We start from the raw sequence: 72,089 nt of genomic DNA, 5'->3' as shown, positions 1-72,089 counted from the left end.
CCCTCCTTTTGGTCAAGCTACGCAATGACCAACAATGACTGGGTTCCACATATCAATCGTTCTTTATCTCTTTGTTCATCAGTGATATTTAAAATCATCAAATTAGCACTCTGGTTTGGGGCAGCTATCTGTGTAGTATGCCTGACACAATCATCATTGCTGTGTACAGTATTAAATTGTTTGTTTAAAACTTTCTCCAGGTTCATTTGCCATTATTTCAACTACTGCTTGTAACCTTAGGAGCCTTTTTGCATGATGTATTAGTCCCCCAATGGTATTAAGGAACCGTCAATGGCCTCTTCCCAGGTTAAGGGGCTTATGTTATTTACATACCATTGGGCATCTGTTAAGTCCCTTCTTTTTCGCCTGAAATTGTGGAGGCGTTCTCTATGGAAGTGGCTAAGTAACCTTTTCAATTTCTCTGGCATAGGAAACTGGTTGTTTCAGGGAGCCCTAACTCTCCTGTTTGGAATCCTAATAATTTGTGTATGTTTTCAGTTACTTTCCTGTTGTATCTAAAAACTTCCGGACCTGGCGTGGGGAGCGGGGTCGGGGAAAGCTAAGGATAGCTTGGACGCAGGTGGAAGAAAGTGCACAGGAACCCTGGGAGACGAGAAAGCCAAGGTATGTGACAGAAGCTTGACAGAGTTGTAGTTTAGAGCGAGAAGCTTTGTGACCCTTATTTGCTAGGGCAGTAAGGAGCACTAAAGAGTCAGTTTCAGAGGCAGACAATGAAGGGGAACAGAGGAGTAGATCATCTACATATTGAACTAGTGTGGACCTGGATGGGAAAACAAGGTCAGCAAAGTCTCGGGCTAATGCTTGGGAAAAATATGACGGGCTTTCAGTATACCCCTGGGGCAGTGTGGTCCATGTGTACTGTTGCCCCTTGTAAGAAAAGGCAAACAGGAACTGGGAGTCAGGGTGAACTGGGACAGAAAAGAAAGCAAAGCACAAAACAACAACAGTAAAATGAGTTGCATCTGGTGGGATAGAAGCCAGAATCTTTGAGAGAGGCAAGTTTTGATTCTGTCCACCTATGATTTGCCTCTTCCCACCACTGCATGAAACAATCAACCTCTCCTTTTGCCAATTTAATTTTAGGTTGGCCGAGTTTGTCTTTTAAGATGTCCACTCGGTCTTTGTCCCAAGAGCCTAACAGTGGCCACTGAATTTTGGGATTCTCCTGAGTTAGCCTTTTGCATTCCCATACACATCTTCCCTTCCCCCCTGCCCAAGTCAGCCTTTTGAAGCCACCCCCCACCCATGTCATGAGGTTTTCTGTTGATTAGAACACAACAATGCTAGCAACAAGACAAACACCACAGACAAACAACACAAAACATCGATCCATGGTATTCTGAGTTATTCTTCCACTGGTGCCAGCTTGCTTGTAGAGTCTAAAAACAAAAGAAACAATTTCCACCCCCTAGTGGGGACAGATTATTGCTTAATAATAATACCACTTCCTTTTACAAATTTCCTTGCTAATTGCTGGAAAAACAGAAGAATTACCTCCAGGCTGTACTATTATTTTGTTCTATAGTCAGGCTAGTGAATTACCCCACTCACTGATCATTTATGAAATTCATGAGGTGGTGTACTTCAGTTTCCCCTCTTGTGCAACAGACCATGTTTGCAACAGTTTCTCTGCTGTACCAAGCTATAAGTTTATTCTCAGGTAATAGCTGAGACACAGCTTCAGATTTTAGCACTATACACACACACAAAATTCTCTTTTGCCTAACATCCCTTGCACTGTGATTACTCTTTTACACAACTGTACCCCGATTACACTTCCATCTTGTACAGCTAGACACAACCAGGAGCATCCAAGTTAAGTTCCAATAGAAACCCCTTACCTCCTTTCGTGCTTTTGATTACATTACCCAACAGTCAAACAATTTTGATCAGATTCTCTCTCTGCCTGCAGCAGTCCCTTATAGACCATTTCTGTGGGAAAAGGGCCCATTTTCCCTCAGAATAGCTGTAAAGGCTTCTGGGGACAGAAGCGTAGTGGTGGTAGTAGCCACTCTACCTGACCCCCTTAGCCTAGACCATTTTTCCAGAAATTTACAGGAGTCCGGACTCTTCCTAAAATATATAAACTGAGCCGGCGTTCCTTTAGGGAACTGTCCCGACTTAGACCTCTGGTTACCCATACAGGAGGACTTTACACACCAATCACTCAAGAAGGAAAGTCGGGTTTGACAGAGCGATGCCCAGTGCAACACGCAAAATGAGCCCACAGGCTACTGCCTCAATCGCCCTTGCTTTCACACAAGGGTTTTACCCAAGGCGTGGTGTGGCTGCGATTGTGCAGATTTCACTCACTCAGACCATGGGGACAGGAACCCTTTGGTCAGCCGATCCCCCGGACGGAGATGGCACCCAGACTCAAACACACCACAGGGAGGAAGGATAGACACAGAGACAAGACAGTCCTCAGTCAGGACAAAACACAGAAATAATTACCTGACTAGATTCCTGATGTCAGATCCCGGGATTCCTACCAGAACAAAGTGGGAACTAACAGGTTTGATGGCGTAGACTTCACTGTGGTCATGCACCCTTCCGTTCTGGCGGAGGACCGCTCAGGCCAAATGCCCAGGTGCCGGCTTGCCAAGGCCGTCCTAAGAACAGTCAGGAGTCACACAGCCCCAGAGAAGACGGTTGCCATCCGGTGGAACCTCCAAATTGTCAGAGTCAGATTGAGAACTCACATAATTTGTCAGACCACTCTGTTTATTAGCAAAGCGCTTTGCTAATGCACCCAGATGTGAGCCCCTCTCTGAGGCTCAAGATAACTTATTTATACAGCTAAGCTAAAGCCAATTTAACATAAGGGACAAAAGAAAGCAGAAACTGACAAATATACATACATATCTTATTTGCATACTAACGTTTACCAATCTCCTAGCTCAGTAGGAGCTCTAAGTTAATTAGTTTGAGGACCCATTGTCTCACACTCCTTAATGTTTCTCTTCCTGACAACTATATTTCAACAAACCCTTCAAGTAGCATTTCTTTAATGAATTATAATTTCAATATAATTCATTCTACTTTCACTCTGGTGAAAATTTTTTCCCTGGAACCTAACCCACCCTATTTACATTAATTCTTATGGGGAAATTGGATTCACTTAACATCATTTCGCTTAAAGTCACATTTTTCAGGAACATAACTATAACATTAAGCGAGGAGTTACTGTACTTGGAGAAATAATCTATTAGGTATAGACACTGTTGAACTATTTACCGCCATCCTGTACAGAGCCGTCCCTTGGGTAGGGTGAGTTGGGGCAACTGCCCGGGCTCTGGTGCTTTGATAAAATCGGGACTGTCCTGATATTTAGCCCTTTGTCCTGCGTCCTGACCGATGTATGATAGGGATGCCATTTGTCCCAATATTCAGGTGAGGAGGTGGGCGGGGACGTGAGGTGGGCGAACAGCAAGGAGGACAGCAGCAGTTGGGCGGATGGGGGGGGGAGGAGGGTGCGCCAGAAAGACGGTGAAGAGACTAGCGGGGAGGCAAGCAGTGGGCAGGCAGGGGAGGAGGCGAGCGGCAGGCAGGCAGGCGAGGAGGAGAGTGACGGGTGGCCAGGGGGTGAGGAGGTGAGCGGCAGGCAGGCACGCTGGGTGGACAGCAAGGAGACTAGTGGGGAGGCTAATGTGTCCCAGGCCCCGTCCTAGGGATGGCTCTGATCCTGTGCCAAAATAGCTTAGGTGCCAGTGAGGATCTTTGTTGATATTGTTGTGCAACCTTTGTTCCTGACACATTCTACATCTTTCTATCTATTGTTCTATGTTGAATCAAAAAATGGTATGCAACTCATTCTTTTTGTTCTCTGAATGCCCTAATAATATTTGTCATTTATTTACTGCATTCATCTTCCAAGCAGCACATGACATTTTGTAACTTGCTAACTTTATTGACCTAGCTGCATAATTATCAAAGCAAATCTTGTGTATGTTTTGTAATCAAGCACATATAAAAAGTTAATTAACTATTGTTCCTTGAAATCTGTATGCTGTAGAATTCCTTTGAACCTTCCATCATCATTGAAGTGGTTGAGCAAATGCCGCAGAACTTGTAGTATATTTTATCCAAATTGGATAAAAAGACTCCCCAACTTCTCAGCTTTTCCAAAGTAGGGTAGGACTTACTACTGCTCAGGTTACTGATCAGTTGCTATTCCGATCTACAGAGTAGCTCTCAAACATTGAAATCAACTCATATGTTGTACAATAAAGAGAGAAAATTGCACTAAGTGAAATGAGAGATTGAAAACTAGAAGCAACAGACAGGATATATGACCACCTTCTAATGCTGCTGCAGTCTCTCTTGCTGTTCCTAGAACTATTTTGACTGCATCTCCTATTGCTGCCCAGCATCAGAATTCAAATTCTAGCCCCACTGTTAAAATCTAGCAGAAGGATGCAGAGGGTTTAAAAAAAGAAGAGCAAGAGAGACTGAAATGCTACTGAAGAATGATTGAGACACTGAGATTTTATATAGCAGTAGGCCAACCCCCCTCCCGCCCTCAACCAACAAAACTGGTGGTGTAGCATAAAGTGAATGTGTGACGACACCAAAGGATTTTTAAGGCTAAGTAAATTATGTGACCACGCTTTCTGGAAAGCAATCAAAACAAACAAAACCTCCCCACAGGAAATGGTTTGCAATGAGAGGTAAAAAAGGACTTCCTTCACCCTGGCTGATACATGAATTTAACCAAAAAGGGGTTTGTGCAATAAAAATTGACATTACTGAAGCAAACAGAAATACTTGCCAGCTAGCAATTTTCTACTTCCCCTGAGGAGACCCAAGTTCCTAACTCAGAGGAACCCAAGAACTTGCCAGGACAGCATGTTTATAGTGACAGGTTTCAGAGTAACAGCCGTGTTAGTCTGTATTCGCAAAAAGAAAAGGAGTACTTGTGGCACCTTAGAGACTAACCAATTTATTAGAGCATAAGCTTTCGTGAGCTACAGCTCACTTCATCAGATGCATATCGTGGAAACTGCAGCAGACTTTATATATACAGAGAGAATATGAACCAATACCTCCTCCCACCCCACTGTCCTGCTGGTAATAGCTTATCTAAAGTGATCATCAGGTGGGCCATTTCCAGCACAAATCCAGGTTTTCTCACCCTCCACCCCCCCACACAAATTCACTCTCCTGCTGGTGATAGCCCATCCAAAGTGACAACTCTTTACACAATGTGCATGACAATCAAGTTGGGCTATTTCCTGCACAAATCCAGGTTTTCTCACATCCCCCCCACCCCCATACACACACAAACTCACTCTCCTGCTGGTAATAGCTCATCCAAACTGACCACTCTTCAAGTTTAAATCCAAGTTAAACCAGAACATCGGGGGGGGGGGGGTAGGAAAAAACAAGAGGAAACAGGCTACCCTGCATAATGACTTAGCCACTCCAAGTCTCTATTTAAGCCTAAATTAATAGTATCCAATTTGCAAATGAATTCCAATTCAGCAGTTTCTCGCTGGAGTCTGGATTTGAAGTTTTTTTGTTTTAAGATAGCGACCTTCATGTCTGTGATTGCGTGACCAGAGAGATTGAAGTGTTCTCCGACTGGTTTATGAATGTTATAATTCTTGACATCTGATTTGTGTCCATTTATTCTTTTACGTAGAGACTGTCCAGTTTGACCAATGTACATGGCAGAGGGGCATTGCTGGCACATGATGGCATATATCACATTGGTGGATGTGCAGGTGAACGAGCCTCTGATAGTGTGGCTGATGTTATTAGGCCCTGTGATGGTGTCCCCTGAATAGATATGTGGGCACAATTGGCAACGGGCTTTGTTGCAAGGATAAGTTCCTGGGTTAGTGGTTCTGTTGTGTGGTATACAGAACCACTAACCCAGGAACTTATCCTTGCAACTTGAGGAACTTATCCTCACCCCAGTAAGGAGTCTGTGCATTCCATCACATTAGGGAAAGAGATAGAATCTAGTTACACGCTGTAACCTATCTTTTAAGTGCCCTGAAAATCACAGAAACAACACTGCGATCCACAAAGCCAAGTTAGACTGTACAATGCCCAGGGAGAGACAGGCGCCTAGAAATGCAATCCACAAAAGCCAGCAGGCTAGGTAGGGAGCCATCTTAGCTATGCCAACAACCGGGGAGTGTGCTAAGCCTCACCCTTCTCTCACAGACAGGAACCTGTCTCTGCTTAGGAGTCCAGGAACAGTCAGATGGTTTAGGTTCCCAACCCATTTCTTGCAGGAACAAGTTAAGTGCCTGCCTCACTCCATACAAAACGGGGTGACTGGAGTACCCACCTTATAACTTTTAGCTCAGTGGTTAGAGCACTCACTTGGGATGCGCAACTTCTCCCTCTGCCAGAGGAGGAGAACGTATTTGAACAGGGAGAGTGCTCTAACCACTAAATTGTGGGACATTCTGATGTGGGAGCCTCCTCAGTGTCTCCTGCTGAAGTTGTTCCATTGTGGATAAATAATGAAAGAGTGACTGGCGCAAGAATACTGGACCCAGGTCTTTCACGTGGGTACCCTAACCACTGGACTACAGAGTCATTCTCACTCTCTTTCTCTGGCCCAATGACTGTTTCACTTAATAGTCATTGGGTCACAGAGCGAAAAAGAGACTTTGTAGCGCAGAGCACCCATGTGCTCCCACAAAACATAAATTCCATGATTTGATCAGCTCTAGTATAACATTCCTGATTTTTCTTGTAATGAGGTTTTGCTTATGCCCTATGGACTGTGCTCCCAACATTCTCACTAAAGCTCCACTCAACACACATCTATATCCTTCCTTACTTAAACCGTTCCTTTGACTTAAATGAGAGGAGGGGCAGGCCCAGAGCATGAGGTGCCTTTTGTTGGTAACAAATCTCTGACAGTTCACACTTTTTAGCATATTGCACTCAAGGAGTTCTTAAAGTGTTGCTCTCACCACTCCCACAACTTTGCAAAAATATAAAGCCCTACAGTAAAGAACCCCAGATATCTATTATTATTTTTTTATTTATAAAAAGTCCAACTTGCCACTTGATTTTGAAATCACGTTTCAGACTTTTGATGTTGACCCTGGATTCTTGTTAGAGGGCAGAGTCTCCTTGGGTTCCTAGAAATGACATCTGGGACAAGAAGAAGGATCCAGTGCAGATATCTGTTAACAGAATATAATGCAATAAAATTCCCCTGAGCAATTATCCTTTCTACCTCCACTGGATTTGTGTCTTTCCTTTTCCTTAAGGTTCTATTTCTTGCCTTCTCCATGTCCCACATTGTTTTTCCCATCTCAAGGTGCTTTTCATCTTTCACTCCCTATGAAGTTCTCCCTCACTTTTCTCCCTTCCCATAGACCCTCTCTATATGGTCTAGACTTGACTGCTTTCTTCTTACAGTTCAGGCTGCCTGTTGGCATCACTGTCTCTGGTCCTATATCCTGCACAATGAGGGATTCACACTCATATACAGCATAGGCCAGGGGTGGGCAAACTATGGCCCGCAGGCCACATCCGGCCCGCAAGCTGTTTTAAGACAGCCTGTGAGCCACACCACACGGCTCAGCCCCGCTCCGGCTGGGGTGCTGGGTTGGGCGTCGCACCAGTGGCTCGTCCCCACTCCAGCCGGGGAGCAGGGTTGGGGTCACACCACGCGGCTCCTGGAAGCTGCAGCATGGCCCCACTCCAGCTCCAATGGCCCCTTCTGGCACTCCAATGGGAGCTGCAGGGGCGGTGCCTGCGGATAGGGGCAGCGTGCAGAGCCACCTGGCCACGCCTGCGCATAGGAGCTGGAGAAGGGACAATACCACTTCTTCCGGGAGCTGCTTGAGGTATGCGCCGCTTGGAGCCTGCACCCCTGAGCCTCTCCCCACAACCCAACCCCCTACCCCAGCCCTGATCCCCTTCCCGCTCTCCAAACCCCTCAATCCCAGCCCGGCGCACCCTCCTGCACCCCAAACTTCTCATTTCCAGCCCCACCCCAGAGCCCGCACCCCCCCTCACCTCAATTTTGTGAGCATTCGTGACCTGCCATACAATTTCTATTCCCCGATGTGGTCCTTGGGCCAAAAAGTTTGCTCACCCCTGGCATAGGAACTAAGGAAGTAGCAACCAGTCCATATTAAGGAAGGGAACTACCTTATCAGCTTACCAAGGGTACAAAAATGTCTTCCAGTGCAGGGTATGAATTTGAACAGAGCATAGGTGCTAGTCAGCATATTCAGTGTAAGAATCACAGCCCCGTTAAAACTGGGTGTATTCTACTAAAATTGTCAACTGCTGTCCTACTGGTTATGGCTCATGGCTGCAGGCTGGGGCCCCAAATTTACCTTCTGGGACCTACTAAACAAACCTGATATGAGAAGTACTTTTTATACTGGTTACTGTTCTTGCCTTCTACAAATTGTTTACTAGACGCTTTGCCAACAAACTGTTGTCTCCTTGGCAGTTCTCTCATAACTTGCACTGGAAGCGTCCAAAATATGTTTTAAACTCCAGTTGTCATGCAAAGTATGTAGCCTACCCCATTACTGTGTTCCCACATTAAACGAATATATCTCTTGAAACCTTGCAACTCCTTTTTTTAAATTAAAGCAATTTATTAAGGACCAAAACCAGTGTGTAACCAAGTTAACAAGGTCTATGATTGTCTATCATCTTGTACTTTGTGAATAGTATGTTTGAAAAAACTGAATTCTCTGACACATAATATAAAAACAATGATTTGATCTTTTTCTATCTAGCCATAGATCATTTTTTGTACATTGAAGAAAAAAGGAGGACACACACAACGCTTTTCAGAATTAAAATAGCCACAGGCTTCCTTTCTTATCTGATGGTGTCAGGTCGCCATTGTACATGAGCACACTGGAGAAGTGCCACAGCAGAAGTGGTTTGCTGTGGTTTCCTTTTAGCAATATCTTGTTGGCTGAGTTTTCATGCTGATAAAGCAAAAGCAGGGTTGATACAAATTCAGATACTATTTTATTGGAACCCTTAAATTGATACTGTGGGGTTCCTGGTGGCTTAGAAACATCTTTGTCCCTCTCACCTCCCCCTTGCCTGCACTGTGCCCTGAAGGTATCATAGCTGCCGAGGATCTAGTCCACAGAAGGACGGATTCAAGGGGAGTCCAGAAGTTGGGATCATTTCAACTTTTTCTTTTTAAATAATGAAAAATTCACTTTGTGTGGGTACTTTGGAAAGAAAGGAGTGTTTAAGAGGGGAGAGATTGGTAGTCTGGCAAACTGGGATAGAAGTAGGGTGACCAGACGTTCTGATATTATTGGGACCATCCCAATATTAGGGGTTTTGTCTTATATAGGCAACTATCCTCCCCCCTGCAAGTGTCCTGATTTTTCACACCTATTTGGTCACCCTAGATAGGGCATCAATGATACTGCCAAGAATGACCTTGAGCGGATCACTGCAGACTACGTGGCTCTGGGAAGAAGGATAAAGGAGTTTGAGGTGCAAGTGGTGTTCTCGTTCATCCTCCCCGCGGAAGGAAAAGGCCTGGGTAGAGACTGTCGAATCGTGGAAGTCAACGAATGGCTATGCAGGTGGTATCGGAGAGAAGGCTTTGGATTCTTTCACCATGGGATGGTGTTCCAAGAAGGAGTGCTAGGCAGAGACGGGCTCCACCTAACGAAGAGAGGGAAGAGCATCTTTGCAAGCAGGCTGGCTAACCTAGTGAGGAGGACTTTAAACTAGGTTCACCGGTGGAAGGAGACCAAAGCCCTGAGGTAAGTGAGGAAGTGGGATACTGGGAGGAGGCACGAGCAGGAGCGCGTGAGAGGGGAGGGCTCCTGCCTCATACTGAGAAAGAGGGGTGTTCAGCAGGTTACCTCAAGTGCCTATATACAAATGCACCAAGCCTGGGAAACAAGCAGGGAGAACTGGAAGTCCTGGCACAGTCAAGGAATTATGATGTGATTGGAATAACAGAGACTTGGTGGGATAACTCACATGACTGGAGTACTGTCATGGATGGATATAAGCTGTTCAGGAAGGACAGGAAGGGCAGAAAAGGTGGGGAAGTTGCACTGTATGTAAGAGAGCAGTATGACGGCTCAGAGCTCAAGTATGAAACTGCAGAAAAACCTGAGTGTCTCTGGATTAAGTTTAGAAGTGTGAGCAACAAGGGTGATGTCGTGGTGGGAGTCTACTATATACCACCAGACCAGGGGGATGAGGTGGACAAGGCTTTCTTCTGGCAACTCGCAGAAGTTACTAGATCGCAGGCCCTGGTTCTCATGGGAGACTTCAATCACCCTGATAGCTGCTGGGAGAGCAATACATCGGTCCACAAGCAATCCAGGAAGTTTTTGGAAAATGTAGGGGACAATTTCCCGGTGCAAGTGCTGGAGGAACCAACTAGTGGCAGAGCTCTTCTTGACCTGCTGCTCACAAACCAGGAAGAATTAGTAGGGGAAGCAAAAGTGGATGGGAACCTGGGAGGCAGTGACCATGAAATGGTTGAGTTCAGGATCCTAACACAAGGAAGAAAGGAGAGCAGCAGAATACAGACCCTGGATTTCAGAAAAGCAGACTTTGACTCCCTCAGGGAACTGATGGACAAGATCCCCTGGGAGAATAACTTGAGGGGAAAAGGAGTCCAGGAGAGCTGGCTGTATTTTAAAGAATCCTTATTGAGGTTACAGGGACAAACCATCCCGATGTGTAAGAAAGAATAGTAAATATGGCAGGCAACCAGCTTGGCTTAACAGTGAAATCCTTGCTGCTCTTAAATACAAGCAGCAGGCGGCGGCTTCGCACTCAGGCCCAGGGAGGCGGAGGTGAGCTGGGATGGGGGGGGCGCGAGGAGGGCCACTCGCACCGCAGCAGGTAACCCAGGGTGGGGGGGGCCCGCAGGAGAACCGTCCCTACCCCAGCTCACCTCTGCCACCCTCAACCTGAGTGGGAAGCTGCTGCCTGCTTCTCAGCCCTCCCCGGCTTCCCGCTGAACAGCTGATTCGCAGGAAGCGGGGAGGGGGGCAGAGAAGCAGAGTGGGGCAGTGTGTTCAGGGGAGAAGGCGGAGCGGAGGTGAGGTGCGCTGGGGCCAGGCGCGGAGCTGCTGGTGGGTGCTCTGCACCCACCAAATTTTCCCTGTGAGTGCTCCAGCCCCGGAGCACCCATGGAGTCAGCACCTAAGGCACCACTTTTGATGTGATCAGTGGGGGGAGCGGCCTCCCCTGCTCCCCCCTAGCTATGCTCCCCCACCCCTAGGAGACAGAGGGACCTGCCAGATTCTTCCTGGGAGCTTCCCCAGGTAAGCACTGCCGGGACTCCCCACCTCGCCACCCAGCAGGTCCCTCTGGCTCTTAGGGGCGGGATGGCACCCACTACGGTGGCCCACGAGACCCTCCTGCCTGGTTCTGGGGGCAGTCAGGGGACAGGGGAAGTGGGTGGATCGGGCAGGGGTCCTGGCAGGAGGGCGTCAAGGAACGCGGGGGGTTGGATGGGGCACAAGTTCCAGGGGGCGGGGTGGGCAACGAGGTGAGGAGGGAAGCAGTTGTTAAGATTTTGGCAGCTCATCACTGCATGTAGCCAGTGCAGCTTCCACACGTGTTTTTCGCTGAGCGCTGCTACTACAGTAGCAGCTGTATGTGTGCGTGTTTGGGAATGCGTTTGCAGCCCCAGGGTGGATCACTGCCAGCTCCCACTCCTCCTAATTAGCAAAATATGCTACGCCCAGCCCAGGTGCTCAGCAAGTAAGCAGACTGAGTTCTCTACAGGCCGGAGGAGCTCGGCAACTTGTAGCGTTCAACGCCGACTCGGCAGCAACGGGGAGGAGGAAGGAGCCTTCCAGCGCCGGTAACCACTCCCCAAAGGGAAAGTCATTAGGGGGTGGAGAGACAGCGCCCGGTGCAGGGGGAGCTGCTATTGGTACGCAGGGAATAGACACCAGCTCCTGGGAGCAGGAGGCAGCCAGGCAGAGCGAGCGGCAGCCCCGAGCAGCAGCCCGCCCCCTGCCCGAGCCTCGTCTCTCCTCTCCCCGCGGCAAGTCTGAGCGCCACCGGCCGCCTCCCTCCGGGCACCGCCATGGGCTCCCCCCAGAAGCCGCCCCTCGCTCACCTCTTCAAAGGCACCTTCGTGCACGCCAGCCGCTCCTCGCCCATGACCGTGCTGCACGGCCACCTGCTGGGCGTGGGCGACGACGGGCGAGTGAGTGCGAGGCGCGCGGGGCCGGGGGGGAAGGGCGTGGCGGCGGCGTGCGGGGGCTGTCATCCCGGGGGCACGTGTGGGAAGGGCGGGGGCGGCTCTGCGTTCTGTTGGCGGGCGCGGAGGGGCTCGGTAATCTCGAGGTGTGCAGGGAGGGGTGTACGGTATTGCACTGAGTAGGAGAGGAGGCATGTCATCCTGGGGTGCCTCGGTGGGGGTGTGCATAATAGTGGGAGGATACAGCCTGGGGGGGGAGGGGTTTGCATGTGGTACCATGTGGGGGGCGAGAGGGGTTTTCTGTAGCGTTGCATCTGTGTGTTCTAGGGGGGGTATGTACATGCCTGCCACCTGTCAGGTTAACAGGTGTGTGGTTAACGTGGGCGCATGCATGCTGTGTTTTTGAGTGACTCTCCTTGCGATGTTGCAGTGGGGTTTTTAGCCGAGGAGGGGCATGAAGAGCTGTCAAAAACCAGACATAAATGATGTGGATGAATTTTTAGCGGATCTCTGCCTTTCTTTAAGAAGATTTGAAATGCTGTGGCGTATTCATTTCCAGCTACACAGATGTCGCCCAAAGTATTAATTTGCTCTCACTTGTGGCTTGAAATTGTAATTTGATTTCTTGAGTCAATTCTCTGCAAAGGGTGGGAGGAGGGAGAAAAGATGTTCAGGCTCATTTTTGCTGCAAATCTTTAGGAAGCGGTTGAAAATATTTTAGGAAACAAAGTAAATAGGGGGCAGCAATAGAAGCAAATATTTTATGATCGGTAGGCGTTAGCTAGAGGTAACTGGTAATTCAAAGAGTTAGCTTCACAGACAGGATAAACTACTTGGCATCTTTGGAGGAACCTGCCCATGATGTATAGATTACTTTGTTTTCACTGTTTTCAAAACAGCAGTTAATTTGGACCATAAATGTTTCCTCCAGTTTTTAATTTTGATTTTCCATTCTCAGTAAAAATAAAATTCAGAATATATCTTTTTAAATTATTTCTAGAATAGCACATAACTCTTTGTGTAGTGTTGAATAGTCTCCCTAGACCAGGGGTGGCCAACCTGTGGCTCCGGAGCCACATGCGGCTCTTCAGAAGTTAATATGCGGCTCCTGGTATAGGCACCGACTCCGGGGCTGGAGACATGGGCGCCAACTTTCCAGTGTGCTGAAGGGGTGCTCACTGCTCAACCCCTGGCTCTGTCACAGGCCCTGCCCCCACTCCACCCGTTCCTGCCCCCTCCCCATAACCTACCGTGCCCTCGCTCCTCCCCTTCCCCCCAGAACCTCCTGCACCCCACGAAACAGCTGATTGGGAGGTGTGGGGAGGGAGAGGGAGGTGCTGATCGGCAGGGCTGCCGGTGGGCGGGAGGCACTAGGAGTGGGGGAGCTGATGGGGTGGGGTGGGGTGCTGATGTATTACTGTGGCTCTTTGGCAATGTACATTGGTAAATTCTGGCTCCTTCTCAGGCTCAGGTTGGGCACCCCTGCCCTAGACATTTTCTCGTCAGAAACAAAAATGTATATACAGAGTAATAATTGACTGGTGATTATACAGAACTTTGAAAATAAAAAGTACTCTGTAAAATTAGAATTATTAATATAACTGATAGATTACTGATTCAGTTTTGAGCGCCAATTAAAAAAAAAGAAAATTATTTTTATTAATTGTGCAAGATCAAATATGACGGGGAAGCTAAGTTATTGCCCTAACAATACTAAATGTTGGCCTCAATCCTCCAATGAGCTCTGCACAGGTAGATCCTTGAGCCTTGTGGAAGCCCACTGACTTCAATGTAGCTTCATGTGTAGATAAATTATAGAAAGATCATTTTCATCACCATTTCCCCTTTTTGTTATAAGGAGGAATACAGCAATTTATGTCTGGCTTGCATGAAATTTGACAGGCATGACTCGCAGACTTTGAAGCCCTTAAAAACACACTCCCCCTCCTCCCCCTTCTTACTTTCACTATTACCTGAACTTTGCACTTTGATCTGACTGGGTTTTCATCAAATACAGATTTGATTACAGGATTAGGACCTAACTTCCTCTTTCAGGAGCCATTGTGGGAGCCTTCTTATGGCTCATTAAGGCTTGGTGTAAAACCCACTGAAGTCAATGGAAAGACTCTTCTTAACTTCAAAGGTCTCTGGCTAAAAAGTTAAATTTCTATACATCAGGGTGGCTGCCAACCAAAGACAACATAGTTGAGTGAATGGTTAAAGAGTTTGCTTAATATATTTCAAGGTTAGTGAGTTCAATACTTCAATACTCTACTGTTATATTTTATTATTGCAGTGTCCACTGAATCACTGTATTTTCCCCACACATAGTGCCTGATTCCGTAGTTTTAATTCATGCAGAGCTCCCATTGGAATCAGTGATTGTGTGAAGACTGCAAGATTAGAAACTTGATTAGCCTTATGTTAGCCGACGGCCAAGGATGTTTGGTGAGGTGCCAGCTATGCCCGTTTATACCATCCGTGACTTTAACCGCTAGGACGCACTGTCCCTTCGCGGCGGGCAGCCCGGGCTAGGCTGACGGATGCCCCAAGGTCCTAACCACCTGTGACTTTAACTGCTAGAGCTCAGAGCTCCTTCGCAGCGGGCAGTCAATACTGACTGACAGGTGCCCCAATGGCAGCACTAAGAGCCTCTCCACACCCGTGACTTTAACTGCTAGAGCTCAGAGCTCCTTCGCAGCGGGCAGCCAGGATTGACTGACAGGTGCCCCAAGAGTTTGCCCCGTGGAGGCGGCACAACTCAACGCTAGGCTCTTAGTACTCTCACCTAATGGCCAGGCTTTAGAGCCAAAACGGCTGAGGTTCTTTAATTGTGTTGGCTGCTTTACAGTAAACCAGAGAAAACAAGTCAGGCTTATGCATAAATGGTTACCAAAATTTATTAAGCTAGATTCTAATCATGTGGTTACAAAATTGCTAGTGCCTACTTATTTAAATGTGGAGATGTTACACACACAAACAAGTTACAAAACTGAAGCCACAATCCCAAAGAAAGAAAACAAAGTATAGAGCTCTATTTCAAAATATGTGTACACTAAAGATAGGAGATCAGGTGTGGGTGCGTCTTACCCTCCTTGCATCTCTCGATTTCAGCGGTGCCAAGCCAGGATCGGTCACTCAATTCCGCGGAAAGACGAGTAAGGGACAAGGCGTAGGGACCCTCTTAGCTGCAGAAGCCTTGGGAGGCTGTCACTTATCTGACCAGCAGATAGATAGTGAAAAGCACTCAAAAATCATGGTGCTGTAGGTCCCCTACTTATACCTCTGTACTCCTTTATTCTCTTTCTCCTTTCTTATGCCAAATTGAGGCTGGTCTGTCGGGGTGACGCCAGCTTTTGCAAGAGTAGTTTACACTTGCAAGGAGAGAAACAATAAGTTTCGACTACTGGACATTTCTTTTATCAGGGTAAATATTTTCCCACCTAGGATGTTGGTGTGTGTGCATCACACTATTTAGTTGGGGCTAAGAGCCATGTCTGTCACAGGGCCTCTGCCTGCTGTGAGCTTAATCGTTGTATCTGTTCCCAGAGGCACATTGTAGCAGCACACCTGTGCTTTCACAGCTTCAAAGGCTGTGCTGGAATATATGTTAAGTGCCCTGTTCCTGCTTCCTCCTGTGTTTCCAGCAATGCTGGTCTGAGGGTGGGGGGGCTGGCTGTCTGGCTACACCTTATCATTCAAATATATTCTGTATTTTCGGGAAATATTTCAATATTTTTGTTGAGGAATTAAAATATAAGACTCTCTAAAATGGGACAGTTCAGACTCAGAGAGCACATCAGGGGTCTGTGCAGGAATCTCATAGAGGTCACTGCAGGAAGGAGTGAGTCCTGGGGAGGAATGTGAAAGAGAAGCTGGAAGTCATGTGACCCCTTCTGCATGGGAGTCTCTTCCTCTTCCCATGGAAGGCGTGAAAGGCAGTAGAAAGATGATGGCGAGAAGGTTACAAAGGGGTGGTGAGAGGGAGGGCTTGGGCTGAGCAAAGTGGAAGCAGGAGGGTAGGAGCTGGGTAGGGTCTTAGAGAGGAGGAGAAGTCTGACCCGGATGCAGAAAGCAGGAGGAGGACATTGGAGACTCTGAAGAAGTGAGTGATATGAACAGAACAGCAGAGGAGAAAAATGATTTTAGCAGCAGCACTTTGGCTGAGCCAAGTGGGAACACGTCTCAGCCGGGCCAGAGACAAGGCGGTTGCAGGAGTCAAGGGGAGAGATGACTTAAGAAGGGAGTAGAGTTAGAAGACCAGAGTATTCAATGGCAACTTGGGTGTCAGAGGAACAGCCGTGTTAGTCTGTATTCGCAAAAAGAAAAGGAGTACTTGTGGCACCTTAGAGACTAACCAATTTATTTGAGCATGAGCTTTCGTGAGCTACAGCTCACTTCATCATCATGGAGGTTGCATGCTGGGGAGGTGTAGGACAGAGCGGTAGAGAAGGAGGGGATCAAGGCAGCACGAACTGATGGCAATGAATCTTATTTTTCTTTGCATCCAGTTGGCCTGGGTGGGGTGGGAAGGGGAATTCCCTGAGGCCTGTAAAGCTCTTTGAGATCTTCAGCTGGGTGGTGCTATAGAAGGACGGGGCATTTTGGTTCCAGGATAGAGAGTAAGTTCCTGCCCCTCCCACCCTCTACTGTAACAGACAATTCTGGTGGTTCCTAAGCAATCACAAACTTTAGCCTGGGAAGGGTTGTGGCACTGCACGTGCAATCAATACCAAAATTTCCAGGGATGTTCAAGGCACCAATAGAAGCCTAATGATTTTGGTGAAAACCAGAAAACCGTAGAAGATTGATTTTTTCACTGGTGTGAGAGGAAAATCAGGCCCACAGAGTGCCCCTTTGGTGCTGAGTGAAAGTAATACCTGTGGTGCCCCTGCTGTGGCCTACACATATTGCAGGCAGCTGCTTAAGATGCTGCTCTCCCTCTTTGGGTGTACAACTCCGCCTCCATAAGCAGTGAAGTGTGCAACCCTCGAGAATGACAGTTTGCATGCCCTTTGCATCAATGGGGGACACACCTAGCTTTGCCAGTGACACGGCATACTCAGAGGGGCGATGGCTGGGTGGTTTGGGTCATAGGCAGGGTCCTAATCTTCCTACACACAGCCAATTCCCAGAAGTCAACGTTAGGGGAGGAGATACTACATCTTTTTTTAGCCATGTCATTGCTGAACTCCTCCCTCCTGGGAGGTATTATCCTGTCTGTCTCTGCACTATGCAAGCATAATGCTTTCAGCTACTGCCATGCAGGCCCTATAGCTCACTCCTTCCCTGAATGCTTCTAAGAGTCATAACTAAGCCCCAGAGCTGCGAGATCAGGCACACAAAAAGCACTCATGCTCTAGAAACTCCACTGCTAAGGTTGCTCCAGCAACATTAACTCATTTTTATTACATATTCTGTGTATTTTAAAAGTTAATAGTAAAAGTAATACATTAATGTTTATAGTTAAATAGATAGCTGACTTTAGCATAGCTAGAGCAACCTTAATTTTGTAATTTCTTAACCTTTGAATGTTTACTGACAACCTTCATATTTCAGTAAACATTCTTTTGCATTTAAGTTCCTATGGTTTATTAAAAATAATAAAAAGTGGACCATAATTGGCTTGTGTAATTCACAGACATTTCTGTCTTCACCAGACAATTTTGTGAGGGCCGTTTTCTGCTATTTGTCTTGTGTAGCATATAAGCTCTGCTGGCTTGACCATCTCAGTTTATCACTTCGTTGAGCCAGCAAATGTTTATCTAACCAGGTTTCAAAGTAGCAGCCGTGTTAGTCTGTATCCGCAAAAAGAAAAGGAGGACTTGTGGCACCTTAGAGACTAACACATTTAGTCTGTAGCTCACGAAAGCTTATGCTCAGATAAATTTGTTAGTCTCTAAGGTGCCACAAGTACTCCTTTTCTTTTATCTAACCAGTTGCTATGCAAGATTTATTTAACAAGCTATGCAAGATGTCAGTATGTTGATCTTTAAGTGGGCAGCTAACAATTTAATGGAATGTAATACTGTGCATGCTCAGCTGTGCATTTTCAAATGTGTATTGCAATTAAACATGATAGTGTGGGGTTTTATGATGGTTTTATTAGCATGAATTTAGAATGACTGCTTTGCAGTAGTTATACAAGTCATCCGAAACAAGTACCAAGAAATCCACTTCTTTCTTACCAATCATCCTATATTCTGTTTATTTCATATTTTACAGAGGTTTTAGGGTTGTTTTTTTGATGGTCCTAATTTTTTCATCTCCCTGCACTCAGACACTTTAAGGTCAGAAAGGATCATCATGATCCTCTAGTCTGACCTCCTGCACATTGCAGGCCACAGAACCTCACCCACCCACTCCTGAAATAGACTCCGAACCTCTGGCTGAGTTACTGAAATCCTCAAATCCTGGTTTAAAGACTTCAAGTTACAGAGAATCCGCCATTTACACTGAGGCAAGTGACCTGTGCTACAGACAAAGGCGAAAAACTCCCAGAGTCTCTGCCAATCTGACCCATGGAAAATTCCTTCCTGACCCCAAATATGGTGATCAGTGAGATCTTGAGCATGTGGGCAAAACCCACCAGCCAGACATTTTGTACTAACTCAGAGTCCTACCCATCTAGCATCCCATCACTGGCTATTGGAGATATTTGTTGCTAGCAGTCGCAGATTGTCATTGTAGGCAGTCTCATCATATCATCCCCCCGATAAATGTATCAAGCTCAGTCTTGAAGCTAGTTAGGTTTTTTGCCCCTACTGTTCCCCGTGGAAGGCTATTCCAGAACTTCACTCCTCTGAGGGTTAGAAACCTGTAAAACTACTTTTTCTTACTATCATTCATATAATTGTAAAGACCCATGGAAGGCAAGAAAAATTATCACTTAAAATTTACGATATTAAAAATAGTTTTTATATTTTGCTCTAAAATAATTGTTTCTAATGTTGTAATTTTAAAGTCTGATAATCTCAAAGATAGAAGCATGAGAAAGGATGGAGTCTCAAGACCAAATACTAGCCCTGGTGTTTTGCCAGATAATAGAACTTATGTATGCACTGGACCAGGACTGAATCTTATCCATATTGAGCCTTGGGCCAGTAGAATTTTGTGGAAAAATTCACATTTGGAAGAAAGAAGGAAACAATTTTATGGGCTTTTAACAAAACAAAATATACTTACATTTATAATATATAAAATCCAAGATGGGAAAAGTCTAGCCATATAAAGATGGGTTAATGACATTTGGTGCAAAGTGCATCTGCCAAGATGAAGCTAATTTAGCTTGGTTGAGGTAAAACAGATTCTGTAAGTAACACCATAAATTGATAGTAATTTAATTAAACCATTAGATGTGAACTTGCCTCGGTTGAATAACCATGTGATCTTATTGCTGTTGACCTTTTTCCCATCCCACCTCTTCTGTATGTTATACTGGTTTGTCCCTTTCTGTCTAAAATTAGGCTCCGATCTTGCAAAGACTTACACACATGTTTAACTTTAAGCATATGAATCATCCTAATTGACTTCTATGGGATTCAAATCTTTGCAGGATTAGGATTCTCAGATTTGCAACCTCATCCGTGAAGTGCCAAGCCTGGTTTCGGATGCTGTATAAATTAAACACAGTAAATAAAAATACTAATGACCATACTGAAAATGAGTTGGAACGTGACTGCAAATTTCAGACTAGTTATGATCTGAAATAAATCATGTTTAAGTTCATCTCTCATTGGTGACATAGTTCATTTAGAAAGGTTTATTCACTAAGGAGAAAAAAAAAAGGTACATAAATGACTTATCACCTCTATTCAGCAGTGGAGAGTCAGTTACTACTGTACTTCAATATAATCAAATGAAGTTTGGGCATGTTTCTATTCTGATTTGTATCTACATATGAAGTAGTAGGTAGTGAAAAAGGTAGAAGTGTGTGGGATGTCAACTTACTGCTTCCATGAAATAAGAGCTTCACCTACAAACAAACCTGTAAAGCAGTTTTTCTCTTAGTTTCCCACACTGCAAAAGTTGGGTCACAAGTGCTTTAGGCTACCAGGAATTATGGGTGAGTGATTGATGTGGAGAACTTCAATTCTAATTTGAATTATACAGAATTGTATAAACTCATTCCACGTTTTTAATAAACTTCAGAAAGACAAAAGGTACTCACGAGTACTGGCAATCTCTCTCAGTACTGATCAGAAGTACCATTGGTATCTGGGTTAATCTGAAGATTCCATTTCTTGCTATTACAGTGCACTAGATGGAAACTGGGCACCAGTGCCCGTTTAGTATTCTGTCATTGGTACAACCAATCCACCCTGGTCATATGGGAGAACTAGTGCCAGATCATGTAACTGTACTTGCGTGGGAAAAGGGATTTTATCTGATTCCTCTGAAAATAACATAGTTTGAATTAATTTCTATGGTGCAGTCACCTGTTTGAATGGTTAGGAAGTAATTAAAAACTTTTCTTGCATCATAAAGTCCCTGGTTGTTCTCTAGTTCTTTCTCAGACACAGAGGCCCTGATTTTCCAGTGTAATTGTTTGCACCAGTGCAAGAAGAGTGCAATACATTACCATTTTGATATGGTAGTATTTTGCATCCACTTTCCATTGATGTCAATGAGTAATGAAAAATATGACCCAGCGACCATTATTAATTAGGTGTCAGTTGTTATACACAGGAACATACAACTCAAAAGCAAAGATACTTGAAGGCTGTGTATGTGACGCCTTGTGGGGAACCTACGTTTGTGTGAACAGCATGAGCCCATGTTTATGAATGTTCATTGACCTAGGTTGATTTTCAGGAGAAGTACTAGAACCCACCCTTACTCTGGTTTAATTTCATTCATTGTTCTGGACTAATCTTTCACTCAGCCCTATGTTATTGCTTAATTTTTCTGTCTTTAGGGACTGTATATTTCTGTTAGGATGAATTCTGCATGACTGATTACAGTAAGGTTTTCTGTTGTTCCAGAACTGAATCATTTCAAAAACATCTTCAGTAATGGTTTGCTATGAATAAAATACCCACTCCTGTTCCATGGCAACAAGTCTGTTTCCAGCATTTGCCATCTGGTAGTTCATGTTTGTCTCTCTCTCACTTACTTTGTTCAATAGCTAGCGTTAGTCATTCCCCACCCATTTTTACTTCAGTATCTCTGTGATATTTTCTTTATTGCTCAATCACAAATTCCAGTAGGTCTGGATTATAAAACACCTGAAGGTGTTCAACTGACTGAACACACCAAACACACTTTCAAAAAAGAGAGAGAGATGTTGCCTTGTGTGAAGCGTCAATGGATTATTACACTTCTGTGATTATTGTTAAATATTTATTTTATTGTAGTGTCCTAAGGTTCCAGAGGAACTTAGTGAAAAATCTGCAATCACACACTATTCAAAAATATGCAGCATTATGAAAAAAAAAATCAGCTTTTTCAGTTAGTCTTCATTATTGTTTACAATTTCTTAGATTTTCTTCATGGAGACCCTTGTTTATATCTTTTCATTAAATAAAACTAACTTATAAGCACCATGTATCCAGGTACCTAGCTGGTCCATGTTAAACTATGGGTGGCTTTTTTGCTGTTTTGTTGTCCTTGTCTTCCCTATCCCTGCTCCACCTTATTGTGTGTTACATCAGTTGTTAAATCTTGTCTAAGGACTGATCAATGTACAGTTTTTGTACCACTATAACTATATGTGTTTAGAAATTAGAATAGTTAATATTTACACCTAGTATGGATGCAGTTATGCCAGTATAAAGTTGCTTATAGCATTATAGTTTATTCCCTTATATTTATGCTAGGCAATTCTTTTGACCCTTATGTTGCTGGATACTGTAAAAGTGAGTTCCAGTAAGGCCACCGTAGAGCTGCCTCTTCTTTCGTATGGCATTTGAAAAGCAATGGCCTGGGATTATAATTGAATTTTAAGATTTCAAAGGCATTCTAATGCTTCTGGGGTAGCTAGGTGGATCCCCTTTGTACCACCACTGTAAGTGTGAATGAGGCAGTTGTCTGGGATGTGTTGCATGATTTGTACTTCACCACAGTTACAATTTGGTGGTTTTTGGATTTTGTATTTGTGGAGGAAATATCCACACCTTCCTTGCATAGCCTGAATGCAGTTTAGTGCAGGCCCCTTCCTACAGGGAAGGCAGAATCCTGCGACTTCTTTTGTTGGATCTTCAACCAAGTCTTTGTTTGGGACATCACAAGTGGCCCACAATTCAAGCCAGTGAGTGCTGGCATCCTTTTGGTTGGCCTGTAGTGGTGATGCATGGATCCAGAAAGGCTTCCTGGATTTGGATCGGGAGAGTAGCAGCAAATTGAGATCTTGTTGTATCGGCAGTCCCAAGCGGCCAGGATCCTATTGTGCTCCTGGACCACAGCAGCATCTTGCCTGATGTTGGCAGGCATGATGCCTGCCATAACTGGTAGACATGGTGTTGGCGTTGATTTGAGAGAGCTGCTAACAATCCTGAGCATGGCATTGATTTCAGTGTTAACGAGAATGGTGGGGGAGCTGTTGCACCAAACTGGTGTGCAGTACTCCACCGGTGACAAAACAAGGGCTTGTACTGACATTCAAAGTCTGCATGCTGTTGACAACAGAGGGCGCTACTACCCCTGAAATGGATCTTTATGGGCTGCCGGTGGAGCAGATTACTGTCATACCAGTGAAAAAGGTCCACAGTAATTATCTTCAATACACAGCAGTTCATTGAGAAGGAATTACACAAGCAGTAAAGGGTTATATGAAGCACATAACTCCTATGTTAGACATAAAGAGCTATACATTAAGAGCAATACATTTCTCTTAACAAGTCTCTCTTTCACAAACATACAGAAACAGACCCTGCGCTAGCCTCACGCAGTTCCTGCTTGGCAAACAGAGAAGGTGATTTCCAATTTCATAGATGGCTTCTTCCCTCCTGGTCTGTTCTTCTCAGACCTCTGGTCTGTCTCGGATTCCCTCGAAGCAAGGCCTTGCTTGCCTTGAGACCCCTCTGGTTCACAGTCCTACTTGAGCTCACGGAGCAGAGTTCTGGCTTCTCTGTCTAGCAGCGTTGCTGCTTCAAATGTCAATTAAGGAATACCAACCACAGTAATTTACTTTGCTTCATTCTTACACTCTTTTTCCTCAAAGGAGTTTCATGCCTTAAAAGCATTCTCTGTGGGCGTGTGGTGACTAAGTTTACCTAATTAGTGTTTTAGAAGGGGATGGGGAGGGTGGTACCGAATGAAGATCACCCCACATTTACACACTTATCAATCATTCGCTCTGGCTTTCTGCATGGTGTCCTTGCTGTATGGTCATTATAACGAGGTTGACCTGCGCTCCACGCTGGAACTTTATACATGTGATATTTACTTTTGCATGGGCCCATATTTGCCAACCAATAGGTTCGATATCGATCGTACATGCAGACTTTGCCAGTTCTTTATCAAATTTGCTTCTGCTTAAAGGGAACCTGCTCCCAGGATCCTCTGCAACCATTCACCCATGTTTAAGTCATGCCAAGTTATACTCAAACCATTCATTCAGTATGGCCATACCAATTTGGCACCATCCCAACACAGGCATCACATTCCCAGGATGTTAGCAAGCTTCTGAATGATGTTAACCCTTCTTTTTGGTGGTGTCAAGGTATTGGCAATAGCTTGGCATCCGATCGATGGTAACTCCAAGGTACCATGGATTGTGGTCATGCAATAAAGGCAGACTAGAAAAGTCCACTTTTGACGGCACGTTGGCCTCGTAGTTGTTCAAGTGGAAGGCAGAGATGAGTGTTTTCGAAGGGTTTCAGTTGCCAAGCTTTGAAATACATCTCCAGTGTCTGGAAGTCATTTTTCGTAACCTTCTCTGTGGCCTTCAGAGAGGATGCTTGCGTTGCTAACACAATATAATCTGCCTAGATGAATTTACAGGATGATGTGACTGCAGTGTTGCTGATATAGAGATTGAACAGTGCAGCCGCTAAAACAGATCCATAGAGCTGTACCTGGGAAAGCCAGTACTACTAGCAGAATTGTTGTACACCAGCTGTTATGAAGTGTGAAGGTAGATGCTGGAACTATGCCAATCACATAGTGGTGGACTTGTTATTGAGTGTATATAGTGCCTGGATTCACTTCCCATAGGAAGTTACAGGTACAAGGTGGGTTGGTTTCCTTAGTTTCGTGGGTTGGTTTGCTTAGGACCGTGAATAGGCATTTCAAAGTCAGACCTGGGAAATGAGGTAGAATGTGTTTTAATACAAGTCCATTTGTGCTGTAAAGAAGTATGCACTTAAAATCAGATGATGTGAAATGATTACTATTTTGTCGTCATGTGATGTTAATGTTGTGTATATATTTAAATGCAATATTAAAACATTTAACTATTTTGTTTTTCTCCTTAGATTGTGTTTTTAGAGCAAGCAGATCAGCAAGAGCAACTAGCTAAGAAGTGGGGCTTCAAAGCATCTGATATAAGAGAGCTTAGTAATCAGTAGGTATTGTATTTAAGTTCATTTAGTCATTTTGGTTTCAATTTGTTCCCTGGATGACTGAAGTATTATATATGTATTTGCACTTATGGATCCAGACTCCATTCTGTCCTTTGTGGTTTTGCCTGTGCAAGGAATTGTGGATTGGGCCCTAAATGTGGACCATGAATACGCTTTTTTCATTCCATGAGTTGGGAGTTTAGCAATGAGTGAATTGTGCTACCTGATTCATAACTCTCAGATTGTAAAGCCTTATTTAGGCTTGACAAATAACCTATTCTTTTTGCATCACTGTAAACAATATTCTCTATCTTTTTTAGAGGTGTAAATTTACATTCTGTTGTCCATTTTGTTGGCAGCAGGCGGAAAACTCCATGGCTGAGTTAATAAATTGGGGTAGCACTTCACTTTAAAATTCTGTCTGAGCTGTCAGTTAGCATGATCTCTGTTTGCGTTACCTACCTGTCTGATAAGACTGAGGCATAGATTTCAAAATATGACACATTTGTACATTTCACACTATTGAACAGTTGAGCAAACAACACATACAAACAAAATTCTGCCAATATTAATCCAAATTCAAAAATGAATTTTGATTCAACCATACTTACAATTCTTGTGTTTGTGCTTTGAGAACATTCAAATTGTCAATATTTATTATCAAAATAGTAACAAGAAGCAAATTTGAAACAAAAATGCCTGAATATTTGGCAAATGTGAATTTTGAGTTGTATACTTAATTGTAATATTCAAAATACATGCTGTGTAGGTTAGTTACATAGGTCACCCAATCAGGGGGCAGAAACTGTAGCATGTGACTTATGGAGCAAATTTCAAAAGTTTGAATATAAAATGTTCTTAATTAACAATGCACAAACTTCATACAGGAAAACTCATAAAGAAATTTGTGAATAATTTTGAACAAATACATCTGAGACTTTCATGGTTTGTTTATCATTTCATAAACAGAAAAAAGTAAAATTCAGCAAATACGTTATTATGGACGATTCACTCAGCTCCATTGCCAAATGCATTTTTTTAGACATCTCATCACATTTGGAAGAAATATTTATAGCCATAGAAATTAGTTTCCAAGAAAATAACTTCAGAGTATGAGAATAAGAGTTTTGTGAGACTACAAGAGGGGAAAATTATTATTTTCTATGTTTTTAAAAATATTTGACATCATATTTACTTTTAATTCCTGGCGGAGCCCATGACCCAGGGCTTCTGGTGCTGGAAATCCACTCAGAGGGGTAGTTGTGGTGACTCAAGGCAGCATCCTGGAGTACTTGATGCTGCACACAGTAAAAGGATTTACTTCCTTAGTAGACATTTGTACTTTGTATGCTGAAGATCTGGGGTTCAAACCCTGCAGACCACTCATGCTGGGGGCCATCACACAAGCATGTTGTACAAAACAAAAACATAAAAGTTATTCTTTAAGAGCAATTATTTAAAAACCCAAACTACTATGGTTTTTTTTTTTAAACAGTGAATTCTTCATGCCAGGAATGGTTGATACTCATATCCATGCACCTCAGTATGCATTTGCTGGATCAAGAATAGATCTACCTCTTTTGGAATGGTTAAACGCATATACATTTCCAACAGAAGCCAAATACAAAGATAATGATTTTGCTGAAGAAGTATACACCAGAGTTGTAGTAAGTACAGCAAGTGTCTTCTGCATACTATTATAAGGTAAAGTGCACATTAATGAACTATATCAGCTTTCAGAAGCTGACAGTACAACTAAAAAAAATAATAAGGAAGTATATTAAAATTTATATTATGAAAAATAGGAACTAAATAAATTGGGAATATTGTCATTGTTCAAGATTATCCCTTTCTAATTCTGATGTCTAGGAGTGTGATTAGAGCTGTGTGAATTCAGCAAAGTTCTTAGCTTCTGTTTTTTAGGGTTTTAGTGGCTTGCAAGGTTGGTTCAAGTTTAGCAATCTAGTACAAGTATAACTATGATGTAGTTCCACTAACTTTTTTCATTCATATTACAGTTTAACTTATTGCACAAGTCTGTTACTTGAAAATACCAGCTTTGTGGACTTTGTCAATTTGTGTTTCTCAGTAAAACAGCATTTAATTGACAATGTTGTCTCACCTTTATTAAATGTGTACTTTGCTAAAAAGTAAGATGCTACTGTGATGGGGACCAATATAAGAATCTAGATAGCCCTTTATTATAATGTGCATCACCAAGATAGTTCCTACTTCAACAGTTGTAAAAGTCCATAAAATTAATATGAAATAGTTGTGAACTTCTCAGTTAAGACTAAGTATAAATTCACTCAAATTATCCATAATGTATATATGTCTTTTTGCCTAGTTGCTTACATCAGAACTCATTTTATCACATGATAGGCAGCAATTAACATATATATCACCTATCCTAGGCTCCAGGCACCTTTGCCAAAATTTAAAATGCAATCAACACAAGTAAAGCCAGTGACTGCTGCACAACCCCAAGCCAAAGGAGACTATCAACATCTACTTCAGGGAGACTATACCTGGATATGGTTTCTCTATGATCTGACCCAAAGATGAAAGATTAGGTAGTGTATTGTCAGCATCACACATTGGTTTCTTGAGTAGAGAGTAGAGAGTAGCATCACCTCACTGCAGTTTCCTTAAGAGATACCTACTCCCTGAAGCAGATGTTTATAGTCTTCTTGCAGTTTACCATCGAGGGAAAGGACACATTGTGGGATGAAGGGAACTGTTACGGTTTTGAACTGATAAGTATATCAGCCGTAGTTTTCCCTTTAAATACATTAATAAGAATTGGCTATAAAATTAGTATTTTTTTGCTCCTCACTTCTCTTTCAGTCCAAGTCAGTGCAAAATTCTGTAGAGCCATCTTGCAGATTAAAACCACTGATTGCATGTTCTGTCATTTTGGCAATGTGACACTTTTTTTTCATACAGCTCAAAACTGAATTCTTTTTATAGAGAAGAACGCTAAAGAATGGCACGACTACAGCATGCTACTTTGCAACAATTCACACAGCTGCTTCTTTGCTACTTGCTGAAATTATAGGTAAGAACGTAAGAGTGAGTTTGTTCAAATCAATGCAGCTATGCTGATTTACACCAGTTAAGAATCTGCCCCTCTATTTATTCTCTCCCTGAAATCCAACTATCCTTGCTCAATTGTTCAATCCCTCTCCCACTCATTGACTCCCATTTACCCTCTGCTCCATTAATTACCACCAGTGCCACCCCATGTCCCAGTAAACAATTGTAGCTCCCAAATCAACTAGTACATCACTCATCTCTTTATGTGGCTCTGCTGCTCCTGCTCTGTTGCTGCTTGGGTACTGGAAGATCCTATGCCTAAACGGCAGGAGAAACGGCCAATATCTTTGCTTCCTATCCCACTCAGGCATTGGGGTGGGGGTCAGTGCCAAGATCTTCACTCACGCCTCAAATCTGGAGAGAGGGAGCTGCACCAAGCTCTTCTCTCCAATCCACAGGGAAAGCAATGTTGTCAGCTCCCACTATGTTATTGCATGGCTTGCGATAACTTGGAATCTTTCTTAAATCCTCAGTTTCCAAAATCAAGTGATTTTTGTGAGAATCTCAGCTTTCATTTTTAAAAAGTAAGTTTCTAGCCCTTCTGCTTGTGGAGAAAACTTGACACGAATAAACCCTGAAGGCTAAGAAACCTGAAGACAGGAAAAAAAAGAACCAAATATTTGTTTAAGTCTCATTGGGTTAAAAATATTGACTAGCTTTAAAACAATCTCGTGGGCGGGTTTAGACTGTACTCATGATTTTTGAATAGTTGGAGTCATCAATCCTGAGAAAGGGAGTAAGTGAGAGGTGCACAAGGATTTTTCCCTCCCCTGCAACTAGGCCTGGGGAAGGGGAGCTGAGGCAGGATCTTGATTCTTTCCCTTGGCTTAGCGGGGAGAGGGGCTTTGCTGGGATCTTCACTCCCTCCTCCACCAAGTGAGAATGGTCAGTTATGTCTCTTGGTGTACTGGCCTTGGTGTACTTAGCCTCTTGGCTAAGGAGCTCCCATGCACAGGAGGCACTGGTCAGTGCATATGTCTGCCACCAGGATGCCCAGTGTTGGGGAAACCTCAGCTGGGGCAAAGGAGAACTATTTACCTGACTGCAATTACTGAAATACAAGTTTACAAATTCCAATGGTCTGAATAAATATTTTACTTCCTTGTTTTTGTAATGTTTTCATATTTTTTCCTGTGAGGTGGCTTATTGTGCAGAAGCACATTTTCAGTGTGCCTTCAGGCTGACTTCTGAAGTTACAGCTGTGCTTTTGCACATGCAAACAAAATCTAAACTGGTTTTCATTTGTAAATGTTATGTGAATGTGTAAATCAAACGTAGAACTGATTCTCTGTGCTCTAAAGGCCCATGACTGAAATGTTTTTGGGCAGACACTTTTGTATAACACTTGCCCATATGATGACGTGCAAATCCTGTGGTGGTGTTAGTCTTCTTTTTTCATAAGGACAAAATTCAGCCTCAGTTCCAGTTCAAAACAAATCAGAGTAATGACTTTGTATGAATTGAACACTTTAGACAGCATGATAGATTTGTTCTGATATAGTTTGCATGCAATAAATGTGGAATATACTCTTGGCTCTTTCCTTAACACCTAGGAACATTAAGCATGTGAACTTTTGTGACCATGATGAACATATTCCTAGTGGAATGAGTGAAAGGGGCCATTACCATTAATTTTGCATAAGTAGAGATCCCATGCAAATGGAGCAAAATAATGTGAGCCAACAAAATTTTGGTAACCAAGTGTGAAACTGTATATGTTAAACTTTGGTGAATCAGGCCCTAACTGGCGAGTCATCTGTACAAATGCCCTGTTTATATGTGCATTTATGGTAATTGCACACGCAAATATCAGCACACAATTGTATGCTCATTTTTGCATATCAATGTCCAACATCCCTTTTTCAATATGTGTAGCTATTTGGCCTGGATTAAAGGATTAATATAATTTTCCAGGAGCAATGTCAAAGATAAGACAGTGGAGTAAAACAAGAGACTCATGTGACCCACAGTCTTATCTGATTATTCATTATTTTGTGAAATCTTAAGTTTGAGTGCCCCTCAAAAAAGGGGCATAGACTTCAACCCAGTTATGAACGCTCTTGTTTCATTTTTAATTGAAAATGACTCAAGGTATATAACAAGTCATATGCCCTGTTATGGCTGACCTTTTTAGAGATGTTTAAATACGGTCTTGTTTGAGGATGCAGATGCTACATTTACTTTTACATCACAAACTATATATTAAACGAAATATAGGATTTGTATGGTATTACTCTGTGAAAATGTAAGTGCTCAAAATGACAATGATGTAGAGGGTTTTCTTGATCTCATTATTACTTGATAAGCACCAACACCGTTTTCAGTGCTGTACAAGACACACACAGAGACATGTCTTTTGCTCCTAAGAGTTTACAATCTAAGGCCCTAATTCAGCAGAGATCAGGCCATCCCTATTCAGCACAGCATTTAAGCACATGCTACATTTAGGCACATGATTACCTTCCATTGACTTCAATGGGACTTAAGCAGCTGCCTGAAGTTTAGTCTTTGATTAAGTGCTATGCTGAATAGGGATGGACTTAACCACATGTTTAAATCCTTTCCTGAACTGGGGTCTAAACAGGCAAAGACTGGATGGAAACAGACCAGTGGGAGTCCAAGATGATTTTGCTGACTTAGGTCGGATCTACACTAGACAAGTAAGTTGACATTACTGTGTCAGTCAGGGACTTGAAAAATCCACACCCCTGAGTAGCGTAGGTAAGCTGATCTAACCCCAAGTGTAGATGGCGTGAGGTTGATGGAAGAATTCTGTTAACCTAGCTACTGCCTCTTCGGACGATGGATTACTTACACGGAGGGGAGAACCCCTCCCCTCAGTGTAGGTAGTGTCTACAGTGAGACACTATAGTGGTGCTGCTGTAGCATTTCACGTGTATACAAGCCCTTAGAGTGCCATCTGCCTCATGGAAATCGTGAGTTTTTTAATGGTTAGGAAGGGCCATTTGGGTTGGGATTTGAGCAAGATCTGCTTTAATAGTGATCATGGCTGCAAAAACAAACTGTAAATACAAAAGGACAGAACCAGAACTGTGGCTACCATATTTGGTATTTGCCAAGATAATTTTTTGTCCTCATGTGGTGGGAGTTTGGCCAGTGACTTGTCCTTTTTGGCAGCTACATTGAGGCGCAAGCAATTCAGGTCCCTGTGGAGCTCCTTTTCTTTCTTGCTGTAGTCACCACTACCTACTTCCTCACTACAGAAAGTGCAGCTTGTCCATCACTCTGACCCGATTTGGCAAGATCTCAGAAGCAGTAAGCTCCTTTCATTTTGACATTAAACACAATTCCCTGCCCACCCCCCCAATACCAAATAGGGATGATGGAGAAGTGTACTGCAGGAAGTCTGTTGCAGAAATCAGGAGTGAATGTGTCACAAATTGCATGCACAAGTATGAAGTGATGCTTGTCAATTGTGCTGGTAATGGTGCCTGGATCAATACACATGTTATCTATGTGTTCCATTTTTGGAAAGTAGTGACCTGGAAGCACTAAACCATCTGTGTCAGGTGACCTAATAATCACTATGGTCCCTTTGACACCAAGAGACCCAAAAGCCATATTGGAACATATAGCATGCAGAATCATCCTTGTGTCCACTGCCTGTTGAGTACTGTACAAGTCTTGGGCTTCTTCAGCATCTCTAGTAGTGATGGACTTTGTTACTTTACCATTGGAAAAGCCTCCAACAAAGAGAAGTGTTTGGGTTGGATGTGCTCCTACACTCTCAGGTGCATTTTTGAACTAAATATTCAGAGGAATTTTACAAGTGACTGCTTGTTGGATGCCATGTTTAGAAACTTTTTCCATAGAAGCACAGGGCACCTACCATTCACCTGTTATTTCTTATATCCAAACTTAGATCCTGTCTGGCACTGTCTCCCTCTGCTGTTTTCACGGAGTTACTGTTGTCTGAGGAAAGTAGGGCTTTATATATCTTTGTTGTAGCATAGACAGAAGAACCACCTTATAGTTAGACAATGATCTTATGTACGTCTGTCATTAGCTGATAAATTCAGTGCCATAAGGTGATTATTGTTGCAGTGTAATTAGATGATTTTGCTTTAAGATTCATTTTACTTAAGTAGGAAGAAAACCACTGAGTGATAAACTGCATCCTTAGCAAACAAGTCTTCCATAGATATTCTGCAGAACATATCATCTCCTCTTTGAAGTGCTACCTCCCTCAGATTGCTCTCTCAAGTGTTTCAATTTTATGGCGTTTATGTCTGTTTTTTTCAAGCAAACAATGCAACAGGATCAATTGCTGGAGGATGTGCTTGCTCTGGTGGCCATGAAGCAGATGAACGTGATGCTCTCTGATCAGATTCAGAGTCTGTTTCCTCCCCTCAGTGGTTCAATTCTGACATGTGCCAAATACAAACTACTTGTGTATTTCTGAAAGCAGCCCCTGTGACAAAGTCTTGATGATGCAGCATCTAAACTAGAAAACTCATTCAGTAGCTGCCAATACAATTCATGTCTCCTGGTTTCTCCTGTCAGAATTCTATCCAGCACTGGTGGCTTTTGACAGTTTTTCACTGTTTTGATTTTCTTGAAAAACACATTTTTCCAGAGTTTAAGGGGAATCTTTTCTCTTTGATCTAGGCTTTTAAGGGGCTTGTATCCTGTGTGTCTTCATAGACTGTAATTCCTTGTGGAGGTAGAATTCCCAAAGTATATTGGTAGCATTACCACCACCACCACTATTCTTCTTTTTATACAAGCATAGAGATTTGTGCTAAGTTAGATCTCTATGAATCAAACTATACCATAGAATCTCTATGGTTAGAAATCCCAAGCTTGAATAATAAGAGTATAGTAGTAGGAGTATACTGCAGACCATCTGACCGTGATGGTAAAATGCTCCGGGAGATAAGAGTGGCTATAAAAATAGAAAACTCAATAATAAGGGGGATTTCAATTATCCTTCTATTGACTGCGCACGTCACCTCACATTAGGATGCAGAAACAAAGTTTCCAGACCCCATTATGACTGCTTCTTGGGGGAGCAACAGTCATGGAACATACAAGGGGGGAGAGGCAGTTCTTGATTTAGTCCTATGAGGAGCACAGGATCTGGTTCAGAGGTGAATATAGCTGAACCGCTCAGCAACAGGTGACCATACAATAATTAAATGTAACATCTTTCTTGAGGAGGGGGGAAAACCAAAGAAACCCTACACGATAGCATTTAATTTCAGAAAGGGGAACTACACCAAAATGAGGAAGCTAGTTAAATGGAAATTAAAAGGAACAGTCACAAGAGTGAAATGCCTGCAAGCTGCATGGAAACTTTTTATAAACACCATAATAGAGACTTGAATTAAATTAAAAAAATAGAGAACCAAAACAATGCCACTATGGGTAAACAGAGTAAAAGAGGCAGCTAGAGGCAAAAAGGCATCCTTTAAAAATTGGAAATCAAATCCTACTGAGGAAATAGGAAAAGGAGCATAAACTCTAGCAAGTCAAATGTAAAAGTGGTAAGTACACAGACCAAAAAAGAATTTGAACAGCAACTAGCCAGAGATTAAAAAACAAACAGCAAAAACAATTTTAAGTACAGCAAAAGCAGGAAGCCTGCCAAACAATCACTGGGGCCGTTGGATGATCGAGGTGCTAAAGGAGCACTCAAGGAAGACAAGGCTTTTGAGGAGAAGCTAAATGAATTCTTTGCACCAGTCTTTACTGCAGAGGATGTGAAGGAGATTCCACACCTGAGCCATTCTTTTTAGGTGACAAATCTGAGAAATTGTCCCAGACTGAGGTGTCAATTGAGGATATTTTGGAACAAATTGATTTACAGTAATAAGTCACTATGAACAGATGGTATTTACCCAAGAGTTCTGAAGGAACTTGTAAGCTGGCGTGGCTGTCCCTCCGCTTCTGCCTCTGACAGAGGCTACGCCTCCTCCTTAGTCTGCTAGCGTCTTTTCCAAGCAAAGAAAAAAAGGTGAGAATTACTGATTTTCAAGGGGGCCTGGCCTTCAAGCAGGGCAGGGCTGTAAACAGGCTGGGCTGTGGCCTGCAGTCAGGCAGAGCTGTAGCAGTTTATTCACCCCGCCTTTAAGTGGGGCTCCAGCAGGAGTGAGCACCAAACACAGTCTGTGGGGCTCAAGTACGACGGCAAGCACCGTTGCTGGGGCTCCAGTAGGGACGCTCGAGGAGCACAGGCATCTTGGGCTAAGGAGGGGGATTACTGCCACCCTAGGGGTGGGATAGTAGTGGGGATGCGGGCCCACCTAACTCCACCGTATCCCAGCTCAGGGCCCTAACAGTGGAAGAGTGATCTGCAACTGGGTCAGCCGGGAATCCACCTGAAACACGCGGACCATGTTTCTGGCATCACCATAGCCAGATGGTAGTCTGGCTCCCTTGGGCTGCTTCCTATTCTCCCCCTCAGTCTCCTCAAGATATTCTGTCAAGGGTAGTGGTAGTAGCTCTTCAGTATTGGGAGTGACAGGGCTCTCTGGAAGGTCAGACTGGTCCTCATGGCGGCAGCAGCAGTTCTCCCTGACTTCTGACTCCAGCAGCGGGGAAGATGCATCTGTCTCCTTTGGCAGCTCCCTCCAGACTGAGTGGCTGGGCTGGGCTGGCCTTTTATATTTCCCCTTCCTGTCCTATCCCTCTGCTTCTAGCATGTAGGGCATGGCCCTCCTCGTTCCACGCACCAGGTGGCTTGTGGTGTCCCCTCCACTTCTGCCTGTGAGGGAGGCCACACTTCCTCGCTACAGAACTCAGTAGTCATGCAATTTCATATTTGAGTGTGATATGTAATCTATCATTTAAATCGGCTTCTGTGCCAGATGACTGGAGGATCGCTAATGTGATGCCAGTTTTTGAAAAAGGCTCCAGAGGTGATCCTGGCAATTACAGGCCAGTAAACCTAACTTCAGTACTAGACAAATTAGTTGAAATTATAATAAAGTACAGAATTATCAGACATCAGTAACATGATTTGTTGACAAAGAGTCAACATGGCTTTTGTAAAGGGAAAATCATGCCTCACCAATCTACTAGAATTCTTTGAGAGGGTCAAAAACACATGGGCAAGGGTGATTCAGTGGATACAGTGTACTTGGACTTTCAGAAAGCCTTTGACAAAGTCCCTCACCAAAGGCTCTTAAGCGAACTAAGCTGTCAAGGGATAAGAGGGATGATCTTGTCCTTGATCAGAAACTAGTTAAAAGACAAGAACCAAAAGGATAGGAATAAATGGTCAGTTTTCAGAATGGAGAGAGGTAAATAGTGATGTCCCCCCCGGGTCTGTACTAGGACCAGTGCTGCTCAACATATTCACAAATGATCTGGAAAAAAAAGGTCAACAGTGAGGTGGCAAAATTTGCAGATGATACAAAATTAGTCAAAATAGTTAAATCCAAAGCAGACTACAAAGGGATCTCACTACACTGGGTGACTGGGCAACAAAATGGCAGATGAAATTCAATGTTGATAAATGCAAAGTAATGCACATTGGAAAATATAATCACAACTATACATACATAATTGGGTCAAAATTGGCTGTTACCACTAAAGAAAGATCTTGGAATCATTATGGATAATTCTCTGAAAACATCTGCTCAATGTGCAGCAGCAGACAAAAAAGCTAACAGAATGTTAGGAACCATTAGGAAAGGGATAGATAATAAGACAGAAAATATCATAATGATACTATATAAATTCATGTTATGCCCACACCTTAAATATTGTGTGCAGTTCTGGTCAGCCCATCTCAAAAAAAGATATATTAGAAATCGAAAAGTTGCAAAGAAGGGCAACAAAAATGATTAAGGGTATGGAACAGCTTCTGTATGAGGAGAGATGAAAAAGACTGGGACTGTTCAGCTTGGGAAAGAGTCGACAAAGGGGGGACATGATAGAGGTCTATTAAATCATTAAGGATGTGGAAAAAGTGAATAAGGAAGCGTTATTTACCCCTTCACATAACATAGGAACCAGGGATCACCTATTGAAATTAACAGGTAGCAGGTTTAAAACAAACAAAAGGAAATACTTCTTCACACAATGCACAGTCAATCTGTGGAACTCATTGCTGGATGATGTTGTAAAGTCCAAAACTATAACTGTATTCAAAAAAGATTTAGATAAGTTAATTGAGGATACAGTACATCAGTGGCTATTAGCCATGATGGTCAGAGATGCAACCCCATGCTGTCAGCGTTCCTAAGCCTCTGCCAGCCAGATGCTGGGACTAGATAACAGGGAATGTGGATCATTTGATAATTGCTCTGTTCTATTCATTCCCTCTAAAGTGTCTGATATTTGACACTCTCGGAAGACAGAGTACTGGGTAGATGGACCATTAGTTTGACCCAGTATGGCCATTCTTACATTTTTATGTCAGTATCAAAATGGTCATTTTTGATTAGTGAGCACTTTGACTGAAGCTGTGTATTGTCATCTCTAATACGAATACTGAACTGTGCATAAGTGTCATTGAACTAAAAAGCTAATTTTTTAGAATATTTCAAAGGCTAGTCTTGTATGCCTAGGCAATTAGAGTTTAAAACCTTTTATTAGGCAGACTAGATGCTACATTATATGTACAAAAACTTACAAATGGAAGCATTGCATTAGTAATTCACATACATCTATATCTACCCACTATGCAGTACAAACTGTCGGAGCACAATCTACTGCTATGGGTACACAACCTTCAGTATGAGACTGATCTGGTCAGAAAGTATCAACTGAAAATATAGAAAACTATTATAATCACTGTGAGGTACTTTGACAATTAAGAATATATGATGTGAAAACATTTCATGCTAATACTGTGGTTCTCAACCCGCAGGCTGCATGTGGCCCAATTAGCACACAGCTGTGACCCAGCTCAGCTGTGTGCTACAGGCCAGCCTGCGTGGTGGGGTCTGAGTTCCGGGCCCCCAGTAATAAATAAGTTGAGAACCACTGTATTAGTATATTGCAAAATTGCATATTGCAGATGCCAAACAACTTCATCGTTTCTGGCAAACAACAACAACAACTCTTGCCCATGCAAAAACCCAAAAAGATCTTTTAATCTATTGTCATTTGGTATCTTTGACCTATAATTTTAACACCTTAATCTGGTGTTTAATTTAAACAGAAAAACTGTAGTCATAGTCATGCTGCAGTGTTTCTGGAACTGCAAAAATGTCACGCTCTCATTCTGGGTACCATTGTTTCACTTCACCTACAGGCCTACAGCACAGCTGGACAGTTCCACATTATACCTCTTTTAAATGTACATAAAATAAGCTTTCAAATGATGTGTAATATGGATGGGGGGGTACGTTAACCTCCAATAATATGACCCTCTTTGGAGAATTGCCACATGCCTATGAAGACAGCAACAGCGTATTCACTAATGACTAGATTCTGCCTGGCTCTTTTGGAAGTGTGCAGCAGTGGGGGGGAAGACAAAGACGACTCTTTCAACCACCCTGGTGTGGCCCATGGAAAATCCAGGCAGGATTACAGTCATTCCCCAATTCCTAATGGATGCACAGTGCCCCAAAAGCAATGCTTAATTTTTGCCAGGGCTGAACCCGGTACCTCTAGGCTTGGCAATTCCTAGCCGTGGCACCTCTGGGCTTGCTGCACCAGTTATGAATGTAAAAAAATTGCTTGAGCCCCAGCATCTCTTTCATTACAAATTAAGCACTGCCCAAAAGGGACAGGAAGGTAGGCTGTGACCTCCAACTGACCTGTGCAGGCAGATGACATACAGGAAGGAGCAGGCTGCAAGCCACAAAAGGGTGTGGTGGCATGCATGATCCTTGTGTGGGTTGGGGAATTCTGGGAGGCAGTCTGCCTGCCAGTGCTCTTCCTTCAGCAGTTTTGCACTCTGGACTCTGTGTAACTGGCACAATCTAGCCCTTATTTATAATGTTTTCAGTAGCGAGTACTAAGGTAATGTTCAGAGTTTCCATTTAAATCTCTGTTGCTCATTACTTTATCAAAATATTTTCCTTTTAGGCTAAAAAGTCTCAGTCTAAAGATGAAGAAAAGAACATGGGCACTGTTCACTCTTAAATGAAGTTATCTGGGCCAGAATTTGTTACTCTGGTTTTAAGTGCAGATCTTGCTAGCAGTTTGTTTGGAAAACAACTGATTTTGAGTTTTATTCTGTTATACATTTCACAGATAAATTTGGTCAGCGAGCATTTGTTGGCAAAGTTTGCATGGATCTCAATGAATTTGTTCCAGAATACAAGGAAAGCACTGATGAATCTGTCAAGGAGACAGAAAGGTAAAATGATTATACTGATAGTGTTATCTTTAAAAATTGTATTTTTAATAAAAGTGAGAGAGCACAGGAAGGCTAGTTAAGAATTAAGCCTAAAACTTTAAGGTGTAGGAAGTAACTTTTATTCATCCTTTAAAAAAACAACAAAAACAAACATCCGATTCTCCTCTTATACCAGTTTTCCACTAATGCAACAAATCTGCGTCAGTGGAATTGCTCCTAATTTACAACAGTGTAAATGGGAGAAGAATCTGATCCATACAGTGCACATGTATGAATTCGTGAGTACACATGCTTCTTTTAATGACTGTTCTGAAAAGGCTGAGGTTTAACATGAAGGACCTGATACAATCATAGAATCATAGAATATCAGGGTTGGAAGGGACCTCAGGAGGTCATCTAGTCCAACCCCCTGCTCAAAAGCAGGACCCATCCCCAATTAAGTCATTCCAGCAAGGGTTTTGTCAAGCCTGACCTTAAAAACTTCTAAGGAAGGAGATTCCACCACCTCCCTAGGCAACGCATTCCAGTGTTTCACCACCCTCCTAGTGAAAAAGTTTTTCCTAATATCCAACCTAAACCTCCCCCACTGCAACTTGAGACCATTACTCCTTGTCCTGTACTCTTCCACCACTGAGAATAGTCTAGAACCATCCTCTCTGGAACCACCTCTCAGGTAGTTGAAAGCAGCTATCAAATCCCCCCTCATTCTTCTCTTCCGCAGACTAAACAATCCCAGTTCCCTCAGCCTCTCCTCATAAGTCATGTGTTCCAGACCCCTAATAATTTTTGTTGCCCTTCGCTGGACTCTTTCCAATTTATCCACATCCTTTTTGTAGTGTGGGGCCCAAAACTGGACACAGTACTCCAGATGAGGCCTCACCAATGTCGAATAGAGGGGGACGATCACGTCCCTCGATTTGCTCGCTATGCCCCTACTTATACATCCCAAAATGCCATTGGCCTTCTTGGCAACAAGGGCACACTGCTGACTCATATCCAGCTTCTCGTCCACTGTCACCCCGAGGTCCTTTTCCGCAGAACTGCTGCCTAGCCATTCGGTCCCTAGTCTGTAGCTGTGCATTGGGTTCTTCTGTCCTAAGTGCAGGACTCTGCACTTATCCTTATTGAACCTCATCAGATTTCTTTTGGCCCAATCCTCCAATTTGTCTAGGTCCCTCTGTATCCTATCCCTGCCCTCCAGCGTATCCATCACTCCTCCCAGTTTAGTATCATCCGCAAATTTGCTGAGAGTGCAATCCACACCATCCTCCAGATCATTTATGAAGATATTGAACAAAACCGGCCCCAGGACCGACCCCTGGGGCACTCCACTTGACACCAGCTGCCAACTGGACATGGAGCCATTGATCACTACCCGTTGAGCCCGACAATCTAGCCAACTTTCTACTCACCTTATAGTGCATTCATCCAGCCCATACTTCTTTAACTTGCTGACAAGAATACTGTGGGAGACCGTGTCAAAAGCTTTGCTAAAGTCAAGTTACAATACATCTACTGCTTTCCCTTCATCCACAGAACCAGTAATCTCATCATAGAAGGCGATTAGATTAGTCAGGCATGACCTTCCCTTGGTGAATCCATGCTGACTGTTCCTGATCACTTTCCTCTCATGTAAGTGCTTCAGGACTGATTCCTTGAGGACCTGCTCCATGATTTTTCCGGGGACTGAAGTGAGGCTGACTGGCCTGTAGTTCCCAGGATCCTCCTCCTTCCCTTTTTTAAAGATTAGCACTACATTAGCCTTTTTCCAGTCATCCGGGACTTCCCCCGTTCGCAATGAGTTTTCAAAGATAAAGGCCAATGGCTCTGCAATCACAGCCGCCTGTTCTTTTAGCACTCTCGGATGCAACTCGTCCGGCCCCATGGACTTGTGCACGTCCAGCTTTTCTAAATAGTCCCTAACCACCTCTTTCTCCACAGAGGGCTGGCCATCTATTCCCCATGTTGTGATGCCCAGCGCAGCAGTCTGGGAGCTGACCTTGTTAGTGAAGACAGAGGCAAAAAAAGCATTGAGTACATTAGCTTTTTCCACATCCTCTGTCACTAGGTTGCCTCCCTCATTCATTAAGGGGCCCACACTTTCCTTGGCTTTCTTCTTGTTGCCAACATACCTGAAGAAACCCTTCTTGTTACTCTTAACATCTCTCGCTAGCTGCAGTTCCAGGTGCGATTTGGCCCTCCTAATTTCATTCCTACATGCCCGAGCAATATTTTTATACTCTTCCCTGGTCATATGTCCAACCTTCCACTTCTTGTAAGCTTCTTTTTTATGCTTAAGATCCGCTAGGATTTCACCGTTAAGCCAAGTTGGTCGCCTGCCATATTTACTATTCTTTCGACACATCGGGATGGTTTGTCCCTGTAACCTCAACAGGGATTCCTTGAAATACAGCCAGCTCTCCTGGACTTCTTTCCCCTTCATGTTAGTCCCCCAGGGGATCCTACCCATCTGTTCCCTGAGGGAGTCGAAGTCTGCTTTCCTGAAGTCCAGGGTCCGTATCCTGCTGCTTACCTTTCTTCCCTGTGTCAGGATCCTGAACTCAACCAACTCATGGTCACTGCCTCCCAGATTCCCATCCACTTTTGCTTCCCCTACTAATTCTTCCCGGTTTGTGAGCAGCAGGTCAAGAAAAGCTCCCCCCCCCAGTTGGCTCCTTTAGCACTTGCGCCAGGAAATTGTCCCCTACTCTTTCCAAAATCTTCCTGGATTGTCTATGCACCACTGTATTGCTCTCCCAGCAGATATCAGGAAAATTAAAGTCACCCATGAGAACCAGGGCATGCGATCTAGTAGCTTCCGCGAGCTGCCGGAAGAAAGCCTCATCCACCTCATCCCCCTGGTCCGGTGGTCTATAGCAGACTCCCACCACTACATCACTCCTGTTGCTCACACTTCTAAACTTAATTCAGAGACACTCAGGTTTTTCTGCAGTTTCGTACCGGAGCTCTGAGCAGTCATACTGCTCCCTTACATACAGTGCTACTCCCCCACCTTTTCTGCCCTGCCTGTCCTTCCTGAACAGTTTATAACCATCCATGACAGTACTCCAGTCATGTGAGTTATCCCACCAAGTCTCTGTTATTCCAATCACGTCATAATTCCTTGACATCACCAGGGCCTCCAGTTCTCCCTGCTTGTTTCTAAGGCTTTGTGCATTCGTATATAAGCACTTGAGATAACCTGCTGATCGCCCCTCATTCTCAGTATGAGGCAGGAGCCCTCCCCTCACAGACATTCCTGCCTGTGCTTCCTCCCGGTATCCCGCTTTCCCACTTACCTCAGGGCTTTGGTCTCCTTCCCCCGGAGAATAATGAATTAGATTGGGCACCAGATTGGGAAAATGGATGAATGCTGATCTGGGAGCCATTTTGTGAATATACAGGTCACTACCCTGCAAGTACTTGAGCACATGTGTAATTTTACTCCTATAAGTAGTCACACACATGCTTAAGTGTTTTGCAGGATCAGGACCATATTGGGAATACAGGATAATGTAACATACAGCAATCTAAATACTTTGTGGAGTGAGTCTGGAATTTCCACATTACTTACGTAGGTTATCCCAGGTGAATGCTAGTAAAATCTTTTTACCACTGCAAATTTTCATGGATTTTTTTTAATGGCATATATTTAAAGAAGAGGTATTTTTTAAAAAAAGGTTTAAAAACTGGTGTTAGTATTGTACTAATGTTTTTTCCCCTTGGCTGTTCACCCAGGTTTCCTTAATACCAACTGCAGAAGTATAGGCATATGAGCAGTGGTTCTCAACTTATTTATCATTGTGAGCTGCATATGTGTCCCACACTGTATTACCTGGGCCGCAGGGGCTGAGTGGTAGGTCAGCGGTAGCCCGGATCCCAACCCCCGCTGTGTAGAGCCGGGGGGCTGCCTGCCTCAGATCCCGGACCCCCCACCACGTGGGGCCAGCTGGCCGCTCCAGACCCCCAACCCCACGGCTGCCCCGGACCCCCGACCCCATGGGGCCAGCTGGCAGCCTCAACCCTGGACTCCCGCCATGTGGGGCGGGCTGGCAGCCCCGACCTGACCCTGACCCCGCCATGCTGAGCGGCGGGGCAGCCTGGACCCCACTGTGCTGGGCAGCCAGGAACCCGGACTCTGCCATGCGGGTTTGCCTTGAGCACCCAGCTGAGCTGGGCCACAGCTGTGCGCTAATTGGGCCACAGGTTGAGAACTGCTGCATTAGAGAGAGAGGACCTTTAGTTCCGGTTCTTGTTTAAAACATCAGAATGATCTAAAACGGCTTTTCTGTACATTTCTGTCATGTTTGAGATTCAGTATCTCAAGACTATAATAAGAATGGATACTCTATAATTTTGGAAAAGAGGAATTCCAACTCTCATGGATAAGATAGCTGTGTCCAGCCTGGAAGGTTTGCTTTTGTGTGACCTGGACTTCAGCCATGAACTGTGGGGGAAAAAAAACTCTTCCTTTCTATTAAAAAAGGAAACTTTTTTGGCATGTTCAACTTAATTTTTTTAAAAATATGGTCACGATTTGAGAACTGCTCAGAGTTTTAGAATATTAGCGGTAAATTCCTGAGCATAGTTAGGTTAGGAAGTCAAAAGAATGAAATAAATGTGGTTTACCACATAGTCCCATAATTTATCACATAAATTCCAATAACTTACAGCGAATTGCTTCGATCGCATATATGGAGGTGATATATAAATACCTTGCATTTATCTTGTACCAAAAAGTGTGGAGAGAAAGTGGTAAGTGGGCAGAACTGGGAGGAAAGTAGGTGGGAAAGTCTGAAGTCTTGATAAAAAAAACCGTATTTAAACCTGAAACTACAGTAGATGAAACTGATTCGTTTCAGTTTTCCTTGTAAACCCCTGAACTGTCCAAGATTTGCAAGAACCTCTGTCCCTGGTGAACCTCTAGACACCAAGGACCTTTTCTGCCGCCACCCTGACACCCACTGGGTGGGTCCCCAGGAACATTAAAATCCTGTCTCCCTGCATCACAGGCCCTCAGAATACTCCCACCTTCCAAAATGTGGGGACATGGTATGATCTGGGGGCCAGCTTTTGCTCAACTCTAATGTCCTGACCTGATTTTAAAAATGTATATATATTTGTAGAGACACTTGTGCTTTACTCTATTGTTTTGAATGGAACAAATAAATCCACATTATGTTTTCAAATGTGTAAATATTGCACACTCTAAAATGTACATAAATGCTCCCTGGAAAATAAAAGGATACCCCTCTGGGCATGTTAAGTGAATGAAGGATAGACCGTCTATCAGTTTAAATCTCAATATATGTAACTACTGTAAATGAAGCATAAAATATTGCAATGTTCTAAAAATAGGATTTTAAATAATAGAATAGATTCTATGCTCTGATTTAAATTCATGTGCAGCCAAAATTAAGATGTCTTTTTTTAATAGGGCTGCTATAGCATATAATCATGCTTTCCATTGATTTAGTATAACATGTATTTGGTTTCCAGTGAGAACACAGAGTAATTACCACATGTCTGGGGTTAATTACTACAAGTGATAAAACTTCTGCATATTTAGGGCCGGATTCTCAGCTGGCGAAAATTGGTGTAGTTCTGCTGACTTCAATAGATCTATGCTGATTTACACTTGCTCCGAAAGTGGCCATTACCATTTTCAACTTTCTACGTAAAACTGATTCACATGTGAAGCACTTAATTAAACATTAAAGGTAAATATTTTTCCTAGATTTCTTAATTTATTATACTGGTTTTACTTTTTTCCCCTTCAGGTTTGTTAGAGAACTACTAGAAAAGAAAGTAAGTAGAGTTGCTTTTTTTTTTTATCAGCAGCATAACTTACATACTGTCGTGTACTTTTTTCCCCTATTTGCTCTGTATGAAATGGCAAAAATTCACTTCTTTGTTTATATTCACTTTTGCATTCCGTTTTTTCTATGGCAATAAAATGAAGATTTGGAAGAAAACAATCCAGTTTGAATGAATAAAATTGTTAACGCTAGTGACAAATCAGTAAAGATAGATTCATTGACCAATTATATCCTGAATCTGCACAAACCTGTTTGGAGCTGTGGGTTTGAGTTGGCAAATGTCAGTGTGACACCATACATTCAATATTGTTTGGTCAGAGCACTGCAGAATACTATACTTTGAAAAATAATTTTTATTTTCTTAAAAACTGCTCAGCTTCCTATAAAGAACAATTCTATGGTCATAGGAAGAAATAAGCTAATAAATTATTTCACTGTTTATAAACCATGCTATGAAGAGAAATCTTTGTTTAACTCAGAAAAAAATAGTTGTGTTTTAAGATAATGGCAGTATGGTGCCACAACTTTACACTGAAGTTAATAATCCTTTTCCACATTAGTTTTTTGGATCAGTACATTCGGTCACGTGTGTGAAGAAGATTCTAAAGAAAAACTGCAGATATATTTTATGGCACTGTTACTATAGTCAAGGAATGTTACGGCTTTTCCTTGTTACATTTCTTTTTTCAGTGGTTTCATTTGTATGACACTTGTTGCCAAGATTTCAAGCCTGATGCCTAAAGTTAGGCACCTAAATCCATATTTACTTACCTAAATATAGCTCAGTGGTTTGAGCATTGGCCTGCTAAACCCAGGGTTGTGAGTTCAATCCTTGAGGGGGCCATTTAGGGATCTGGGGCAAAAATTGGGGATTGGTCCTGCTTCTTGCAGAGGGTTGGACTAGATGACCTCCTGAGGTCCCTTCCAACCCTGATATTCTATGATTCTATGAAATCAGTGACCTGATTTTCAAACTGCAGCTGGGAGCTGAGGTGAAGAGACTGCAGGCCAAAACATCGGGCACTTTCTCTAGTGGTGTCACATGCACAGCGACAGGCTGGCATGCTGCACGTGAGGGCCATGTTCTCAGGGAGAACAGTAGTTGCCAGGCACTTGCCCAGCTGCAGTTTGACTGTTATGTGAATGTTATGCTATTTGCTATTCTGTTGGCAATCTTCAACCCAAAATGCCGTGCTTAAATTTAATGGCTAATTCTACTTTGTTGAGTACAGTTATCTTAGAGGCCTAGAGTTTAAGGCCAGAAGGGACCAGTAGATCATATTATAGTCTGACCTCCTGTATATTATAGGTCACAAATGCCTTCCTTGCTTGATATGTCTGGTCATCTCACTAATCTTCCTGTCTATGGAAGCCAGGAGCCAGATTGTAGCCAATACACCTGCATAGAGTGGAGAAACTGGAACAAGAGGAAGGCACAGGAAATCCGGTGCTTCCTGGAACTACCTGCAACCTGCATCAACCCCTACTTCAAGCTGTGTCTTAAGTCATGTCTACACGGTGATAAAAAACCTGTGGCACCAAGTCCAAGAGCCTGAGTCAGCTCGCTTGCACTCACAGGGCTTAAGCTGCCTGACTAGAAATAGCAGTGTAGACATTCAGGCTTGGGCTGGAGCCCGGGCTCTGAGACCCCACGACCTGAGCCCAAATGTCTGCTCTACTATTTTATAGCCCCACAGCCCAAGCTTCACGAGCCTGAGGGGCCATACACCGGGTATTTTATTGTAGTGTAGACACACTTAGTGGCACAATCTGGATCATAGAAATCAGAGATGGGAAAGGCCTATTAAATTACCTAATTCACCCCTTACTGGCCAATGCATAGCTGCCTTTTGACAAGGGACATGAATATATTCTTCCAGTCCAGTTAAAATCTCAGTGATTTCAGGGAAGGTTGCTTATAGAAAAAATCTTTATAGTCCACTAAAATGACTTACGGAAAAAACTTTGATTCTCTATTCCTGTGACAATGGTTGTAATAAAAATCAGAAAATTGCTGTATAGAGATTCATTCATATGAGCAATGGATGCAGTAGGAAAAGAAAACAATACAAAATAAAGTCCACTCCTTTTTCATCATCATATAAGCTAGCGGGTCAGTGCACTCTTGGCCCTGATATACGGATTCTTATTTGCAATCTCAAGTATGCAATTTGAATATTTTCAGTATCAAAAGGTACAACCCATAGTGACGCCTCGTTTTGGACCTTCCTGCACTGAGGAGTTGCTGAGTAGACTTGGTGACTTTGCAAAGGCTCATGATATTCACGTGCAGGTAGGATTTGTGAGCTGTCTAAATAACATTTTTCACTGGGAGAAAACTCACAGGTCAGGAAACATTCATGAGAAATCAGTTTCAAAAGCTTCACTGTTTATCTGATATTGCCTGTTATAGTTCAGGGCAACTACACCTATATTCCTTCTCACGGCCCAGCAAGGGCACCCACACTAGACTCCCAGATCCTCATCTCTCCTGTCTCGGATGGATACATGTGTGTCTGTCTCTCCTGACTGGGGTTTTACCAGGCTGTGCAGTTCCCTGCCTACTCTGTGAATTCCCCAGCAAGTCAGATTGCCTAACGAGGCCTGCTTTGATTTCTCCTCCAAGGCTATATACAGTGTAATTGCCCACAGTTAGAAGTTACCAATCGCCTTTTCTAAGCGAGCACTTTTATTCTTAAGGTAAAAGCATTACAGGGAAAACGTATTAAAACAATAAAGGAACATACACGCAAACTGATAAGCTTACCGAAGATCACCCCCCTTCTCCAACATGGGGTCTGGCCAGTGGTCAGTCCTTCAAACCCCACCAAGGGTTTTCAGCTGTTAGCTCAGAACAAGCACACCTATAAATATGTGAGTCACTCCTTTATACAGTTTGGACCTTTGAGCTTGGGACCCTGTGAACAGGTAATAGGCAGACAGTCTCTCTTTCCTCAGGGCATAGCTTCACAGGGTTGGGATTTTGCATAACCAGAGGCAGGGGTGGGGATTTTCATTAACTTCCCCCTAGATATTTCCCAGGAAATCCACTTCACATGCATCTTCTCGAAAGTTCATTCTTGTCTGCCACATTGTTCAATGTAGTCTGTTGATCACTGAGGCCCTTACATACATAACCTTTGCATTTAACACAATGAATTTCAAAGATGCATAAACTTAATTCAATAAGATCTCCCAAAGATATTGCAGGAAATTGCCATATCTGTCATACTGCCCAGTTGAGCAAAACACTTAACTTTGAGTCTGTCTTTAAATTCCACTGAAGTTGTCAGCCCCCTGCACTCTCCAACACAGGGAGTGGGCGGGGAGGGGGGGTCATAGCTGGACCACTGTGTGCTTCAGCAATGCCAGCAATGCCAGCTGGTGCATGGTCTTTGGGGACCATAACCAATTGTTTGTTTAATGTTGCTGCTATGCCAGCTCTGGCATAGGTGAGATCATCCTGGAGAACTATAACCAATAGCTCCTCATTTCTCCTGCACAAAGCAGATCTCAGCACAGAAAAGAATGAACCTTTGTATTCAAAGCATCTTAATTTAACATTGTTAAAAGAGAAGTGCATCTTACTGTGTCATTAAGTTCCTGCAATTTAGAATTAAAGTGCTTTTTGAAGCTTACAGCTGGCAGACACTTTTTGGTTACACAGTCTTAATTACATACTATACTCAAACTACTTTTGGGTTATTTAACATTCCAAGAAGGGATATTTGTAAATATTGGAAACATATGTTCCAGAGACAGCACAGAATGGATGAGATTCTTAGCCACACCAGAGGAGTACACAGCAGATCAGAGGAAGTGGGGGCAAAGGTCTCCTTTGTGCTGCCCTGAACCTGGATTTAGTCTGTGTTGGTCTGGCACTTCACTCCTTATCCCACTGGTCCAAAGTGCTGCTTTAACATTTGCCAACCACCAGTGACCTTGAGGGGCTATTGTGGCATCTGGGATTGCTGTGCTGGGCAGTGGTGCAAGTAGAAATCATTTCTTGCCGGTACTGCACTCATGGAAGGGATACAGGGAGTGAGGCACATAACCTCCCCACGTGACCCTCCATGTGATTCCTCCCCACCCCCAGCCTGGGGCCCCCACGCTCTTCCTGCCCCCTCTGCCAGCCCCCATACCTGCCTAAAATTTTACAACTGCATCTGTTAAACAGATGCAGTTGTAAAATAATGCTTTGGGCCCCTGGTGCTACCTGTACTTCCAGGTGTCATTGAGGATCCCCAAATTGAAAACTTCTTAAATGAAAGAAGGATAGGAAGGACAATCACCCCACTTTCCCTTAACACACTATCAGTGCCTCCCTTATGTCCAAACTAAGCTTCTGCCATCTTGCCTTTATCTGAGTATTGCTCTCCACCAGACACTAGGAAAGCAAAGCTGCCTAGTGGAAATGCAACTGCTTTACCTTTCCAGAGGGAGGCTGAGAGTTCGAGTCCGGCTGCTGGGATTGTGAATTTAGCCAGCTGAAAGGAGCTGGCTTGGCAACCCTAGGGATGGCTCTGGTTAAAGGAATTAAGCACAAAATGATTGCCAAGTTCTTGGATCAGATTTGTAGCAGTGATGGAATAAACTGCTGGCTTATGTCAAGTCTCTGGTTGCTTCCAAATCATTGGAAGGACCTCAGTCCCTTGGTTAGAATGCTCCCATTAGTATATTTCATAATCCAGAGGCTTGAGCAGGAAAGAGGCAAAATGGAGATGTTTTCAGGACCTTTTAGCTTCTGCCAAGTGAAGGGAAATCTGTTCTCACTGTGAAAGATGGTGTTTGGAGTCACATGGGCAAGTTACATGTCCATCACCCCCACCATATTGTAGTTACAACATTCACAGGAAAAGACCATTAAATGTAGACAGGTGTTTTCCAGGGTCCATTTTGAGCTAAGTGTTCCTTAATGGGCCATTCGACTTGACTTGTCCCTTCATGTGCTGGCTAAATACCTTGTGGGCATTACCACAGGAACAAACATGTAGTAAACATAGCTAATATTCATAACTTCAGATACCAAGATGAATATACATGCATAGAAATAGCACAACCATAAGTACCAGCTGTTTCACGTACATGACTATTCCTAAAAGTGATTCTGAAAAAAATCACACCATGTACCTGAGACCCTATGTGCCAGCACCATGCCCCACTGGAGTTTTGATATTTCTTATGTAACAACAGAGATGGAGCCAATGACATGACTCTGTTTAGCCTAAAAGGGCAAGGTTAATTTTTAGCTGTTCGGGTGTGACTGCACCTTTGAACGTAGTCAGTGAAGGCATACTGGCACTCATTCAGGTTAATGCTTAAACACACTGAGGCCAGCTGTAAAATGCAACTGATTTTCCATCTGTTGGAACTTTGTTCAAATCTCACTCCACTATAAAAGGGGATGCTTCCACATACAAAGAATAAAGCATAAATTTTTTCAACCTCAAATGAGTTTTACTTTTGACAAAGGAAAACAACAAAAATAAAATCTTCACGGGAGAACAAAGTCTTTGTATGTCTCCTGGTTTATGGACACTGAGCACCTTTGGGAACAAAACAGGCAATGAGCTCTGCAGATGTGAAAAATTCCTAGAAATCGAAAGATACAATACACACAAAACATAAAACCGTCACATCTACCGCACACAAGGATACAGATAAGGGAAGGAGCAGAGAGGGAAGGAAGATATGAATGGAGAAAAGGAGAGGAAATGTAAGGAGGAAAGATTTATAGGAGAATCATTCTTGATCTTTGAGTTCTCTCTTTTAGCCAGGTATAGTGCATTGTTTCTAGACAGTGGCTTATAAACAATAATTCCCCCAGTGTTTCAGCCCTATATTTGGTCTAACATAGCTCCAAGTGTTACAAGGGGAAATTTATTTTTTTTCACTACAGGTTAGCTAAATTTTCTTGTTGCATAATTAGATTGAACTCCCTTGTATATTATTCTGGACAGAGACCTACATCTTTCCCCTATTTTATTGTTTGGTATTAGATTCATCTTGTAGTGCCAGCTTCATCATTAGACATTTTTCCAGAACATGAAGGTCACATCTGGAAACAATAGCAGCTGTCACATGCGGAATAGAAAACAAACCCCAAAGGCATGTAGCCAGATATGGAGGGACAGAGGCTGCTCAGCCTGCAAAACCACAAGAGCTGCTGCCCAGAAGTGCATCTTTCATTTATCCAATCAACCAGGCCACTTAAGTCCTTTAGTTCTGTGCCCATACTGATTTCAGTCAGCTTCTTAATAGCACTGTTTGTGGGTGGAGGACACGAATGACCAACTCCTGTGCCTTTGATTTGTTCCTGACCAACGTAAAACAGCAGTACATATGCTAACAAACTTAAACAAAGCCTTGGTTTCAGTTTGTTAGTATATGTATTGTGCTGTTAAGAATGAATGCCATAGCTGCGTTCTGCTCCTTTCCCTGTCTGCGCAGCCCTGCCCACCCCAGACATGACCTCCAGCAGGGCTACACAGGTCTGTGGGGGTGGGGGGAAGGTGTGGAGCTGCCGGCGTGGGGCCATCCGGCAGCCCCACGTCTTTCCGGTACCCCATACTGAATAGAAATCTCTTGTGGTACTGGAGGGTTCCACCGTACTTGCGCTCCTGGTGCTTGGATACCCCAGCCATACCCCCTTTTCCTGGTCCCACGCATGCCAGGTTTAGGAAAAGAGGAGTGTAGGAGCTGCTATACTGATGCTGTGCCATCTGAGGATTTCTCCTGTGGTGGGGAGACCTTCCAGGGACAGAGTCCACAGGTTTAGAATTGCTTTGCACTAGTAGAGCAGGACAAAGTGTCTAGCCATCGTTCTGTGATTGTTGTCATGCTGTCTGGAGTGGCTCATGACCATGAGTGCCAATGTCAGTGCAGACCCTCAAAAAAGGACAGAGGTCCCAAATGGTTGCATGTTCTATACTTAGATTTCATCCACCCAGTAACTAGTGTAAACTCCTCAGGCACTATACAGCCTTAACGTGAGGTCGCAGACAGTACCCTTGGGCATTCTGATCTCTCTTGCCATCCAGGCAAGCTTGTCTGTGTGACAGATAGTCACTTTTTACACCAGAGACAAAAAATATTCAGGTTACTTCTAGTCCCAAAGGGCCAGTCACTTTGCCCAGGTCAATTTTGCACCTTAGATCTCACACCAGTAAGAATGCTTGTAACTCATCCTGTAATGAACTAACTAAAGATTTATTAATTAAGAAAATAAATGATTGTTATTTACAAGGTTAAAATAGGAAACAAATGCACACAAATGAGTACCAGTCTTAGATTTAAAAGGTAATATGATCTTCTATAATAAGCAGCTCTACATGTCCTTTGAGGCTGACCCATGCCAAACAGCATGGGGATCTCTTGCTTATGTTTAGGAATCTTTGCTCCTCAGACTCTAGATAGCATAAAGATCCAGTTTCTCCTTATCAGGGATTTTCATCCCCTTTTCCCCAGAGTCCAAACTGATAGAACAAGTGTTGGCCCCTGATTCCTCTTCATATGAGTGGGGAAGGCAATCAACAAAGTCTTTGGCATTGTGATGTCTTACAATGGCTCCTTTGGTTTCAAAGGCCCTCTTGTCTGCATGACCAGCACTTTACACGAATTAATGCTTCTTTCCTGTTCGGTGAGTTACACAATTACAGACGTTTACAATGCAAAGGATGTACTACAGAGGTTATGAGAGAGATCAATACATGCAGCATCCTGCACTATTCATAAGACCTAATCACCAAACACATTCTTACAACTCTAATATTTATCTTAACAATGCTAACGCACAAGTAAGCCAGCCTGGTTTCCAGCTATCTCTTTGTCAGTGTTCACTGAGGCTTAGGGCTTTGGCATGAGCCGACACCTGATCTGCCAGCATCACAGTTGCAAGTCTAGTTAACTGTTAGGCCACCCAGAGTATTTGTATGGTCAGTTTGTATTGTTTAAATCTAAATAAAAAAGCAAATACTGATTACTGTTTTTTTCCCCCTTACAGAGTCATATAAGCGAGAATGATGGAGAAATCAAACTTGTGGAGCAAATGTTTCCTGCCTATAAAAATTATGCTGATTTATATGATAAAAACAAGCTACTTACAAGCAAGGTAGTGTTATGGAACACTCTATAGTTAGGTTATGAGATTTATCAATATGGACAATATACTGGTGAATTTTATTCACTGCCCTCAGGCTTGACTGAGTTGCATTGCTGTACATCCAAGGAGATGCAATGAAATCTGAGAGAAGATAATGTAACTATGATTTACTATAGGGATACTTACTGATCATAGACAATAAAAGCTTTAAATAGTCAGGTATGCCAGAGCTATGCTCAGCACTCTTTAGGAGAGGACAAAGGTAAAGACAATTTGTGCTCCCAATCTGGTTTGTAATGGCCCCCTAGAGAAGTGGGGTGGAGAAGGAACAGGAGCAGATGGTTTAGAACTGTCTGTGCAGCATTTGGGGATTTCCCCAGAGAAATCTCCAGCTACCCTGCTCTTGTAGTTTTCCTACCCCTTTCTGCTGCCTGAGGGTTTGGCCTATTGACTTGTGTATGACCCACTTCATTTTAAAATTATATGAATTGCACATTTTTAATTTTTATTACTAGCTCCTGTCCTACCTGCGCTTTTTTTCCCACTGAGTAGTAAACATGCAATTTCAAGATATTTCAAATGATGTTTACAAATTCCTAATAAGTTGCATGAAAACTTGTTTGTCTACGTGTGTGTTTGAACTAGTGGCAATATAAATCCCCAGTTTTTCACACACATCTTGAGTGTGTGATGTTTTCCAAACTATATTTTAAGGGTGCAATGTCAACTTCTGCTTTATCAGTGGATACAATTGTGTTTAGTGTTACTATTAGGTTTATATTGACATGTACATTTGGGGCAGAAATACGCATATGTTTCTTAAAATTGTCAAACATTTAAAATCTTAGGGGGAGATTTTCCAAGGCACAAAGGGCAGTTGGAAAGACATTGGGAATGAGGCACTGAACTTTGTGCCTTGGGAAGCCTCCTCCAAGTGTACACATCTACATAGCATTTTTATTAGACAATAAAATATAAAATTACTAGTTTATAATGCAGTATTAACATCCCTTATCATACAATGATAAAGTCTATGCACAATAAGCTGTTATGCACCTGATAATACCACAGATCAAGGCTGACTAATGATAAAACAGGACTTACTAAAGTACATATCCCTGCCCTGTTGTACTGTTATGTAAAGCATTGAACATTCCTATGGAAAATCTAGGAACCAAACAGTGCTTTCTGACACAAGACTCCTTGCTCTATAAATTGTTCCTTTAAAACTAATCATAATTAAAGAGTAAAAATTTCTAAAACAACATGTCATTGTGTTTTACTTTTTAACAAGTAATGCCAACATTTCAAAATACACATTTGCAGGTTTGGAGATGAAGGGTTTTTCTTCTCTAACACCTGATTCAGTGGATAACTTTATGCATGTGCTTAACTTTAAATGTGACCAGTCTCATTGGGCTGGATTTTCGACTGAGTCTGAATTTAGGGAGTCCTGAGCCAGATGGCCCTTGTGCAAGTTAGGGCTTTAAGGGAACAGTTGTAACTTATTTGTCAGCAGAAGATTGGGCCTAGCAGAGTTCCACTCTGCCATAGCCACTCTCACTCCTACACCAGGTATGGAGGGGGCATCTGGCATAATTATGTGGCGCAAGGTAGACTCCGCAGAATAGAGAATCCAGCCCATGACTCCAATGGGACTACCCAGGTGGAACTACTCAAGTGTTTAAAGTTAAGAACATGCTTAAGTTTTCTGCTGAGTTGAAGTCCCTGTAAACGTTGAGTGTTCACTGTGCAAAATATCACTGTCCAAAACTTTTACTATATTTCTAGATGCTGACACCTTCACAGGCTAGGTAGCATGCCTCAGTCATAAAGTAGTGTGTGACAGATAAATACTTCATCAACAAACTTCTACTGTGATCCAAAATGCTGCAAGCCCTTTACCCAAATTACAAAAGCAATTTTAAGCTTTTGGGCACCCTAACATACTGTGTTCTAAAACAGTGAAATGAACAGTATAGCCCTTTGGCTCCTCCAGGAAATCTGATCATTCCAAAGATGATGCCAAATACTTTAAAAAAATAACTGAGATTTATTTGGGGCAAGGGAGAGATACTTGTTATATTTTGAAATGTCAGACTGCTGGTTGGAGAGCACTGGGTTTATGTCCATGTTAAATAACATAAGCATATAGGTATAGGATCTTATATATATATATATATATATATATATATATATATATATATATATATATATATATATATATATATAGTATGTTATAAATTGTGTTTTTTTAAAATCCACATTGTAGGAGCTTACAAAAAGAAAAAAAAACTTAATTGCCACACCAAACTTTAATTTAAAAACGTTCGAGAGCCGATATACTTCTGCAAAACATAAACCGGGATTGCAGGAAACAAACCCAGAATCTCTGTAGTGTTTAGTGCTATCCTCTTGTCCTCAGTGTACCCCAGCATATTCCCTATCTCAGGGCTGTGTGGGGTGCAGCATAAATCAGACGTACACTGCTCATGCACCTGGGGAATTCTTGCTCAGTCCCTTGTGGCTTCTGTGTGACCAGCTATAGAGCCAGGGCAAGAATCAGCTCCATTATTTTTCATCTAAAGCAAGGAGAGAAAGCCAAGGGAAGTGATTAGTCATTTAAGGCCTGATTCAAAGCTCACTCATGTTAATGGGAGGTTTCTACTGACTTCAATAGGTCTTGGATGAAGTCCTTAATACACGCTTTGCCTCTGACAATGGGAAATGGCATTGTGGATAATAAAAACAAAATAATAATAAATTCACAGGCAAAAAAAAAAAAAAAGTAATTTCTGTGTTATGTTTCTCTCCAGACTGTGATGGCCCATGGCTGTCATCTCTCTGACGAAGAGCTGAAACTTTTTAGTCTTCGAGGAGCTGCAATTGCCCATTGCCCCAATTCAAACTTTATGTAAGTAAAGAAATAGCTAATGAGATACAATAGGCAGGGCTCTGGTTCAGTGGCATCACTTCTACCTGTAGTGACTAGATGTCAGGATTTATAGGACCATGGGCAACCAGGGGTAGTCAATTTTTTTGGTCAAGGTCCAAATTTCTCGGTCAAGGTCCAGACTCCAGATAAAATAATAAAACAACACCAATAATCATGACTATAAGTAAATAAAAAGATTTGGGGGTCCATTCAAAAGCATCTGGGGGTCCAGATTTGTCCCTCAGTCTGCCTACTGACTACCCTGCACTAGAGTGAGGAATACTCGCTCATGTTCCATTGCTGCATGATGTGGAATAGGAACTGCTTTGTGCTGACAGAGCTCTTTGGTCATACATTGAACTGTAAGAATTGGGATATCTCCCCTTTTAGTACATTGCCCTTGTTGAATCACATTACAGATTTAGCAGGAAACCCCCAGTCTCACCTCTGGTTTACAGGAAATCCCCGTCTACTGTTCCCTCACTCTCACCACATATTCCTTGTAGGACTGAATAGCACCCAGCTGACATGGCCGAGCAGTTTGGGGAAGGTACAAGGGAAGAATGTTGCATACTGAGGGGTTGTCCAGATTAGTGAGGTTTGTGTTATGTACAGTTGATCAAAAATTTCCCAATGGAACATTTTTCATTTGAAAAATGCTGTTTTGTCAAAATTGAAGCTTCCTGAAATGTGTTGATTTTGATTAAATTTTATTTTAAAAAAGCAAAACAAAACATTCTGACAGTGTTCTCATTGGAATGGAATGTTATAATTTCCCATTTCAAAACAACCTTTTGTTTCAAAATTTACTTTATATTATAATATAAAAATATCAACATTTGAACTAAACATTTGACTTCAAAACAAAAATACTTTTCAGGAAATTTCTCAGTTTTCTGATTGTGTTCTCATTTGGACTGAAAACAGATTTCAAAATCATGCAATTGCCCATGAAACTGAAATTCCAGTTCTTGCACAGCTCTAGTTCCATGCTTGTTTACATTAGGGTTTGCACAGGTGTGACTTACCCTGGGAACACTGTCACTGCATAAAGAAAAGGAGGACTTGTGGCACCTTAGAGACTAACAAATTTGTTAGTCTCTAAGGTGCCACAAGTCCTCCTTTTCTTTTTGCAGATACAGACTAACATGGCTGCTACTCTGAAACCTGTCACTGCATGTTACCAAGATAAGTCACACTGGGGCAAGCCCCATTTTGCTCTAGTGGAGTGGTTTTACATTAGAGTGTTGCATAATTTCTCTAGAACTAGACAAGCCCTGCAACCCAGTAGCCTCAATTAATTGGCTCCATAGGGAATCCCAGATTTGTTTAAACTGTTTTCCTGAAACAGATTTTATCATAAAATGGATTTTGTTTTTATTTTTCATATTTATAGATCAACTATCTTGACTTTCTACATCAACATATCACATTATATATGAAAGAAGGCCAAGATATTAAAAATGGAAGCCTGCAGCTAAGCTCTTAGTGTTTATTTAGGTGACTAAATAAGTGACGTGATTTTCAAAAGCATTTAACCGCTTCTATTGACTTCAGTGTATTTACTCCTGACTTACACTGGTGTGAGCAAGATCAAACTCAGGCCCTAAAGAAGTCTTATTTTACTGGTATTATTTTCATGCCAAAGGCTGGAAGACGTAAATTAAAGAAGCAGGGAATTTAGCCCCCCTCCTTGCCTTAACTCATAGCCTCCTCAGTGGCTTCTCCCACCACTTACTCTCCTCTAGCTCCTGCCCTCTTGTGTAATGTAACCATTTTCCCTTCATGGGGTCTCTGGAGAGCTCTGGTGGTCTGGTGGTCACCAATCTCAGCCCCAAAATGGTCCCTGGTAACATGCCAAGTATCCAAGCAATCGTGTCAATGCACCTTACGCCCAGTAACCCCATCAACCACCTTCCAAGTCCCATGGAACCTTCCCTTCCTGCTCAGTTGATTCATTTATGGCATTACGTTACACATGGCCAGTTTGTAATTTGCATATCTTCATCTTTGCTTTTGATTTTTGGCCTTCTTTGCCGTCTTCTTTCCTGAATATATTAAGGCCCTGATTTTCAGTAAGTGAGGCACTCAATGAATACAAGACTACAAAAGTAGCATAGTGAGTTTTTATTTTAATTTTACTTTATCCTTTTAATGATCAAGGTTTTATAATTCAGGTTTATGAATGCAAATTGTTTATTTCTATTGTGTAGGCATCATCCACTACATACATTTTGGGAAGTGCTTAGTATACAGAAGAGACATTGCCATGGAACTGTGTTAGGGCCCTCTTTTTCTGTTGTCACTGGAAACCCCTCCCTCCCCCCTACATACTATTTGAATGCAAGAATGAGCCTTAAGTCCTTTTCTGTATTTGTCATGGAGGATCTGTTTCTTTCCAATCCAGGTTGTGCAGTGGCATTTTAAACATACAAAATGTTCTGAAGCACAATGTGAAGATTGGTCTTGGCACAGGTTAGTAATTTACTGCAGAATCACTTATTTAGAGCCCATTTAGTGCACAAATGGCTTGCCACATTTTCACGTCAAAGCACTAACATGCTCCCAACCAGTGGACCTGATTTTCCATTGCCTTGCATCTGGAACGGGTCAAAAAAAATTTTAGAGACATGTTTTGAAAGTGAAGGAAGCTAGTTTTGTTCTACTAGTCAAAAAAGAACAGGAGTGGGGTCTGGAATTATTTTCTAGATTGTAGGAAGATAATCTATATTCTGTTTATGATCTCTATTACCCTTACAGAGATGCTCATGCACAGATAATAAAACCTTCTTTAGGAATTAGGCAATAGACTCATTGAAGATGGCATCATGATGAACCTTTTTCTTTTTAGCTTGTCTGCCATTATGTAATATTAAATTAAAACTCATACAGTTTCCACCCAGATCATTATCCCCAACAAAAGCTAATTGTTAAGATTTTGATCTATTGTAGATGTTGCTGGTGGGTATTCAGCCTCCATGCTTGATGCTATCAGGAAATCGATGTCTGCATCTAATATCTTTCAAATTAATAAAGTGAACGAGACAGGCTTAACTCTTAAAGAAGCTTTCAGACTAGCAACTCTTGGAGGGAGCCAAGGTAAAGAAACTTTTTTTTTTCCCCTCTAGAATATGTATGTCATGCTTTGATTACAGCTTTGCAGTATACTGTCCTCCATCCTTAAAATGGGGCCAGATTTTAGGATCCCTCCATTGTAAAACTTTTGGCACCAACATGGAGTTATTTGACAATGGCCTTGCTTTCAGTTTGGTCGAATTTTTTTGGTTCTTACTTTTACAATCACATCTATTGTGCAGAGAAGGATAAGATTTTCTGCATGAAACCTAACACTGAACCTAACACTGTTGGATGTTTCATGGAGATAACATATGATGTCAGAAGGACATTCATGTTGGAGGTAGAAATTAACAAGATTCAACTACTCAAACTGGCTAAGTGCTTCTTCATTTTTTTAAAACCCTCAGATGTTTCTTTCACTTGCGGATGATGGATTTCTAAATGTTGCAGTAACTTAAAATGCTTTGTATTCTCAGCAGCCAATGCTTCAAAACACTGCGCAATCACTGCAAAACCATGTATCTTATATTTGTCATCACATTCATGATTTTCTTTCTTCTTTTTGAGTCCTGCCACAGTCTTTTTCACAAAACAGTCCTTCTTGCCAAATCACTTCTCAGCCAGACTTGAGCTCCAAGAAAGTATAAACAACATATACAACATGTTTTTTGTGAGACTCAGTAGCATCCTTAACCTATAGGAATATAGCCAGCACATCCAGTGTTCCAGTGAATGATATGTTTTGAATGAATACCTACACTTCATGTTTTCTGTAATAAGGTATTTAATGTACTTTCTACTGTTCAGTGGAAAGCAAATCCAAGCACGGGTACAGATTTAATACTGTTTAACTAGCAGAGGCATTGTCCTCAGTCACATTTTGGACTACTCTACATTTGCCACTAACTGAGGTTCTCAGGTTCCAGCAATATGGTGTCTTTAAAGAGACACACCATTATAGAGCTTATGTCAGGGATCTCAAACTCAAATCACCACGAGGTCCACATGAGGACTAGTATATTGGCCTGAGGGCCTCATCACTGACATCTTTTCATACAAAGATACAAAAGCCCCTCCCTCTTCCCCAGGCCCTGCCCTCACTCCACCCCTTGCATGAGGCCTCACCCCTGCCCCACTTCTTCCCACCCCTTCCCTGCCCCCATTCCAACCCCTTCCCCAAAGTCCCCACCCCAGCCCTGCCTCGTCTCCGCCTCCTCCCCTGTGTGTGCTGCGTCCCCGCTCCTCCCCCTTCCTTCCTGAAAAGTCCTAAGCGCTGCCAAACAGCTGTTTGGCAGTGGGAAGCATTGGGAGGTAGGCGGAGGAGCAGGGACGTGGCACGCTTTGGGGGGGTGGAGGCGGGGAGTGAGGGGAGCTATGGCAGGCCGAAGGAAATAACTCCGCAGGCCGCGTGTTTGAGACCCCTGGCTTATATCATATATCGATTTTTAAAACTGTTTTAATTTTATTGAATCTCCTTTTTCTAAATTACTTATTTACACATTCCCCTATCTCTCTTAGACCTCTGCAGTTTAGGAAACTGTGGATTATATAGATTTCTTTTTGTTGACATGTGCTGTTATTATTAGATTTGACTACTGATCTTTTAACACCCTCTTGTGTTTAACATAGAAACTGCACACTAGAGAAAAATCTCACTATACCCTGTCAGGGGAATGAGGGATATGTCCACATTGCAAAGGAAAACCCGCAGCTGGCCCATGACAGCTGACTTGGGCTGCAGAGCTGTTTCATTGCAGTGTAGACTTCCGGGCTCTGGCTGCAGCTAAAGCTCTGGGACCCTCCCACTTTGTCGTGTCCTAGATCCTGGCCTGCAGTCTGAAGCCTGGGCATCTACACTGCAGTTAAACAGCCCTGCAGCCCAAGGCCTGTGAGCCTGAGTTGGCTGGCCTGGGCCAGCCGCAGTTGTCTAGTAGCTGTCTAGACATACCTTTGGTGTTTAATTTCATTCAAACCTAATATTCCACAAAGCTAACGTTTTATCATTTCTGGTATTTCTTTAAAACGTCTCTAGAATGCTGTGAAATGTCTGTAGCTCTCAAATTTCTTCAGAGACTGAAATTCCATTGCCACCCATTAACCATCTAAAAAACCAAAAGAGCAAATTCTGCTTCGACATTACACCCTATGCAATCCCAATGCCTTCTAAGACAATTTTGGGGTATTTGTAAAGTTTATATCACATTACAAATTATTCATACAAACTTAAAATTATCCTAGATCATTTCAAAGGAGACTAGAATGACAAAAGCCCTGATTTTTAGAAGTGCTGAGCAAATCCCATTAACTTCAGCAGGGACTGTGGATGCTTAGCACCTCTGAAAATCAGACCCAAAGGGCTGTCATTTTATACTACTGTATGAGGCTCAAAATAATAAAGAAAAAAAAGTGGGGGGATGGGGAGGCCAGGGAGGGAAAGAGACCCTGCTAAAAAATAAAACAAGCCTTTCAGCCCTCTGTTTGGCCTTCATTTCATGCTCTGCTGTCCAAGTGCAAGGAACAATTCTGCAGACAACATACAGCCTTAAAGACTCTGGAGTTCTTTTCAGCAAGGCTTCATATCCAGTACCTTCTTGTGAGATTTACCCAGTTGAATTAATTAGCAGAATGCTAGATCAGTTGGAGATGAACCAGAAAAATATAAACTGGTTGCAGACTCAGTAATATCACAACAGAATTTTTGCTGTGTTTTAGTTGATAACGAATGACTTTATAAAGAGCACTTTCACCAAGAGATCCCAAAGCAGTCTGCACACCATGCCCGCCTTATGACAATCTATGTAGACACCAGTCATTGAAACTAAAGGACCTAATCCAGTGCCCATTAAAGTCCATTTGAGTCTTTCCCTTGACTTCATTAGACATTGAATCAGCCTGTAAGTGAAGAATGCTTTATCTGATTGGCCCTATAGAACGATAGGTCTGCAGGCAAAACGTAATAACTACATAACTGGAATTTGCCCAAGAGTTGTCTTGGAGCCTAAGCCATCTCCTCTATCCTGCAAATGTCTCTGCACAGGCAAATGCTTGAAATCAGTGGGGCTGTATGCGGGCACTGCCCAGGCAGATCTAGGCGCAGGACTGAGGCCACACTGTGTTCAGGGTTGCATTAGCTAAACTATTCACACCACATGTTCAAATCTGGCACGGTCAGTTTAGCTCTGCACCCTTCACACCAAAGAATTAGAGCTTCACTCCTTCTGTGAGGTACTCAGCACTTTCAGCTGCCATTAAGGGCACTCAGCACTGTGCATGATCTGACTTTATGTGAGGATCTGTTAGATCCTGAACTTGAAAAAAAATCAGGATAGAGTGAACCTTCTGAAGCGTGAGGTTGTGGAAGCCGCTAGGACAGTTTTTGGGGGATTGCAAAGCTAGTCTGAGTACACAAACAAATTTTTATTTATAGTTTAAGCCCATTATATTGCAAGTGTCATTTAATTTAAAAAAAAAAAAACATTTGCACCTATGATGCTTGAGTGGGTTCATATTGCGTAAAATTATGTAAACCAATTTCACTGTGTGGACATTAGACATCCCGTGACATTTTTAATAAAAAGTTAGGGGTTTGCTCCATTGTCCTGTCCCAAAATTTTCCCTAATAACGTTCTGGGTGCTTATTGGTTGTTACACCTTCCAGAATAATAAAACATACCTACATTATGGTCATAATAAATACTTTCTAGTATATATAACCCTCCGTCACCCTCAAAAGGACTTTACAGATATTAATGAACTAAGCCTAACATCCCCATTGCGAGGTAGGCAAATATTATGTCCATGTTATCCCCATAAGTGGCTGCATTTTGGGATAAGTATGTAGTTTTATATTCTTTTGCTTTTGGATTCTTCAGGATGAAAGGACTTTTGCAAATGTAAGAGATCGCTCATCCTAGGTGTTTGAAATTAGAATAATCAATCACTTTATGACGTAGTGGAACCTAGACATAGGATGATGTAAAAAAGGTAAAACAAAAAGATATTTAATGAAAATTTAAAAGTGCCATAAATTTCATTCTCACTTGCCTTACTTGCCTATCGTTTCTCTCTAATCCCAAGAAAGACATTTTGTATGAAAAAAGTCTCTTAAGAATTCAGATGTTACGTTATATCACTATTTTAAAGGTCTGTTTTTTGTCATAGTAGTCTAAACATGTGCAGGTTTCCACCTGGACATAGATCCCAAACAAGTTGCCAGACACTTGTACAAAGTGGAATGTGCAGAAGACCAGAGGCTTGTTTATTAACTAATTTTGTTTCACAGTCCTCGGACTAGATGATGTGATTGGAAACTTTGAAGTTGGCAAAGAATTTGATGCACTGCTGATCAACCCCAAGGCTTCAGACAGTCCTTTTGACTTGTTTGCTGCAGATACTTTTGAGGTAATCAAAGCACTGAGTTATTGAAATGCTCCCAAAAGTTACTGAAAACAGCAAGCTGCAGATCCAGGAAGGTGACAGGATGCTGTAGCATTCAGGGGCTAAAGCAGCACCAGTTCTTCCAGGAGTACCTAAGTGACAGCCAGGATACTGCACCCTACAGTATATCAGCCACACTACTCAGTGACAATATGCGTGAGGGTTAGCCCCATTAGTCCCTAATGACCAGTTGCTCCTGAATGTTGGCATTATCCCATTACCTCTGGTAAAAACAATAGGCCAGATTAATCCCTAGGACTCTTCCACTGAAATCTAGTGTCATGAATTTGAACCTGTTGATTCCAGTGACATAAAACTTGTTTTTTAATGCTAGCATAACCTTTTAGCTGGGTTTATTTAGTAAAGAGAAAAGAACAAAGATTTTAATGGGCAGAATTAAACAAGGTTATTAGCTGATCAGTGGGAAGACAAAAGAGTGGGGAGAGGAAAATGTTATGACTTGAACAATATACCTGTTGAAGTGTTATCTAACTTATAGTGCCACATTTTTCTGATATTGGCTCTTCTAAGAGATATAGCCTCTTTATGTAAAAGATACATAGTTATTAGCAAATAGACAAATCAAAATTTGATTTTACAGTTAAAAAGCATGTGTTATGTGAATTTGTTTTTGCAGTCTTTTTTAGTTTCATACAGGTGTGTTTTTGGAGGAGAGGAACTGCTTTCTGAAATTTGTGCTTTTTCCATGTTTTCAGGATATTATCCAGAAGTTCCTGTATCTAGGTATGTCCCAACCTTCACTATACAGAAAAATTCTTTTCATCTCATACTTATCTAGATAATCTTCTGACATAATATAGAGATTGATTGCTTTTCCTTGTTGTTTTTTTAAAATCACAAATGTTTAAATAAGAATTAAGAAGTACAGCATTTTTGCTGTTATGTGGTTACACAACATTTGTTTTACACAAAATCCTATGATCTGCTAGGCTAAGGTTAACCCAACCAGCTAGCAGGTTTTTAACCATGACCATTTGTGTCTACACTGGAAGCTAAGTGGTGTTTAACAGTGTATTAATGCTAACACAAATTACTTGCCCAGTCTATAAAGAGCCAATGCCCTTTCATGTAGTATGCCTTTGTTCTCAGCAAGAAAGATGGGAAGTCACTTCTCATGAAAACATACACACTCTTTAATTGGGATTGGCTGTACTAAGGGCTTGTCTACACTCAATTTTGGCATCAATTTAATGGAATTGTTTGAATAACCAAATTTTTTAATTAGTGCAAAAACTGAGTGTAGACCAGCCTTTAGATCTACAGGACTAGCACTGCCAGTTTCATCCTTTTAAGATTTAGTGTAGAGGAGGGAAATCTTCCTAATAGAAGGCCCATGCCACATGAACCCTTTCCCAGTTTAAGAGGGGGCTGGGGGCTGCAGTCTGTGGAAGTGATCAGTTCCACACCTGATGCTGAGTATTGTGTCACTTACACTAGTTGCATAAGACGTATAGATTTATGCAAAAATCTTTTGGCTTTATTGTTTCAGGTGATGATCGGAATATTAATGAAGTATATGTGGCAGGCAAGCAAGTGGTTCCTTTTTCAAGTTCAGTATAATTTCATTTCCCTTCTGCAAAACATTCTATGGATCATTCTGCATCTAAGTTTGAAGGGATTGGTTAAATGCAGTGCCTCATTGTCAAGAGTGACACCTCACTTTCTTTGTTTAATGCTATGAATTTGCAAAATAATTACGAGCCTTGTTAGATTACAGTTTACCTTAGCAAGATGATCACATTTGAATAAGGAAAAAGGCTTTTAAGTCCATCTTTACAATTCACATCCATGAGCAGTGGGGGGTGGATGGAAGAGAAAGCAGGGGCAGTTAGATTAAAGCTAGTGTGGTATACCTACTCTAGCAGAGGTTCCAGATGAATACTGTGCAGCTGTCTGAAGCTCACAGATTGCCAGAGCCAAATGGAATTCAAACCTTGCATGTTTTTAGTTGTGTTCTGGGCCTGATTCTCTTCGCACACAGCAGTTTATACCAGTTAACTGAATGGACTTCAGTGGGATTACTCCTGATTTAAACTGGTGAGAGATCAGACTCAGGCCCCATGATTTCTGCATAAACCAAGTTTTGGTAAAGAAAATTTATAGTTTTTAAGGCCAGAAAGGGAAAGTTCTCCCACCCCAACTGTCATATCTTCCAAATGATCAAGAAGCTTTGTATAAAAAGCTTTTCCTTTTTATGAGAGAAATGAGTGGCTAAAAAACAGAGGATCCATAAATATTCCCTGTGTGTTCACAGTATTTGTAATTCCTGTAGAATATAGTTTTGAACTGAGATAGATTTTTAATAGTAAAACCAGAGAAGTTTAAAATTTATAGAATTTACTTGTTCCTGCAAGTGCTTGTCAGGAACTATTATCTGTGTTTGAGCACAGAGGCAGGCATAATCCCAGTCTGGTTCGCTTCCAGTTTAAAGATGCCCTTTTAATTTTTGAAAAAGTGATTAAACTCTTCCCTTGAAGAGCACATTTCCCTACATTTTAGCTCTGCCATTTTGCTTCTGGGGTTAGGCAGTTGGTTTACCTCCTGCTGGCCTAATGCCTCTTTTTCATGATTGCTTTGTAACACAATGGAGGTGCACTTGAATTTAAATACCCTCAGAGACCTTTCCTCTAGGCCAGGTCTACACTAGGCAATTAGGTCAGTATAACTATATATTGTTCAGGGGTGTGAAAAATCCACACCCCTGAGCGAAGACCTAATCCCAGGCATAGACAGCACTAGGTCAACTGCAGAATTCTCCTGTGGACATAACGACTACTTCTCGGGGAGGTGGAGTACCTATGCTGATGGGAGAAACCTCCCATTGGCATAGGTCAGTGGTGGGCAACCTGCGGCCGGTGGCCACACGTGGCCCGTCAGGGTAATCTGCTGGTGGGCCGCCAAACCATTTGTTTACATTTGCACGGCCGTATGAAGCTGCCAGTGGCCGCAGTTCGCCATTCCTGGCCAATGGGAGCTGCAGGAAGCGGCGGCCTGCAGGTTGCCCATTACAGTGCCAGAGGATCCCTAAAAATCTGCAAGATATAGCAGCCAAAACGCAGCACAACCATTTGGGGAAAAGTAACTGAGGATCCCATTGTGGAATTTTACTCCCCCAAAGGTTTTCTATGAAATTCTGCACCCCTCACCATTTGCACAAAATTGCCTAAATAAAGACAAATCAAAGCACAACCTCTTCCCCCCCCCCAAAAAAATACACCACAAACAAAATATGAGCTGGCCCCAAGGCATAAAGAGAAGATACGAAACGGAACTAAGGACAAAGCCAGATCCTCAGCTGGTGTAACTTGCCATAGCACAATGAACTTCAGCTGAGCATCTGGCCCAAAGAGTACAAATGGGGGCGAGAGAACCTCTGAAGCACATATAACCAACTGCTTCCAGTTGTCTACCCAGACTCTGGATGGAATCTTTGATGTTATTTGTGTCTTTCATTTATGTTCAATGCCAGCATGCAATTCAGAAAAAAGATGGGCTGTGGGAGGCTAGCTTGCTGGACCAATATGCTTAATGTATACTATGTTAAGACCAGCACTTTTTATTTATTATAAATGGAATCTATTTGAAATTTTATGTCTGTATCTTATTGTGTCACTTGTTAAACTTCCGCTTTTAGTTATTAATGAAATTGCTCCTAAATATTGCCTATGCTTTATGCAGCATTATTTGAATTATTCATGTGTAGCAAGTGGTGATCTGCACTTTAAAATGTTGCCTTGGCCTAATGTTTATAGTTATTCTGTGATTTTTGCCAGCAGAAGGCATTGTAGACTGAAGAGAGAGATTCTGTATTTGTTCATTTGTACTGAATGTTTTCATTGCTGGAGTGTAATTTCTGTTAGTAAGGAAAGAGTTAAAGGAACCCCGTCAAGTAGTTTATGCTCAAGTGTAGGTTGTGGGGACCGGAGGAGGGGGTCCTTTAATGGATTTATAAAACCTGATATGAATAGAAATATTTTCATTGAATTAAGAAAAGTTCTGTGGAAACAGGCTTTTAAATTTAGCCTGTAGTGTGGACAGCAAAGCACAACAAAAAGCAACATAAATGGACAAAAGTAAATTGGAGTTCTTTTAAAGAATATTTCAGTTTCAAAAATCAAAGATTTTACCAGCGTAATCAGACAAGGACTTCAAAACTTGTATAGTTTTAAGTGTTCCTATAGGTAATCAATAACGCATGACAAGATGTGTAGCTTTTGAAATTTATAATGCGTTTATATAAATCAATGGTACAGCCTCATCTGTATGCAGTACTGTCACCCCCATCTCAAGAAGGATATTGCAGAATTAGAGGGGAGGACCAACAAGAATGATCAAGGGCCTAGAAAAATTCTCATAGATATTTAGGTCAGAAGGGACCATTATGATCATCTAGTCTGACCTCCTGCACAACACAGGCCACAGAATTTCACCCACCACTCCTACAAAAAAAACCTCACACCTATATCTGTGCTATTGAAGTCCTCAAATCATGGTTTAAAGACTTCAAGGAGCAGAGAATCCCCCAGCAAGTGACCCGTGCCCCATGCTACAGAGGAAGGCGAAAAACCTCCAGGGCCTCTTCCAATCTGCCCTGGAGGAAAATTCCTTCCCGACCCCAAATATGGCGATCAGCTACACCCTGAGCATATGGGCAAGATTCATCAGCCAGATACTACAGAAAATTCTTTCCTGGGTAACTCAGATCTCACCCCATCTAATAACCCATCACAGGCCATTGGGCCTATTTATGAATATTTAATTACCAGAACCATGTTATCCCATCATACCATCTCCTCCATAAACTTATCAAGTTTAATCTTAAAGCCAGATAGATCTTTTGCCCCCACTGCTTCCCTTGGAAGGCTATTCCAAAACTTCACTCCTCTGATGGTTAAAAACCTTCATCTAATTTCTAGTCTACATTTTCTAGTAGCCAGTTTATATCCATTTGTTCTTGTGTCCACATTGGTACTGAGCTTAAATAATTCCTCTCCCTCTCTGGTATTTATCCCTCTGATATATTTATAGAGAGCAATCATATCTCCCCTCAACCTTCTTTTAGTTAGGCTAAACAAGCCAAGCTCCCCGAGTCTCCTTTTATAAGACAAGTTTTCCATTCCTCGGATCATCCTAGTAGCCCTTCTCTGTACCTGTTCCAGTTTGAATTCATCCTTCTTAAACATGGGAGATCAGAACTGCTCACAGTATTCCAGGTGAGGTCTCACCAGTGCCTTGTATAACGGTACTGAAACCTCCTTATCCCTACTGGAAATACCTCTCCTGATGCATCCCAAAACCGCATTAGCTTTTTTCACAGCCATATCACATTGGCGGCTCATAGTCATCCTGTGATTAACCAATACTCCAAGGTCCTTTTCCTCCTCCGTTACTTCTAATTGATGCGTCCCTAGCTTATAACTAAAATTCTTGTTATTAATCCCTAAATGCATGACCTTACACTTCTCACTATTAAATTTCATCCTATTACTATTACTCCAGTTTACAAGGTCATCCAGATCCTCCTGTAGGATATCCCTGTCCTTCTCTAAATTGGCAATACCTCCCAGCTTTGTATCATCCGCAAACTTTATTAGCACACTCCCACTTTTTGTGCCAAGGTCAGTAATAAAAAGATTAAATAAGGTTGGTCCCAAAACCGATCCTTGAGGAACTCCACTGGTAACCTCCCTCCAGCCTGACAGTTCACCTTTCAGTAGGACCCGTTGTAGTCTCCCCTTTAACCAATTTCTTATCCACCTTTCAATTTTCCTATTGATCCCCATCTTATCCAATTTAACTAATAATTCTCCATGTGGCACGGTATCAAATGCCTTACTAAAATCTAGGTAAATTAGATCCACTGCATTTCCTTTGTCTAAAAAATCTGTTACTTTCTCAAAGAAGGAGATCAGGTTGGTTTGGCACGATCTACCTTTTGTAAAACCATGTTGTATTTTGTCCCATTTACCATTGACTTCAATGTCCTTAACTACCTTCTCCTTCAAAATTTTTTCCAAGACCTTGCATACTACAGATGTCAAACTAACAGGCCTATAATTATCCAGATCACTTTTTTTCCCTTTCTTAAAAATAGGAACTATGTTAGCAATTCTCCAATCATATGGTACAACCCCTGAGTTTACAGATTCATTAAAAATTCTTGCTAATGGGCTTGCAATTTCTCATATGATGAGAGCCTGAAAAGTGTGGGATTATTTTCCATAGAAAGGTGGTAAGAGGGAACATGAAACCAGAATATAAAATAATAAACAAAAACAAGGGGACATTGAGTGAAATTAAAATGTGGGACATTCAAAACTGACAGAAGGTCATTCTTTTTCATACGTTGTGATACTCATTGCCACAGATGTTAGTGACACCAAGAACTTGAAAAGATTCAAAAGGGGACTGGACATTTATATAGACATCAAGAATATCCAGAGAATTATAATTAGCAGTGGGTGAATAACGGATTTTTTAGTTCCCTGGCAGTTCTGAAAAATAAAAAGAATATGGTTTCAGTCAACCCAAACCCAGAAACTTCAAAAAATTTTGATAAGTCAAAAAAAATACATTTAGTAATGTTTTGTTTCAGATATTTTTGAAGGGCTAGATTCACAAAATGCTGATGGTGACAGGGTTAGAAGATGGCGGTGATGGTGCCCTCCTTATAACTTGTAGTTCAGTGGTTAGAGTACTCACTTGGGACGGGCAAGACCCAGGTTCAATTCCCCTATGTCTGATGTGGAAAAGAGATTTGAACTTGGGTATCCCACAGTGCAGGAGAGGGCCCTGACCAGTGGGCTATGGGGCAGCTCTCACTTTCTCTTGCTGAAGTTGTTTCACTTGTTATAAATAGTCATTGAAGCAGTGACTTGAACTTTGGTCTCCTACATCTTAGACGAGTGCCCTAACATGGCTTGTCCTAGTCTACCCTGACCACAAAGTCATGGTCACCATCATCTCGTCTAACTCCAGGGTTCCCAGTCATGCTGAAACACAATAACATTTTCTAATGCAGATGAGCCTTCAATAGCTTGTCTGCTGAGACTGCCACCAGGGAATGGTGGTGGGTTTTGTGAGGTGGATGCCTATCCCAGAGAATCTGCACTAAGACTTTCCCCCTTTATCTTTATGTTCCCATTCCATGTCCAGTAAGGTTCTAAGCTAGTGGGTTAGATTCATTCCAGGGTGACAATGGCCTATGTTGATGTAAACCTTAGTGTAGATCACTGACACTAGAAAATTCACTAGGGGACCAGGCTGCAGCTGTGCAAAGCAGTCATACAACCTCTGCTAGTCTGCAGAGCCACGGACAGCACAAGAAGCAGTGCTAGGCAGTATGGGCAACATTCTGATTCAGCACATCCCCTAACAGGGCGTGGTGGGGAAGGTCTTGTGCAACTTAAGGGAGGGTTATGGCAGCAATACTGGCTGCTCTCCTTAGGGATCACACCTTGTCCTTCCTCCCCAGCATGTAATTTACACCTCCTTGGGCCAGTTTTGCTGAAACTGGCCAATGGTCCCATCTGCCTGGTTCCTGTTATACGTAGGTCCCGGTTCTCTCTTTCCAGCTGTTCTGAGGAAAACACTTAACAGAAATAATGTTGTTCAGTTCCTCCTTTCTATTCTAATTATGTGTATCTTGGAGGGGGGAATTTGGAATAATGGTATTTGCTTTTTGCACTGTTCTGCTTGTTTCTGATTGTGCTGAATGAACACCCATGTACTGCTGAAACAAAATAAAGAGGCCTTGTGTTTACATTAATCACCATCTGATTCAGTGCGTTTGATTGATAAACCTGGCCAGCTAACTGTGTAAAACATATACGGTGAGGATCATAATACAGTGCAAAGTATTAGTGAGTTGCACAGAAGTTATCTTTTGCCCTGTGGATCTCTGACAATCTGTAAAGCCTGCTTAGTATGTATAGCTTTGTTTTATGGGAGCTACCAATCTTTTTTAGAATCAAAATGCTAGTTGCGCTTTGTGTGACTTTATTACCACGTTTATAGGCCTGATAAATCAATATAACTGCTTCACTGACACTTATTATTTTGTGCTTAAATAGACCATCCTGAAATGCCTTTCACGCATTTAGCAGCAAGTACACAAATGCAGAAAAGAATCACTTCTTTTTTTAACATATTTTTTTCTGCTTTGTAATTTTGCAAAGCTTAGACGTAAAAGAGTTTCATATCTCAGCAGATATAAAGCACAGTAGATGTGGATTTCCTTAAACCAAAAATCCCATAGGAGAACTATTAATTACACACTGAGGAATTATGTATCAAGGTTTTGAGAATTATGCACAAGTGATTACTAAAATATGCAAAGTTATGTGCAGATGAATTTTTTTCCCCCCAATCAAGCAGCTTGTTGATAGAAGTCATGCAAACTGGTCAGAAAAATACTGAAACTAAACTGCTTTATTTGTTATAATTCTTAATAAAAAAAGCCCATTTAAACGTTGCAATACAGGAATTCTCCTGCTGTAAATGCTTAACACTTCATTTTGGAAAATAGCTGTGACAACTGTTTTGATAAATGTTTGTTGGAGGTGCTATGTAAAGATTTTTCTAAAGGATTGTCTACATACAAAAGTTGTACTGCTTGTACAGTTAAAGTGATGGACACAGTTAGGCCATGCCTACACTACAAAATTATATCAACCTATCTTACATCAGCATACAGCCACTGCAGTTATTAAATCACTTGTGTGGGCACACCCTTGAGTCCTTGTGTTGGTGGTGCATGTCCTCACTAGGAGCACTTTTATCAATTGTATTGTCAGTGTGGGGCACTGTGGGATGGCTCCTGAATGCCAGAAACAGTTGACGTAAACAATGCAGTGTCTAAACTGACACCGTGTTGACCTAATTACATCGACTGTGACTCTACACCACTCAGGGACATGGTGTTACTAAATTGGTGTAGAAAGGCACTTTCGTCGTCGGGAGTCAAATTTAAGTGAAGACACTTCCACAGCCAGGTTGACACAAGGCACCTTCTGTCGACCTAACCCTGTTTTGTAGGCCAGGCCTTAGACTATGAGTAGACCAGTCCTGAGACCAGGCCTTAGACTATGAGTAGACCAGGCCTGGTAAGTAGCCCAGTAAATCTGGGGATACAACTAGATTTCACACTACAGTGAGTCAATACAGATGTCGTGTAAAAGCCCATTTTAAGAACACAAATGAGCACAAAATTAGGAATAGCTATTTTTTAAAATTATCTGTTGAATTTTAACCAAAATAAAGATAATCATGATGAAAGTATTACCAGTATGTTATTCATGGGCCTCATCCCAAGGCTGTGAAAGGAAAGACTTTCACTGACTTCGATTAGTTTTGGATTAGGTCCAATGTCTGCATCGTTTATAAATTAGCTTATTGGTTTACAGTTTGTGAATAAAGGGCACAGTTATAATGCAAGAAGCATGCTGCTCGCACTCTTCTTTCCTTCTGTGAAAGCCTTCCGTTTGAAAGAACAACGTACGTATAATGAATTCACAACTGCATCCTTGTAGCTAATTGCAAGCACAGTCATCTTTTAGATAGCTTCCCAAGTGCGATACAAGATTCAGCAGCAGCAGCTCCTTCATTCAGAATGGATTTGTGTTCAGAGTCCAAAAGATAACTGTT

General features: G+C 42.3%; 1 protein-coding gene across 2 annotated transcripts; it reads left to right on the top strand.

Annotated features, from left to right (window-relative positions):
- Positions 1-11,853: 11,853 nt before the first annotated feature.
- Positions 11,854-70,212, top strand: GDA (guanine deaminase). Of its 2 annotated transcripts, XM_073345143.1 has the most exons (14): positions 11,854-12,181; positions 24,592-24,680; positions 26,174-26,345; positions 27,649-27,736; positions 37,948-38,053; positions 43,834-43,861; positions 46,058-46,165; positions 51,875-51,982; positions 54,790-54,887; positions 57,316-57,383; positions 57,861-58,007; positions 62,269-62,387; positions 63,140-63,167; positions 63,934-70,212. In XM_073345143.1, exons 1-14 carry the CDS (start codon positions 12,059-12,061, stop codon positions 64,002-64,004), a joined length of 1,353 nt encoding a protein of 450 aa, XP_073201244.1. In that variant the 5' UTR covers positions 11,854-12,058; the 3' UTR covers positions 64,005-70,212. The 2 variants fall into 2 exon arrangements, with proteins under 2 accessions (XP_073201244.1, XP_073201246.1); XM_073345145.1 differs by lacking the exon at positions 46,058-46,165.
- Positions 70,213-72,089: the final 1,877 nt, after the last annotated feature.

The sequence above is a fragment of the Lepidochelys kempii genome, chromosome 5 (genome assembly GCF_965140285.1).
Source record: "Lepidochelys kempii isolate rLepKem1 chromosome 5, rLepKem1.hap1, whole genome shotgun sequence".
Taxonomy (NCBI): domain Eukaryota; kingdom Metazoa; phylum Chordata; order Testudines; family Cheloniidae; genus Lepidochelys; species Lepidochelys kempii.
Note: the sequence above shows the minus strand (reverse complement) of the source record. Positions and strands in the feature narration are given on the sequence as shown.

Bases quoted from the DNA above. Each gene is read 5' to 3' on its own strand.
- GDA (XM_073345143.1), top strand. From the start codon at position 12,059: ATGGGCTCCCCCCAGAAGCCGCCCCTCGCTCACCTCTTCAAAGGCACC. The intron at 51,983-54,789 runs GTAGTGTTATGG...GTTTCTCTCCAG, and splicing joins ACAAGCTACTTACAAGCAAG to ACTGTGATGGCCCATGGCTG. The intron at 63,168-63,933 runs GTATGTCCCAAC...TTATTGTTTCAG, and splicing joins CCAGAAGTTCCTGTATCTAG to GTGATGATCGGAATATTAAT.